General features: G+C 35.6%; 3 protein-coding genes across 5 annotated transcripts; 1 reads left to right on the top strand and 2 right to left on the bottom strand.

Annotated features, from left to right (window-relative positions):
* The first annotated feature begins 35,315 nt into the window (after positions 1-35,315).
* LOC125672999 (WW domain-containing oxidoreductase-like) lies at positions 35,316-46,979 on the top strand. 2 transcript variants are annotated; one of them, XM_048909227.2, is made up of 8 exons: positions 35,316-35,516; positions 38,123-38,208; positions 40,915-41,122; positions 42,713-42,747; positions 44,876-45,076; positions 45,536-45,686; positions 46,191-46,317; positions 46,804-46,979. In XM_048909227.2, the coding sequence occupies exons 1-8, from the start codon at positions 35,441-35,443 to the stop codon at positions 46,898-46,900; spliced, it is 981 nt and encodes a 326-aa protein (XP_048765184.2). In that variant the 5' UTR covers positions 35,316-35,440; the 3' UTR covers positions 46,901-46,979. The 2 variants fall into 2 exon arrangements, with proteins under 2 accessions (XP_048765184.2, XP_048765185.2); XM_048909228.2 differs by lacking the exon at positions 46,191-46,317 and having other exon boundaries at positions 35,328-35,516.
* Positions 46,980-47,283: 304 nt separating this feature from the next.
* On the bottom strand, positions 47,284-58,964 carry LOC130046291 (WW domain-containing oxidoreductase-like). Of its 2 annotated transcripts, none has more exons than XM_048909224.2 (8): positions 58,761-58,964; positions 54,119-54,204; positions 53,729-53,936; positions 52,139-52,173; positions 51,560-51,760; positions 51,073-51,223; positions 50,738-50,864; positions 47,284-48,595 (listed from the first exon to the last, which is right to left on the bottom strand). In XM_048909224.2, exons 1-8 carry the CDS (start codon positions 58,834-58,836, stop codon positions 48,499-48,501), a joined length of 981 nt encoding a protein of 326 aa, XP_048765181.2. In that variant the 5' UTR covers positions 58,837-58,964; the 3' UTR covers positions 47,284-48,498. The 2 variants fall into 2 exon arrangements, with proteins under 2 accessions (XP_048765181.2, XP_056014768.1); XM_056158793.1 differs by lacking the exon at positions 47,284-48,595 and adding an exon at positions 49,917-50,135 and having other exon boundaries at positions 58,761-58,947.
* A 1,652-nt stretch (positions 58,965-60,616) lies between these two features.
* Positions 60,617-71,727, bottom strand: LOC125672998 (WW domain-containing oxidoreductase-like). The gene is made up of 8 exons (XM_048909223.2): positions 71,526-71,727; positions 69,495-69,580; positions 68,268-68,475; positions 66,509-66,543; positions 65,154-65,354; positions 64,235-64,385; positions 62,111-62,237; positions 60,617-60,824 (listed from the first exon to the last, which is right to left on the bottom strand). The coding sequence occupies exons 1-8, from the start codon at positions 71,599-71,601 to the stop codon at positions 60,728-60,730; spliced, it is 981 nt and encodes a 326-aa protein (XP_048765180.1). The 5' UTR covers positions 71,602-71,727; the 3' UTR covers positions 60,617-60,727.
* Between the last annotated feature and the right edge of the window lie 362 nt (positions 71,728-72,089).

Genomic DNA, 72,089 nt, shown 5'->3' with positions numbered 1-72,089 from the left:
AGAGAATAGGGAAATATGGAACCCTGGATATACATATACCAGAGGTGGGATAAGGTGCCTAGGAGGAGTAAGCATCCCCTGTCGACCGGTCATATCGGCCGTGAGCCCTGTATCTCGATCAGTTAAACGATGTTATCCGTAGTCAGAATCAGTGTGCAAAGAACGGCATAACAATCGGTATGACACAGGTCAGACAGCATTTGACCCAATGGTATTGGCAAACTATATTGTTGATCAGGTAAACAGAGTTATTCGTAGTCAAAATTAAATCTTTACAAAATGTAATAATGTGTTGTTGCAAAAGGTCAAATCATCTTGTCAATAGTTTAACCTACAATATAGTGTCAGAAAAATATATATGTTTCACTTTTATTTTCCCCATTTCAATAAATCGTCAGTTAAATTTCTCCTTTTTCCCTGGTATGGCGTTTTACCAAAAAAAAACCAGACTGATAAATCTGAGGACTATATTGTAGTAAAGTGTGATATTTACATATTACATATGCAACACAGTATCATGCGTGCTTTTCATTTATCATCAAATGTACATTGGAGTTATAGACCTTATTTAATTCTTCGTTCACAAAAAATACCCACCTTCCATATTTCTGAAATATATGTAATAGGAACCGCACATTTAGTTTTTGCCTAATAAAGGTGTACATGCAAGCTTAAAATGTCTGTCTTTTTAGAAACATTAGCTTCAGAAAGAAGAAGATCGGCCTATATTACAAAACTGTAGATCAGTATATATTGATTGTCAATTATTATTTCAAGTCTTAGCTAAAAGAAGTTGATATACAATGACGCATGTAAATAGATAGAAAAGGCAGTTATGTATGATAAAAGGAGAAAAATCCATCTGATTAATCATACCAGAATGAAAACTTTCCATGGACTCAATCTGAAAGTCGATTTAAAAAGAGATTGATTCCTGGGCACCTGGTTTGTATTTTGTACTCCTTGAGGGAGTTATGAGATTTATCACGTTGTCTTCGTCTTTCATACATTATGCTCCTCCTAGGCACCTGATCCCACCTCTGGTGTGTCCAGGGGTCCGTGTTTATCCCACTTCTGGTGTGTCCAGGGGTTAGTGTTTTCCCAACTATCTATTTTGTATTGCTTATAGGAGTTATGAGATTGATCACTTTTCTTTGTATTCACATTTCATTAGAATGTTGGTAGCGTTTCTGAAATAGTTGGATTAAACAAAATATTAAAATGTCTGGTACATTTTATAGACACACATTGTGATTTAAATTAAGCTATGATAATGTCTTTTGAACCCCCTATTATATTCTAAGAAGAGATTTTATACAAGGATGCCTTTTCCCCTCTCATCTATTTATCTTCTTCACAGATATACAAAATATAACAGTCAGAAAAAAGTAAAATGCAGATGAAAATACAATAAATATCGACCTCGGTGTTACGGAGGGTTAAGATGAAGATAGGGAGCAATGATCAATCTCAGAAGTCATATAAGGAATACAAAATTAATAGTTGGGCAGACACGGGCCCCTGGACACACCAGAGGTGGGATCAGGTGGAGGAGTAATAATACGCCGTCTACCGATCACACCCGCCGTGAACACTATCTCTTGATCAGGTAAACGCGGTAATCCGTAGTCAAAGTCAATGTGAATATGACATTGATGAAATATCTCTAATATGAAAACGATGGCAACACCAAAGCCTATACACCAAACTCAAATTACTTCAATTGCAACATATATGATTGTTGAAGGGGGAAAACGAGGTTATATGGAACAATGGAAGGTGAAGATAACAAACAGTGATCAATCTCATAACTGCTATAAGAATTACAAAGTAGAGAGTTGGGCAAACACGAACCTCTGGATATACATGTACCATGTAACGAGGAGTAAGAATCCCCTGTCAACCGGTCACACCCGCCGTGATCCATATATCTTGATCATCTAAACGGGGTCATAATCAGTGTGCTAAGAACGGTCTAACACTCGGTATGAAACATGCCAGACAGCATTTGACCCAATGATAGGTTATATTGACAAACTAAATCGTTATAACGACCGTAGAATTTGCAAAATGCTGACTTTACAGGAGACTGTGAACAACAATGAAAGACCAAAAGAGAACAATGCAAAAATAATAATTGAACTTCTTTTGAATTCCTACACACTGCTGGAAGACCTAATCACCAAATACTACGCAGATACTGTCAATGATCAACTGCATCATCTGTTTTAATATCAGCTTCAAAGTACGTGTGCGTAGAATCAGAGTCGTGTTTAACGAGGTAATTATCTATAGGACTACGTACAAGATATGGATATTCCTATTTAAAGACTTTGATGAAAGGTGAAGATAACGAACAGTGATCAATCTCATAACTCCTATAAGCAATACAAATAGAAAGTTGGCCAACCACGGACCCCTGAACACACTAAAAGTGGGACCAAGTGTCTAGGAGGAGTAAGCATCCCCTGTCGACCGGTCACACCCGCCATGAGCCGTATATCCATACATCTGGATCAGGTAAACGAAGTTTGATATATTTTATCCCTATCCTCATCAAGGTAGGTTCTATATGTAATAGCTGTTTAATAAAATATTGTATTGTTCTAAATAGTTGAACTCATTGAAATATACTTATCAAAACGTATCAAGCCTTTTATCTGCATAAATTCCAGTAATTTAGAAATGAAAACTATTTTTAAAAATTCAGAATTGAAAATGAAATTAGAAAGAGTGTAAAATTATATATATATATATATATATATATATATATATATATATATATATATATATATATATATAATATTTAAAAACTCACTGCATGGCAATGTTCTCTCAGAAATTGATTTCCATTAGAAAACAAAACATCTTTAAATTCGATTACATTGTAAAATTACATGTACAGACGTTGGTAGAGCTTCGTCTCATCCTCAGACCATTTTGATTTTTGTCGTATGCAATTGGTTGTCATTTCAAAGATTACAGTAAAACAGAAGGGAATGTCGAGCAATGCAATTCTATAGAAATATACATCAAGTATTTTATTCATGCTATCTTTATGAAGGAATCTTGAAATACACGAGAAAGAAAGAGAAAGGAGAGAGAGAGAGAGAGAGAGAGAGAGAGAGAGAGAGAGAGTTCAAACTTGCTCAAAATTAATTAAAGGCACTAGAGCTCTATGCTAATTTAGAATTTAAAAAGTAACTGTTATCTGTGAATTTTCTGAATGATAAAGATGCAAAAGAATGAGCACATACACGTTATCTTAGCCTCTCATATATAGGGCGGAAGTTTAATAGAAATTAATTAAAACGCATTCCGTCCAATTTCAGCATATTTCACACATATTTTCACCAGTTTCAGATTAAAACTCAAAAAGGGTTTTTAAAAGATCATTGGAATGTTTTTAAGATACCTTTTATGCATGTATTCAATACATACATGTACATATTACTTTAATCAGATTTCCGATGTCAATATAATGTTTATTCATATGAAATATATGACATTTCTATAAAATGTTTAGGCATCAATGCAGTAAAATATTTGTCGGTTCTTGAATTCTCCGAAAAATTAATTGACTAAAAATATACTACTCTTATACAGCTGTTTCGCTCTTGGGAAATACATGTGATTACTGGTTGCAGGGGTCAATACAATGTTAGTGTGTTCGTACACAATGCATAGTATTTGACATACTTCGTGTGTTATGGTTTAATATTTACATTTTCAACTGTTTTCTCCTATATAACGCTATTACGTGCAATACGTACTTATCACTGTATGGATACTTATACGGGGTAAACAGAGGTTACGACTGTGCGTATGAACATTTGTTAAAAGTAGGTAACAGGTACTACTTTTACTAAGGCAATACACATCTATGCCTAGCAATCGCTCTCGCTTACTACAGAAGTATATCAATAGATGGAATCAACATCACAAAAGGTATTGATGATTTATTTGTATTCCAAGCAGTGGACTTTCATCAATGATAAAAGCATTTCTGTAAAACAATGTCTTTCTAATGTATGTCTAAAATTTCATCTGCTATACCCTAGCTGGTCATTGGTGATGTGGAATTGTACCTGCTGTTAGACGATGACATTAGATTTTAGCAAAAAGGTCATTCATGGGATTTACATGTATGGCCGATATTTCTAAGTCGTCAGAGTGCATGAAGACCAACACACTGCACTGCCTCCTTTCCACAGCAGCCATGATGTGATGCATACTGTCGGTTTCAATTCCAAACACGCCAAGTCATGTTTATGTCGGAGCATCGAATCAAGGCGTTGTTGAAAACCTATTACAGAAATGTATAGAGTGAACAGAGCGTTCCTTGAGCTAATGTTTGTCAACAATTACAAATCCAAATGAAAACCGTCCCTTACCTTCGTGCAGTTCCACATTCTCTGCGATGTTCAGTTCTTTCCGGAGATTCGTCTGAGCTGCGTCATCTGTCCTGTCTATAAATGATTCGCCTACACCTAACGATTGCCGACCTGTTCTTCATATTTCTCCACCTTCGTCTGCAGTTAATTCCGTAATGTCTTCAAGAACTACGACTTCAACTTTCAAAAGTAAAATAGCGCATCAAAACTGTAACATTGCGCATCCCCTTTCGCAGTACGTTTTTATCAGTTTTTCCAAAATGACATAAGGAATTGCTTTCAATTATACTCCTGAGTTAATGTATGTAAAACACCAATTCCAATTCTGATGCAACAGATGTGCATTTCGACAAATAATGTCTCGTCAGTGATTCTCAAGCCGAAATATTGGAAATCCAAAATAACAATAAGCTTGTAAAAACTAAAATGAAACACAGAGTGCAAAAGACTGGAGTCTGTATATGTCTATGTTGATATACTTGCTTTTCAGCGTCATAATAAATAAAACAGTTTTTTATTTGATGGAACTGTTTTGAGTTTTCGTCCTTTTGAACGAAGCGTTACGCAGGTCAACAATGTGCAATGTATGGAAACGTCTTGTTAACACAATTTAACAATGATTATCCGTCAAAAATAAAGGTATAAGTAATAAGGTATCATTTTAAAATATATATCGGGATATAAATATGGGTTGCTACGAAGGTCTTTATGGAAAATTTAATATTGTACCAACCCGTATTTATATCCCGATATATGTATGAAATGATACCTTATTTCTTAATTATTTTTCATTTCTAAATGGAAACATGACAAATATTATACGGAAGCCAGGCAATTGTATTCGACAGTATGCTCAATATGCTAGTTTAGTGCGATATAATTTATCATAACTACCGTCTTTCGTCTCGGTTACCCGCAGGATGTTCTTCATTAAATCTATTTGGAGACATATATACACATATACAAATTATTATTGTATATCTGGAAAAGTAAAATAGGCATGTAGCAGCGAAACCATGAATACCATGACATTTATCAAAGTCAATTAGAAAAACAAATGATCGATGGAAAAGGAAATTAAGTTAAAGTTTCAAATTTTATCAGTGTTTTATGAGTGATTCTGCCAAAAGAGAAATTGTCAGTGTTGGTAGAGTAAATAGAAAATGAAGACAAACAGAAAGGGGTTTTTATGACATATCCTTGAAAAGGTCAATATCTGAGTAGCGTCACCTAGCTTAATCTTGCCAGTGTATCAAATCCAAACATCGGCGAAAGCAATGACGATATTTTAGTGAAAATTCCACATGATCACAAAAACATGTTACTAAAAGGAAAGATCCACTCGGTGCACCAACAGTTAAAAGCACTTCTGTGGCAGTAATCATGTTTTAAGTTAATCATATAACCATTAAGACTCGTGTACCTCTTTTATCAATCATTGTATATCAATTTGCTTTCTCATTATACAACACCCTCCCCATCCTATATCTAGTTTTGCAAGGCATTGTTTGTTTCTTTTTCTTCTTTTCATAGAAATCAATTGATCTACACCAAATAAATGACATGATTCGAGAAGATTTTCGCGATGGATTAAAAAACCACCGATAAATAACGTTTTGACATATACTTTTCATAACTGTTTTTAATGTCATAAATCACAATGTCTACTTGCGGTTCGTATTACTAGATATTTATGCATTGTATCATGCAACGAATAACAACGAAATTGGAATTATAAAATCACACACTTTTGCAAAAAGGACTATTTTTCTTGACAACACACAAAATAAAAAATCCTAGAAAATAATCAAAAGCTTGAGTCACTTTTCTACGGTGAAATTATACACCAGGTTCTTTAACGAGCTATGATATAATATATTAATACAGAAACCCACCATAAATGTACTATAGTGTTTCTGCATTTAGTTACCATGACGTTAGGAAAATAATACAACAAAGAGTTACACGGTCTAACCACCAGAGACTATTGATGTTTAAGTTGATTTTGGTCTTCTTAAAGTAAGATATATCGAATTAATGAAGACGTGCTAGAAGATTACACTTAACGTGAAGAGACTGCGAAGCCGTGTGGACATTTTGTAGAATCAAAGTCGCCCTACATTGTTTAATTTCAATCATTGTGAGTTCTTTAGGTTCAATTACATTCTTTGTGTAAACAACAAGATAGTAAAGGTTCTATAATCTGCCCCCTATTTCTCATAAAAATCTAAAGTGGTTAAGTTTTGAAACAACTTTATTTTTATACTCGAATAAAATATATGTTTTTATTTAATATACAGGACTCACAGGTCAGTAGTTACATGTCATTATACTTTGTTAAAAAAAGATATTAAGCACTTGTTACTTAGGGAAAAGAACATGCAAATTTAATTGCAACAGTAATAAAGCTTTGTGGATGTTTTATCTGACTGAAATATGTCGTACAGAAAACTTAGATATTCAAATATCAGAACAAAGTGTGAATAAATTTTTTTTTTTAATTTCTATTTGATATAATAACTCATGCCATTAGCAGAGAAAATGACACAATATTCCAGATAATACATGTATACTTGTTGATGACATAATGCACCACAAACTGCAATGTTTGTTTCATGAAACCAATGTACCAACGATTTTTATAATTGTTGATGACAGTGCACCAGATATTGTTCTATTGCTGATGACGCAATGCACCAGAGATTGTGATAATTGTCAATGACACAATACACTAGTGTACAATATTTGTCGATTACGCAATTCACCAGAAGTTGTAATATATATAAAGAAAGTCTTTGTAATTCAAAAACACAATGCTCGTACAAAAGGGTGAAAGAGTGTTATTGCTACAACGACTTCAGCTTAATTCTTTATGGGTCTTATAAGATTGATCAATGTTTGTTGTGTTCACTTCGTTACAACTACCTGTAACTATTTCAATGAATCGGTTTTCAAAATATATTTAACCCAGAGATTATGTTAAAATACTTAAAACACTTTTCCTGTTTACACGTTTGTATTTCCGCGGACATCATTACAAGCATCATCATAAAAGAGTAAATGTTTGATGTATATAACGACATTTTAGCTATTACCAGAATGTGGCACAATGAACAATTGAGAACAAGAAAAAGCCTTTTGCTTCATCTCATGCTCACTAAATCACACATTCATGGTTGATGAAATCTCAAAGAACGTCGATTTTACGATGCAATAACCTCTGTTTATTTATAAACACGTTGCATTATTTTGGTTCAATTCATCCAGCTGAAATTTGCAATCCTTAATCCCATGGCATCAACTTCTATAGAAAATATCTGAATGTTAAGTAGGTGTCATCGGCTTTGCAATTAATTATTCCACTTTTACTGAATGATGAAAGTTGCTAAATATTCTGTATCAACAGACTCACTCTCAAATCAATTAATGTTACGTTCACTTCGGTCTGGAAACTGCAAATCTTCCACGCAACGTTAGTCTTTTAGGCATCACATTGAGTACTTCCAAATTGCCTTCTGGTGCTCTCCATTTCTACAAAATCCAAAGAAAAATAGAAAAAGGAAATAAATATTCCCATTGCCTTTTTCCATCGATTCTACCATCCTCATTAGTAACACGGCAGATGTGGATCAATATAAGCAATGTTTGCACTATTAAATTACATGGAAAACCATACATCAAAATTAGGAAGCAATCAATATTAATTAAAATAATAATGAATCATAACATTTTTTAGTACATGAAGTCACTTCTTATAATATATCCTTATAACTTGACTTTGTAATAGTGTCCGGGAATATCGTAGATATATATGTTAGAACTTCAACACACTATCAATATTTCAACTGTTGAAACCTTGCACAATGATAACTTCCATAATGATTATAGCTACATTTTATGTTCCTCAGTATATCTAGTTTATCAAGCGACTTACGCTCGTTTTTTAGAAAATAAAATAGGTGCATGAATAATACAATACGTTATCTGGGTAGGTATTCACTAGACACAATGCTAAGAATATAGGCTAATCATTACATATATCTTATACAAGCCGACCCCTATTAGACTTATCAGTATACATTTATATATATATACAAACAATTCTGTATGGGTGGAGTCAATTTAACAAAACTTACCCCAGGTCTCAAATATTTACTTAGCCCCCATACTATAACCTAATTAACCATTTATTATGTATATTCAATTGCTGTTATAAAATTTAGAAATTCTTTACAAAATTAAGGATTATCTCCCTCACGCATAGCTCTTATCCTTAGACAAATTTGACTCCACCTTTGTGGCACACTGTTTTTCCCTATGATAGCTCTAAAACTCCATTGTTATTTCGGATTTCAAACATTTCGGTTGAGCATCAGTGAAGAGACATTATTTGTCGAAATGCACATCTGGTGCATCAAAATTGGCACCCTATAAGTTTTACATTATTATTGTTTGTCTAATATCTCAAGTTAAACTCCATAATTTCTACCAAAGTACGTCCTTGCTAAAATCTCTTAATGTATTGAGGACCGACATACATTGCTTATCAAACATGTGATATATAATCGTCAACTTCCCATATTTATGTAGCAGTATTCCATTATCACCTACTAAGCTTCATATTGGTTTAAAAAGTTCTTCTAAATTGACGTCATTCGCGACGTTTCAATATAAATATACATGTCTTGATATGAAGAGTTCTTTTAAATTTTATGTTGTAGTACTATCAATATGGTTAGTTCAGTGGTTAGATCACCTACATAATATTAATAGTAAGACTGCTTTGATTGTTCAAAAGATCAACATATCCAAAGTTTTGCAACAATAACGTAATATTTTACATATATAAGCCAATTTGTAATACATACAGTGTAAGAGTTGATTTTACAATTTTTACTTGCCACAGCCAATAACTATAAAAATATGCTAACTCTAAAAAGGACCTAGAAAAGTAGCCCGACTTTCTGTGCAGTAGTTTTAATTCTGTCATCTGTAGATCATTACTGCTCAGTTGCATTGAATACATATTTATTTCCTCTAACAGTCGTATAATTTTCCAATACAAATATCGAACGCGTTCTTTTTTCGATAGCAACCGTTTAGGTACATTTACTACACCGTGACAAGAGTGTTCAGAGATCACGATTCTCTGTCTAGACTATCCATTCTACAGACAGCGGTATAATTAAGAAATAAGTTAAGGTTCTCATGTATGTTGCAGGATAACCTTCGAGGTCGCGAAATTTTGTTTTGAAATATGAAAGCCGAGGCTTTTATGTTTCAAACAAGTTGCTGTCCTTTCAAAATGGATTGTAATACGTGAACAGGTGTTTCTAACAGAAACCTGATATTCTAGGCTGATATCAAAATGTGTTTTAAAACAGTTTTTAAATCTTGAAATATGCAAATTTTGTATTTCATTATAAGTTTTATTGCTAGACCTGTAACGATATATAAATTAATCCCTATTAGTTACATTCACCTTTCATAGGCCTAATGAATATTCAGTATTTGTAGCTTTGACCTTTAACCTCAGAATCAAGAGTCATCATTGTATTTCATATAGACCGTATAAAGTTGAAATTCGACAGGGGACACAATGATATCTGGATAATAACGTCCGAGTTTCATACCTAATTCAATGAAATAAAACTTGTAGTAAAATATTTATGCTGCAAAGTTTGGATGTCATGTTTAATTTCAAAATTTCGGTGCGACTTCATAAGTAATGCCCACAAACAACAAAGCATTACTCCCGTTGACAAGCGTTTTTGAGATGAATCAAGGTATAGGACTCATTAGGTACCTGATCCCACCTCTGGTGTCTCCAGGGGTCCGTGTATGCCCAACTATCTATTTTGTATTGCTTATGAGAGTTGTGAGATTGATCACTGTTCGTTATCTTCACTTTTCATGAATATGTTGTCATGTAACTACATAAAAGTAAGATATTTAGTGTTTTGTAAAACAGCAGTGGGACTTATTATCTAGCATGGTGTACGATAAATATACAAACACGAGTTCTACCGGAATTCGTTACTTGTTTTTATGCAAGAATCGGTACGATGTTCAAGCCAATATGCTTGTATTCAAAAATCTATTTGACAATTGAATACCTGAAATGATTATCTGAAAATCTTAACACACTGTCGAGTAATTTTTCAAACAAGCAACATTTAAAACAAATACAATTTTCACAGAAGAGGTAATAAAATTGACTATCGCATCGATAAAATATCTCCAATTCAACGCGAATAATTGTTAACCAGTTTACTCAATGTCCGTGTGCACTCCTTAGCTTGGATCGCATACAGCGATATTTATATAATATGAATGAGATAAAATTTATGTACCAAAGAAATCGTCTCTCTAAGAGTGATATATTTCATTCTTGTAAATTCCACTATCCGTTCTCATTTTGAAATGTAGATTGAACGACGGGTGGGGCTATTTAACAGAAGATATTTACTCCTCCTAGACACCAGGCAGCCGTTTCACTAAACGGTCGTAGATCGTAAACGTAGACTTAAATGTGAACGTAGCACGTACGACCGTTTCACTAACAGTTATGATTTGCGATTTACGACCAGTATTGATCGTAACCCTACGAGTGGTCTAGGGCTATCGTAAGTGCTCCTACATGCACGTAAATGAGCAATATGGCCGCCATGCTGGCCCCGCCTGAGATCATTTTGTGTTAGTATTTACCTGACTGAGTTTGTTTATACTTTGTAGGAAGAAAACAATCACAATGACTTGCAGTCTGCTTTTGCACAAAAATATTGTACAGTCCGAGCCCGAATCTTAAATCAATTAGAGTTGTCCTTCTTTGTTACGCACAACCACAGAAGTGTCAGTCTCACAGGGGTCAAGCCCGTTTTAGGCCTGAGCTCTGTGATACCATACATATATATGATCAGTCTGCTGAAAGAAATGTAAAATCAATTAATTCTTATTTCAAAAAGTGGGGATGAGGAGGGGGGTAGTCAATATATTATATAGATATGTCATTAGTGTTACAGTGTATTTTACAACAAGTATTGAATATGACAGAAAAGTGTACTTGTTGAATAGTTTGTAAGTAGAAGAAAACTTAAAAACATGAAAATATATTATTTTCCCGCCATTTTTCACAATCTTCATATATTTTTTTCCGAGTACAGTAAAAACTTTCAAAAAAAATATTGAGTAAAAATTATTCAATAGCATGTACTTTATCCGTCTAATTATAAACCTTTTTTGAAAGTGTTTGCTGTTTCGAGAAACGGCCGCCTGATTTTAAGTATGGTTCCACGTAAAAATCAGACAAAATTGCATTTTCGTGATAAGTCCATGTTCACGAAATGAACCCAAACTTAGCATACTAACTCACCGTAATATGTTCAGCTATGCCCTGGGGTCTATTTTGTCCTATTTTTATAGGGTTTATGGAATTGATCACGCTTCGTTATCTTTTAAATCTGTGTTTTCAATCTCCATAGACACACATATGTAGATATAGGTCCATTGATTGACATTTTAAGTTAGTTCCAAATCTAAACAAGCAACACACTGTTTACACTGTTCCTGATACTAATTTTGACTGCGGATTACTCTCTTTACGTAATGAAGTTATAGGACTCACAGCAGGTGTGACCTGTCAATAGAAAATGCTTATACCCCTAGACCCCTCGATCGCATATCAGGTGCTTCCAGGGTTCGTATTTACCACGTTGCATAGTTTGTATTATGGCATTGGTGACTGTCGGTGATCTTCACTTTTTTCATTGCAAAACGGATATATTTAATCAAACATATGTATACAAAATTTGTTTTTACTATAATTAGAAAAATCCTATAAGCGCATATCTTACAGTTGTACGCTGAATGGACTTGGATTGCACCATGGTCACACACAGCGAAATTTGTTTTATAGGATTAAGTTTTCGTTGAACGTCCCAAAACTAACAATCAATCGTATCATGTTTGTGTGAATTCTAATTCATTCTTGGTTCAATGATCCTACAGGTCAACACCAATCTTTACCTTCCTGAGAAATGCAATACCTATCTACCAAATTTTACATTCACATCAAAGATCGATACATGAAACGTTTTAATTTTAGTTTTTATTATCTTAGCCAATCAGAAAGCAAGGGAAATCGATCATATGAAAAAAATATTATAAGAACGCATATCAATCCGGAAATATATGTATTAATGATTTATTATGGTTAATCACTATGAAGGTTTTCACTAGAGTAAACCAATATATCAAGGTGTTTACCGCAGTTGAAGTATCTATTATAGATAATCAATGTATCAAAGTTTTTACCTTAATAGCAAATCAATATATCCATCATAATGATAACTCCAATCTTATTTATTACAGTTGTTTTTATTAAACAAAACTAAAACTGAACGAGAGTTTACACATCAATATATCCGAACACGATATGCATTATACGCGCCTGCAAACAAATAACGTAATAGTGTGGGGAAACTATTCAAGTTTTTTTTTTTAATTGTTAATGCATTGAGTGAATTGGAATTATAAGAATCAAACATTCTTTTTGAAGAATTCATCAATATGTAAACTCAGGACATTTTACTCTCAAACTTAGCATAAATGTGTTTCGCACTTTTATGCAGTTTGTGAATAAAATGTCCGGAGTTTACACATCGATAAATCCTTCAAAAAGAACATTTAATCCTATAGTAAATTGTATCAAGGCTTTTACCATTGCAAGGGGATGTACCAACTATTCTTGATCTACTTTTAAAATGCAATGAATTAACCATCATGTGATAAAAACATACCATATCAGATACAAAAAACACTAACCTATATGTACAGGATGGTTAAGATAATGAACAGTGGTCAATGTTATAAATCCTATAAAAGACACAATATTAAGAGTTGGGCAAACACGGAACCAAGGACACACCACAGGTTGGATCAGGTACATCTTGATCAGGTACATCTTGATCAGATAAAAGGAGTAATCTGTACTCAAAATCAGTATGTATAGAACGGCCTAACAATTGGTTTTAAACACGTTAGACAGCATTTGACCCAATGATAGCTTTTATTTTCGAACTAGATCCTTATAATTTTATTTCGAATTTCCAAAATTTCGGCTTGAGCATCACTGAAGAGACATTGCTTGTCAAAATGCGCATCTGGTGCATCAAAATTGGTACCTTGTAAGTTTTACACCATGCCCCTGGTTGAGGCCTCTGCTGGTGGACTGTTAGTCCCCGAGGATCTCTACAACCCAGTAGCTAAGTACTTCGTTACTAGCTTGTAAATACGGATGTATATTTAATTGCTGGGATAAAATTTAGAAATTCATTTCAAAATTAAGGATTGGTAACGTATAAGTTTTACATCCTTATAATGGTCACAGATTTGCAAAATGCTGACTTCAGACGAGAATGTTAAAATTCTTGTAACGTCAAATTATTTGTCAGTTGTCTGTGTCGATTTAAAAATTAATCATATACAGAACAAGCTTTCGCTTATCGAATCAATTGAAAGATATAAACGCCATGATGGAATATTGACACACAAAGATGGGAAGTTGATGATGGAGAAACTGCACTCATCTTGTTTGTCATAAAGTTATGTTGTTCGTTTACCGTTAAAATTTATGTTCAATAAAACAAATTTCAGATATGGAGCATATATGGAAGACTCTGAAATGCCTTTTTTCGAGTTCTCGAGGATATCTTAAATAGACTTATTAATGAATAGAAATATTTTTAAAAGGTAAAACGTTGTCGATGTATTTAAATGCTGCGTTTATGGCCACATCAAGGCATTTTGTCTTCTCATATAGAAGCTTTTGAATGAATTCTGCCTCATAAGAATAAATCATCAGCTAATAATGGAGCATAATTCGTGCCCATGTGAATTCCAACAGACTGTTGGAAGACCTGATCAACAACGACTACACAAATATTGTCAATGAGAACTCCAGCATCTCTTTAATATTAACTTCAGAGTATTTGTGCGCAGAATCAGAATGTTGTTTAACATGGTGTTTTTTTATGTCTAATCGAACGAAAGAGTCTTTTAGCTGTCTATGATATTAAACGCCTGGTCTCTCATTTATCGTGAGGAATGGTCGTATAAATTGTTGGAAAGTCATAGGAGTTTATGTTGTTAATTTGTGAAAAGTTTGTGATTTTAAATTTACTAACAGATCTTCGGAAGTTTTGAAAATGTACGTTTGATTTTATATCAATATTTGCATATGCTGTGGCACAATACATCTGAGTTTTCTCCTTCACAGAATATGATAAATAGAATATTACATGCTAAAATCTCTATCATGAAAGGCGAACATAATGAGCAGTGACGTCATATCAGCTAATTGGTCCCCATGTATCATCCTACGATTTTAGCATGTCACTGTCACCTAACTCAATCATACAATAAAATGCAATGTAGTAGAGGAGAGTATTTTACCAAATGATAGAACGTTTTAACTGTCCAGTCATTGAAGTTGCGTTGTTACATATGAGCTTGTCTGTTAAGATTATTTGTGAAATAACGAGTTTCGAGTTGTAATACACAACCTGAGATCTGCTCGTTCGTGTTACAATTTCAAATAAAGGTAAATAACCAAATACATCGATGCAAGGTGAAGATAACGAACAGTGATCAATCTCATAACTCCTATAAGCAATACAAAATAGATAGTTGGGCAAACACGAACCCCTGGACGCACCAGAGGTGGGATCAGGTGCCTAGGAGGAGTAAGCATCCCCTGTTGATGAATCACTTCTGCTAAAGACGAATGAAAATAAATCTGCATTACTTCGAGGATGAAAATATTTCTGTTTTAAGTACCCCTAGATGTATATATGCACGGTACTTAAAAGAAAAAACAGGTGTTTGTGTGCTCTTATACAATGCACTTATCACAAAGAAGTGTTTATTTGTTGAAATTTGATAATGAAAGTATTCGAATTTACACATCTACGTCATACTTGTCTTGTCCGTAACTTTTGCGTTATGTACTGTATTATACTGGTAAAACAAATGAATTAGCACTTCATATACAGACAATTTCGTAGTTAATCGGTGTATCTTAGATGTGAATGTAGCAGGGATAATTTGTTTCGCAACTGTGATTTGCACGTAAAATGTTTATTTTAAAGACGATTTTAGTTTAATCGATGTCAATGGTCTGTGATCTTTGAGTTGTTAAACTCGGAAAGTGAGACAGTATCACCTACACATTGAAAGGATTGGAAATGATCATTGTCATTTCAAATAGTTAAATTTAGCGCTACATGATTGTGTTTCAGCAAAATGTCAAATTCTGTGCATCGCTACATTGCATTACAGGTACATATTTCTCCTTTGGAGTAAAAAAAAATACGAATCTAAATGCATATATTTGCATTGCGAATATGAAGTTTGCAACCTGTCTAGGAATGGCTGATTGGCTCAACATTGTTTGTCGTTATCGTATTAAGTTTAATGGTTAGATCAAATATATGTACTCTCCCCATACCTGTGTACAATACATTTTGTTTCAATGGGAAAGTAAAAATGTCAGATTAGTATAATCTGAAAGGAATGAAATCAAGGTAGGTAATGATTCTGGAATTAGACAGTGAAGATGTATAGATCACATGAAATGACCTTTAGGAGAGGTCACAGCATCATACACGAGATTCCGTTATTTTTGGTATTATAAACAGTAGGTTGTTCAAATAGGTTACTTAGGTTTTGTACACTCCTTATCACTGCTTACAAGAATTATGAGGCACACAATGTCTCCTTTATTTTTTTCTTCTGACCTAGAAACTGGATCTTCAGAATCTTTTTAGAAAAAGAGGGTAGAAAAAGAGGGGGCATATTGTTTTGCAACTGTCGGTCAGTCGGTCTGTCGGTCGGTCGGTCGGTCTGTAGACCACATGTTGTCCGCTCAATATCTTGAGAACCTTTCAATTGATGATAAGGATATTTCACATGTGGGTTGGATATGAGTAGAAGAGGACCCTTATTGTTTTTTAGGTCAAAAGGTCAAAGGTCAAGGGTCAATCTACTCTGGATATAGGAATAAAATATCCGCTCAATATCTTGAGAACCCTTTGTTTGAAAAACATTAAATTTATCACATTGGTACATCCTAAAGAGAAAATGACTCCTATTGATTTTGAGGTCATATGGTCAAAGGTCAAGGGTCAAACTGGGCATAGGAATATACTGACCATTCACTTTCTAGAGAACCCTTTGCTTGACAGACATCAAACTTAGTACACTGGTACATCTTCAGAAGAAAATGACCCCTATTGATTTTGAGGTCACATGGTCAAAGGTCAATGGTCAAACAGGACATTAGAATATACTGTCCGCTCAATATCTTGAGAACTCTTTGTTTGACAGACATCAAACTTGGTACACTGGTACATCTTCAGGGGAAGATGACTCCTATTGATTTTGAGGTCACATGATCAAAGGTCAAGGGTCAAACTAGACATAGAAATATACTGTCCACTCGATATCTTGAGAACCCTTTGCTTAACAGACATCAAACTTGGTACACTGGTACGTCTTCAGGAGAAAATGACCCCAATTGATTTTGAAGTCACATGGTCAAAGGTCAAGGGTCAAACTGGGCATAGGAATATACTGTTCGCTCAATATCTTGAGAACCCTTTGCCTGACAGACATCAAACTTGGTACACTGGTACGACTTCAGGAGAAGATAACCCCTATTGATTTTGAGGTCACATGGTCAAGGGTCAAACTGGACATAGGAATATCTTGTCCGTTCAATATCTTGAGAACCCTTTGCTTGACAGACATCAAACTTGGTACACTGGTACATCGTCAGGTGAAGATGATCCCTATTGATTTTGATTTCACATGTTTAAAGGTCAAGGGTCAACCTGGACATTGGAATATACTGTCCGCTCAATATCTTTAGAACCCTTTGCTTGACAGACATCAAACTTAGTACAGTGGTGTATATTCAGGAGGAGATGACTCCTTTTGATTTTGAGGTCACATGGTCAAAGGTCAAACTGAACATAGTAATATACTGTCCACTCAATATCTTGATAACCCTTTTACTTGACGGACATCAAACTTAGTACACTGGTACATCTTCAGGAGAAGATGACAAATATTGATTTTGAGGTCAAAAGTCAATTGTTGAACTGGACATAGTAATATATTGTCTCCTATATTTTAAGAATTATTTGCTTGATTGACATCAAACTTGGTAAACTGGTAAAGCATAAGGAGTAGATGACCCATATTGATATTTAGGTCACATGGTCAATTTACTCTTGACATAGGAAAAAATTGTCTGCTCAATATTTTGAATTGATGATACTACTATCAATTAAATGATGTATAACCCTTTTCAAATTTGCACCATGGCGGGCATATGTGTTTTACAAATATCTCTTATTTCTGGAATTTCAAAAAACGTTTTTATTTGATCATTGTTGTAATTTATACACTTAATTACCAGAATGTACGTAGGAATGAATTACAGGAGACCTTCTCAAAGTCCGCATACCCCATATAATCTAATTAGATTCTTTGAACCGCCCATGTACTTGAATGTACAAATATAGCGGATTTATCATCTACATCTTTATAAGATTGACTGAATACCGTTCTATTGATTTCGGTCCTGCATGATTCATTTCAAGACGCCCATCTAGATAGTACATATCTTATTATACTCTGAACTAGAAAGAGATGAGATCAAAAGATCAGCATTTCACAAATTCTCTGGTTTGATTTTACAACCTGTGGTTAGGTCTAATGATGTCTGACATCCTTCATACCAATTGTTAGACTGTCTTTTACATACTAATTTTAATTACGGATTGAGCACCAACAGTACAATGCCTACCCACTTCTGTCCTACCCGTAGGAGAGGCTCAGTCGCCCGGATTGATTTCATCAGCTAGCTCTGGACACAACGCAGCAATTCAGAGACTAGGTGGCATGGTCATCTTCGACAACGAACGACGTACAGCAATTTTGATTACGGATTATTTCGTTTACATGATTAAGATAGAGGGCTCGTGGCGGGTGTGACCGATCAACAAGGGGTGTTTGCTCCTCCTAAAAGTATGTTGTGTCATGGTGGTTCCTGTTTGCCCTGCTTTTTAATTATGTATTCTTTATGGAATTGATGAGATTGATCACTGTTCATTATTTTCACCTTTTCATAAAAATATAATGTAGTAGAGAGCATACAGTTACATTTCTTTTCCCAAAATGACGTAATAAACATATTTGTGGTAATCATATTCGAAATAAATAGCATTCTTACACATACGAGTGTCTGTACGATTTTTTTCTGAAATTAACGAATTAGGAGTTACCCCCTCAGCTCTACACGTCAAGGCAGCAGGATTTCAAAGTTAAGGTTTAAAGGCAAGGAAATGAATAGATCACATTTGCTTTTATTCCATTAAAGTAAAGCAGATTTGATTTATAACCATCTTAAGAAATTTCAGTGAATCTAAATTCATATATACACTGTACTTAAAAAAAAAACCAAGTGTTTATTCACGCGTCTACAATGTACTTTATCACAAAGAAGTGTTTCTTAAAATATGTTGCTGTATCATTCATAATAGTCTACACTGCTACATTAGATTTTTAACGTAACATTTCATACTTAAGGACGACAGACCCAATTCGAAATTTTGCGTTTCTGCGCATAAATCTGCGTACATCGCTATTTACAGTCTCCGTGCATTGTGATGTCACTGTAATTGTTTCATCACATTATGAACATGCGAAATTTACAAACTGAACTTGAAACTATTTCTTTTCATTTTACAAGCAATACATCTCATTTTAATCCATATTTCACATAAATTCTTCAATAAATCAATTCATAGAATTTCCGTGACTTTGGTATCTGTGAATCCGTGACTTAAAAATCCGTGATTCTTCTGTGTTTTGTGTGTAATTTCTGGGATTCCTTAATTGTCCGTGTTCTGATAACCTCCCGTGCATATGCCATGAATCAAACTGTCATACGTATGCACAACGAAGTAAAAAGAAATCTAGATTCTTTTGTAATTAAAATTTTACTTCTGAATATAGTTTATATCATGAATATTCTTATTAACAGTAATTACTATATCACTCTATAAGCAATTAACGATTCACGACATGCACCAGAAGCGTATTAGTCAAAAACCGATTATAATATCTGTTTACAACCAATCGTGGAAAAGAGGGTAGAATTATATTTTGAAATATTTCGACCATTCATTAAAACGACACGGGAAAATGACTAAAACCCGTATCAATCAGCAACAACCGAAGAACAGAAGCAGGACCGGAGGAGGGGGGGGGGGTAGTTTCTCTCTCGGCTGACCATAAAGACGCTATCGCCCCCTACTCATTGGATAGATATTCTAATATACCAAAGCAAATCCTCTTCCCACACCGAAGCAAATCGTTCCGTCATGTGTTGAGAATAGTTGCTAAAGTTGTGACGTTGAATACACCGCTGAGCTTTGTATTTGACGTCACAATGCCGAATTGCGCGGAAATTCGATGCTGCTGTTGAATAGTTTGAAGACTATCACCCTATCGCAGATCGTAGCACAGTACCGATCACACGGCAGAGATACATTATTTTAGCGAAAATATTCGGCATATCGTCATCTTTTGATATAGAGAAAAATACATTGAGGTGTAATAATGCTTAGTTACTCGTGTCTGAGATTCCATGCTGATATATATAATATATATAAAATATGTACCACGTATAACATAAACATTCTATTATACCTCAGAATGTTTTTTGCTATAATTATATATATAAATGTTGGGTGAATAAATTTGCTACTTCTTCTGGATAACGCTAGCCGTGAAATAGTTTCTGAACTATCTCTCGAAACTATTTACCGGATGCTATATTTCCCCGCTTTTCTTTTCTGTGACGTCAAAGTCTGATAACTCTAATTAGTTTACCAATCGGATCACCCTGGTCGATTCCATTTAGGCTAATGTTGAATGTTAGTTTACTTCACTTTGGTATGTCTGACAAAAACGCCTATTTACTAACTATTCGGACAATAGCAAACTGAGCCTCGGGAAATAGTTGCTGTCTTGGGGGACAATAAACTTGCTATTGTCCTCATTGCCAGTAAATATATGTATAATATGCATTGATATTCAATACAAGTACAAGAAATGTCAGAATTTCTATATTAAAATGAATGTATGCTACTCTTAAGCTTAACTCTTAAATGGTTTCAGGGAATAAATATCCATTTAGTTTCTTAGAGTGTTCATCAGAAAAAATAAATGAAGAATGACACTTGAAGTACATGTTAGATCCTATTTTGAAACTGTCCGATAATCCATGCGCTTGGTCACTTATCAATATAAAATACGTATGCTTTTATTCAAACATTTCAATTTTTTAAATTCATTTAAAAAGGTTAAAGATTATGAAAATGAAATGTACACATTACATATATATATATAAACCCGTTGTCTTAAGCTGCATACTGAGCTCTATCTCGGGTTTATTGAACTTGTGACAGTTCACACATTCCATATTTTGACACCACCCCTGGAATATTATGCAATGACTCAGTGTTTATATATTATTGATAAACTTTTTCCTAATGCGTATGATTATTTAGTATAAAGGAAAAATATGAAACTACAAGTAGAACACCTATCCATTTCTTATCTAATGATATTGCAATAAGTAATGAATGATACAATGAGCCTATACCTTCCAAACACTGAAGTGACTCGGACTAATGGAATAGTTCGAGATCCTGTTTACCCCTATTTTGAATGGGTATAACCCTTTACTATATAAGAGGCTGCAGAGGCAGCATTTATCATCATACGCGTAGGAACAACCAATCCATTGGGCGATTTAGGTCAGTACACCAGGCACACAAACAACAAATGTTCACACTGCCAGGTCCCAGAAACAATCGTCCATTACCTTTTACACTGTCCACTTCACAACCATCACAGAACAAACCTCATACCAACACTTCACACAGCAGGAGTCACTCCCTTTGACCTTCAGATTCTGCTAACCACATCCACCTGCAACATTAACACTATCGTACCAGCAATATTAAATTTGATCACATCCACAGGATACACTAACGACATCTAAGTCTGACTAATTGCTCTTGGCTCGAACTCCGTATCTTATTGTAGAGATGCCCCAGTTGGGGTAGGATTCGACCATTTGCTTTTGACTACATCTTCTCTCATCCTCTTTCATCGTAGCGGTTTTTGTGTCGGCACTATGTCAGGTCAGAATTTGTCTGCTGGCAGTGGTCCGGAGCTTAACCCTGGGCCGGTGTCAAATGTCTCATTAAGACGCTGCGTCACATCCATACATACTCAATACACGCCCATCCCTACTCATTTACTTACACCCTCAACTGTCGGACACTCCTGAAGTAACACCTCTGGTGACAGGAGTGGCTGACAGTTATACATTTTAACCTTTAAGGGCTACTGCATGTATCAGTCACTTCTGCTAACTGTAGTTTCCCGGCTATAACACATGCCCACCGCCATTAAAATTTATACACCAAAATACCTAAACATACCATAAACATATCACTTACCCTTGGCAGTTTATGCTTATACCTTTACCCAAATAACATACCCTCCTCAACTAATTCCTTTTATATAATGTTTAAAAAAAATTAAAAATAGTTAAATAAATAAAAAAAACAAAAAAAACAACCAAAAAAACAAAAACAAAAACAATAATACTGACATGAATGTTTTTCCTTAAAATAACACAAATTACAGCCAACACTCCAACACTAAATCTCTAAGTCCTTAATATTAATCTTCCCATTTAGGTCTATTAAACTATTCTAATATATCCAGGCATATCCTGGATTAAATGTAGGATTCTGAATCCTATTCCCTGTATTATCAATAAGCGTATGCTCCTTAATAGGGTATAAAGCTCTCTGTAATATAGTTTAAATTAGACACACATACATTTAAATTTATCAAGTAAATCTTTATACAATAACGCATCGATTCAAGAGGTCAACTATCTATCAAAGACAGTGATCTAACGCGTCTTCTATGGCTTTCTCATAAAGTCATGGACGTGCGAGTCTTATCAACTCCACGCTAAACACTTTCGGCCATAGATACATTTGCATACACACAACTACATGTATCATTCTGCTTTCGGCCAGTAACTAAGGAAATTTAGGCGACTATCTAAATTATTTATACAAATTCAAGCACAGAGCTAGTGGGTTTCTGCACTGGATCCGATGGGGTGTTCCCTCCGTACCTCCTTTGCCGCCTCCTTAACACACTCTTCAAGAAGACTCTCTCCCCGATGTTACTGAGGGAGATCCGAGGGTCGATCGACCACAAATGAAAAATAGCAAGCTACCTTCAAGAAGCCCTTCCCCCGACTATACTGTGGGGATCCGTGGACGATCGATTCTAGGAAGAGGAGATGGACCCATCCACCACCAACTGGAAGACCTAACCATCCTCGGATCTTCAAGAAGACCCGTCCCCGTTTCCAGGGGATCCGAGGGTCGACCACCATCGTCGCCTCGCCGCAACAAATCTAGTGTAGCAGGGCCTCTACTGGGCAGTCAGCACTTTAAATCTTCACCGTCGTCGTCGTCAGTAGCCCACTGTTGGTAGAAGAAAGATAGAATCCGAAGGTAAACTATTAAAGAATTAATAGCAAAAAGATTTTGAAAGGTTAGGGTAGAAATATAAGCCACTGGTGAAAGTCAAACTAAGGAAATGTGGTGAGATACAAGGTGTAGTAATCCTGAATAAGGGTGAGGCACCGAGTACTCACAAGCAATAGGAACTTAGTTTCGGAACCAGGTGCAAAGTGCCCAGTCATCTTTACATAACCGTGTAAATAGAACCCCGGCTTGTGTCCCAATGTATTTTTAAGAAAAACAGACCCCGGGACAAGTATCACAGTACATCAGAATAATCCTTGTAAATGTGATTCCATGTATTTAATTATTGACCCAAGTAGAGCGCGAGGAAAATTCCATATATATATATATATATATATATATATATATATATACAAAGCTCTAAAATGACCAACGACACGAAGAACCAGATTGCCAAATTTTCGGGACGACCCGTCCCTTCTATATATACATACATACACACACACACACACACACACACACACACACACACACACACACACACACACACACACACACACACACATATATATATATATATATATATATATATATATATACAAAGCTCTAAAATGACCAACGACACGAACAACCAGATTGCCAAATTTTTGGGACAACCCGTCCCTTCTATATATACATATATATATATATATATATATAGATAGATAGATAGATAGATAGATAGATAGATATATCAATAGATCCTTTAATCCTTTGAAAAGAACCCTTCAAAAAACACGTTACAATATTTTCCTTGAAAACTGGCCAAACATCGTCCTTTGACATGGTCCCCTGAAACAAATTGCCGATAACCCATACTTTTTTCTTACAATTGGTAAGCTTTATAGTCTTTTTAAAATCATTCTTTAATTTGGATTAAAACTCTATTGTACATTATTTAGATTTTAACTTTTATATTGTACATTGGAAATTTCCCTATATTTCCTTTGCAATTACGACTACTTCACAGCTAACATTAGAACCAACCCCCCCCCCCCCCCCCCCCCCCCCCCCCCCCCCCCGCTAAAAATCAAATACGATTTTTCATTTGTCTTTGTTTGGTTTTTTTTTTTGTTGTTTTTTTTTCATTGATTGTATCTTTACCTTATATCTCTATGGTAGAAACGAATTAGGTCCGCCACCCTTAATGAGTATATCTCAGATATAACTATCACAGGAATTATCAGTTTTCGTGACTGCGATTTGTATGTCAAGTGTTTAATCTATAGACGATTTGATGGCTAGGTGAAATAAATGTTTAGTTTTCACATTTATTTCTACAATGTATTTGTTTCAAATCGCAAAATGGGAAGCCAAATGTCCGATCAATATCCTATTAACGAGCAGAATTGAGGTGGACAATGATTCTTGGTCAGCGAAGATGAAAAGGTAACATGACATTTATCTGTAATAGAGTCCATGGTATGTTATCGAAAGTATGTTATTTTGGTATTAAGGACAATAGATAAAAGTTAAGTTACCGAGTTTTTTGTACTCTTTTCCATTGCTAAAACGTTTCATCAGTAACTAAACCCTTCTGCTTTCTTCTACTGTTGTTCTCTGACCTAGAAACTGGAACTTCATTTGTCATGTTCAAAATCATTGTAAAGTGTCTTTACATATTTCAATAGACTGCATTTCAAAATTAAGGATTATCTCCCTCATGCATAGCTCTTATCCTTGGACGAATTTGGCTCCACTTTTTTAGCACGCTGTTATTTGTTATGGCTATATTTAGCTCTAAAACGTCATAGTTATTTCGGATTTCAAACATTTCGGTTGAGCATCACTGAAGAGACATTATTTGTCGAAATGCGCATCTGGTGCATCAAAATTGGTACCGTATAAGTTTTACAGAAGTCATGAATTCCCTGTATCTATGATTGATTTAAATATCTCTTTAAAATCTTTGGTGTAAATACTTGTGTATTTGTGTATTTAGTTTAAGTACAATATGTAGGTGTTTATTGCAGAAAACCATACCCCGTATCACTTACTGAATGTCCCATATAATCAAATTAAATATTAGATTCTTTGATCTGATCACGTGCTTCACGTAGCGAGTAGGTTTGCCAATATAGCATCTACATCATAATCAAAATAACTGAATACCATTCCTGCATGATTTATGTCGACACGCTCATCGAAATATTAAGCTTTGATATGCAACGTGTTAGTAAGGAGCGATATGAAATGATCAAGGGGAGATAAAAATCTAAATTCAAGGGCTTTTGTGGGGTGTGGTGGCGTGAGGGAGTAAAATACCCCATACGTTCCTGTCGTTCAACACCCATCACATAATTTCTTCTGGAATGAATTAACCTGTTTAATGTACATTCAACGTGACAATAAGAAAATGTACTTTCATCTGTGAACATATAGATCTCGAGTGTTTATTAGTATTTCTTCTTCATAATCAATTTGCAACAACATACATTATATATGGTTTTTAAGGGGTGTGGGGTTGTGATGTAAACTATGTGAATTTAGTTTGTACATGTCAAACTGTACATTTTCAGCGCATTGGGATGAAAAACTCCGCCGAGATTGACAATGGAGATATCCACATAACACCCAAGGTTGTTTTCAGTCGAATATATCGAAGGATTTAATGGTACCATGAATTGTCTGTACTAACACACTCTTCAAAGATTCAAATCAAAACACCAGTAATCAATTTTTGTTATTAATTAATGTAATCGTACGCATATGAACTGATTTTGAAAGCTTCTTTGTTTCATGATAATGTCATGTGAAACAAGTGCTGCATCAACGTGTGCGGAACAGTCAATAATTCACCATAAACAGGCTTAGATAGCTGTACGTAAATCTACCCTGAAGAATTGAATATTACTGGAGGGTGTCGAGTTGAATAAGTTGCTTCTCGATCTAGACTTCCAAGTATATTATTAGAGTTACCATTCTTGCCCTTGAATAGAATTGTATAAGCTTGAAATAACTTAAGTTTTACACAAGTGTTATTGCTACCTTTTGTAGTTTACGTTTTTCAAAAGATCTGAATTTACTGTACACAGTAAAATAATTCAAAGTCTCGGTGATGTTGATCACGTGATAAAGGGCGAAGTTCCCTGCTCAGAGATCTCCGATCATTGCAAAGTACAGGTTGGCAGAATAGACTGACATCCAAGCCGCTGTACGCAGTGTTTACCCAGAATAAGGCAGTCTACAGTGTATGTAGTGGTTGAAGGGTTACCACATATAAGTGAAATTTCATTTGTCAAACCGGTATACGCTGAATGCGCCGTTTGACCTTTGATGGCCTTGCGTGACATTTCAATTCCTTGTTATTGACCCGCCGGCGTACATGTACATTGAATGCACCGGTTTGGGGAGCCTGCGTGGAATTTACCGGTTTTAGAAGTTTTTGAAGCACGGCGGAGAGCCCGCGGTAAGATGATGCAAAAATGCAGATATTTGTTCATAGATTGACATGTTGATTGGTGGAATGCAGTGTCCTCCATCATGTCACATTTTACTGTGTTGCAGACTGCGCACAAAGCGTTTCATGACATAGAGAAAAGACTGCGTGTGAAGCGCCTCACGACCCATTTTTGATAATGTATATTATATTTTAACAATAAAAAGTGTATACTGATACTGAAATTACATTACTACTTATTTAACAGTAATTCATCTTTTATTTCAATTCACACAGGAACCCAAGCAACACCGGTAAAAGAGACTGACTTCTGCTATATTTTTTAGAGGGATGGACAGAGATTTCATCCATTCCCTTGTGGTTCAAAAATTTGGACTTGCTATGTTTGTAAAGGGATGGACAATTATTTTGCATATTCCCTTGAAGTTCAGAAATTAAAAATTGTTCTTGAGAGTAAATACAGGTAATATTATTTATCATATACCGGTACACATGCATGCATAATTAAAACTCTGAACTATATATCTTAAGCTGTATGTATGATTGTATCTCAATATTTTTCTTTATCTATAATGAGTAAGGATTTGGAAACAGTAATCATCTATATGTTCATTGTTTTATATTTGTACATTGAGCTGTAAAACACATTTGCTATTTGTAGAATAATTCTCCGCTGTGAATATCCCACGCAAGTCGTGAAGGATTTGAAGTAGATTTGTCGGTGTGGGAAGAGGGCAAGATTGCATGTCCGAAATGCACATAAAATGGACAGGTACACATTTTCTATACAATTGTTCGTAACATGTATATGTATATAAACATGACTTCATCTTTTTTCAGCACTAACGATAATGGTGAAGATTTATAGTGCAAACTGTCCAGTAGGGGCCCTGCTACAGTAGGTTTGTAGCGGCGAGGCGACCATTGTTGGTCGACCCTCGGATCCCCTGGAAACGGGGACAGGTCTTGAAGATCCGGGGATGGTTAGTTCCTCCAGAAGGTGGTGGATGGGTCCATCTCTCTTCCTAAAGTCGATCGCCCACGGATCCCCACAGTATAGTCAGGGGAAGGGCTTTTCAGAACTAACTGGATATCTCTATCTATATATTGAACAGGTTACCGGTATTAATGACAGAAAATATGGCTAATCCACTTATCTCTGGACTTTGTATATTAAAAAAAATTCTTTCAACATATCATAGTGTTTTGTATATTTTGTATTGTGGTTATTGCAAATCATTAATTAACCTACATTTCATAAGACTGACCTGTAGTTATCAGGCTAATAATTAGAATGAATATCCATGTAGTAATTAAGTACTATTGTAGAGAAAAGAATTATATGCTTTAATTAAAATGAATTCTTCATAATTGTATTGTACAGAATTCACATTTAAGATTTTACAGATCTGAAAATCAATGAAAACATGTCGTGTACCCTACTAAATTTGACGTTTGTGATCCGGATATTTGTTTTATAATAATATGTATTTCAAACAATTAAAGAAAGCACATTTTTGTTTTAGAAATGGTCTAATTATATGAGAATGTTTATCATTGATTGGTTTTTAGGTCACCTGAATTATTCAGGTGACCTATTGCTATCTGTTTTTGTCCGTCGTCGTTCGTAGTGCGTTAACATTTGAACATTTTCAGCTTCTTCTCTGAAACCCCTGAACCAATTTCAACCAATTTTGGCATATAGCATCTGTGGGTGGAGGGGAACAAAAATTGTGAAATTCGTGGTTCCTGCCCCCCAGGGCCTGAGGGGTGGGGCAAAAACCATCAAAATGAGTGTAATTAAAAAAAAATTCTTCTTTACTCCTGGACATCAAGAAGCCAAACTGTGGGCATAATTATAATGAGCGTTGAGCCCTCTACCAAAATTGTGAAATTCATGGCCCCTGGGGCAAGGGTTCTTGTGTTAGGGTGGGGCTCTATTGGTCATATAGTGAAAATGTAGAAATTCTTTGAAAATCTTCTTCTCTGTCTCTGGGTATTAAGTAGACAAACTAATAGCATGGTAATGATGAGCAAGGATGCCTCTTTATACCCCCTGCAACAAGTTGTGGGGGGGTGGGTATACTGGAAACGGGTTGTCCGTCTGTCCGTCCGTCCGTCCGTCCGTCTGTAGACGCAATGGTTTCCGGGCTCTAAAGCATTATTCTTTCCACCTACCGTCACCATATCATATATATGGACTACCCATGGGATGAAGATGTTCCCTATCGATTTTGGGGTCAAAAGGTCAAAGGTCAAGCACACTGGACATCGAAGTAGCAATATGGTTTCCGGGCTCTAAAGTGTTATCCTTTCCACCTACAGTCACCATATCAAACATATGCACTACCCGTGGGATGAAGATGTTCCCTATCGATTTTGAGGTCAAAAGGTCAAAGGTCAAGCGCACTGGACATTGAAGTAGCAATATGGTTTCCGGGCTCTAAAGCGTTATCCTTTCCACCTACAGTCACCATATCATACATATGGACTACCCATGGGATGAAGATGTTCCCTCTCGATTTTGGGGTCAAAAGGTCAAAGGTCATGCGCACTGGACATCGAAGTAGCAACACTCAGAAAAGAGGTAGTTTATACCTATTACCAACACCCTTTGGGAGATTGGGGTAAGCGGGGGGTATTCTTAGTGAGCATTGCTCACAGTACCTCTTGTTAAAAATTGTGAAATTCATGGCCCCTGGATCAGGGGTTCTGGTGCTAGGGTGGGGCTCTATAAGTCATATAGTGAAAATGCATTATCTCTTTGAAAATCTTCTTCTCTGTCCTTCGGTATGAAGTAGACAAACCAATAGCATGGTTATGATGAGCAAGGATGCCTCTTTCAAAATTGTGAAATTCATGGCCCCTGGGTCAGGGGTTCTGGTATTAGGGTGGGGCCCTATTGACCATATAGTGAAAATGCATTTTATTTCTTTGAAAATCTTCTCCTCTGCTGCTGGGTATTAAGTAGACAAACTAATAGTATGATAATGATGATCAAGGATGCTTCTTTCAAAACTGAAATTTATGGCCCCTGGGTCAGGGCTTCTGGTGCAAAGGCGGGGCTGACAACATAGCTATTCAATGTTTCTTCCATTCAAAAGTAAAATTCTTATATTTAAACACAAACCTAATTCAAACATTGGAAGGTTGTTACATGATACTCAGGTGACCTATAAGGCCCCTGTGCCTCTTGTTTTTCTAGTGTTATCAATTCAGCCTTATTTTTCTTAGCGAGTTTGATCTTCACAAACCAGCTTTACTGCCTCGCAACCAGACCCACCACCTACATACACTGTTGAAACTGAATGTTTCAAAATAACATATTTTCAGCAAATAAAACCAGGGACATTAGAAAGGTTTCTGATAAAAGAATATTTTGCAATTACATTTTCTACGAAATGCATAAAACCCGAGTAACCGTCCGACGGTTAACCGGCTACTCATTGACAACAGCATAATTATAACCGGTTACTCATTGACAGCAGCATAATTATAACCGGTTACTCATTGACAGCAGCATAATTATAACCGGTTACTCATTGACAGCAGCATAATTATAACCGGTTACACATTGACAACACCATAATCATTTCAGGTCAAGAAACAAAGGAATTTCAGTCTACCAGCAGATCACGATGGTATTTGGATTATCTCAAACAAACAGATAATATTCTAATAACTTGAATAACTTTAAAGACTTGAATTCCACGAATGAAATACTACAAAATTAGAGATACCAAAAGAACGTCATGTGATTGAAGGATTTCTATTTTTAAAAGTGTTCTGATTGGTCAATGGCTGGGTTACTCAGTAAGGATGGGTTGTATGTCACCAAGTGCCGGTATATTTGTAATTGTCCTGCGATAGAAACTAAGAATAACATCTTTTCAAGCTTTAAATCCATCTAAACAAGTCAAAAGGATGCACCATATATGTTTTCATGTACACTGTATATTATAATCGCTTTTATCTCATCCGAAGTGAAAGCTCAAGTGAGTTTTTTTTTATCACCTGTCGTTCGGCGTTCGTCTATCTCTCCATTTGTCTAAAAACGTTTCACATTTTCGACGTCTTCTCAAGAACTACTGGGTCAAGTTCAAATTATTAGGCCGTTCTTTACACACTGATTTGGACTACGGATGACTCCGTTTATCTGATCAAGATATACGACATACGGCGGGTGTGACTGGTTGACAGGGAATGCTTGCTCCTCCGAGGCACCTGATCCCACCTCTGCTGTGTCTAAGTGTCCTTGTTTGCTCAACTCTGAATTTGATATTCCTTATAGGACTTATGAGATTGATTACTTTTCGTTATATTCTTCCTTTCATCTTCCCGCTCAAGGTATAATCAATGCAGGTATACCTGATTATTATTCAAGTTTCAAGGTTCTCGGTCTTTTGTTTCATGAGTTGGTCCACTTTGTCTACTTTCGTTTGTATTTCTTACTCCATGCTTTTTCACAGTACTTAATAAGGAATCTTCCTGAGTGCGAGTTGATTTTCTGCAGTAATAACAATCATTACCGGTAATTTTCTCGAGTGTGGATGATAACGTCACATGTCATCTCTTTGCACTTTGTAGATCAGTCCTTTGAACGAATAGGACTTGTCCTAATTTACCCCTTAAACAACTCATTGATTAGCAAGCTAAAACGATAAACATGTGTTTCGAAGTTGATAAACGTTTGTAGATATAGTGCTAGCCCTTTTTGGTACAGATTCTACTTATGTAAAATATTGTCCTATTCTGATTATATAACTCAGTCAGTATACAGCTATATAAGGGTAATCTTTCCTCTCTATATAATTGTTATGTCTCCGTGATAAGGGGTTTGGGGGCATGCACCGTTTGGTCCGTCCATCTGTCAGTCTGTCTTTGTATTCGTTAAAACGTTAATTTTGGCCATACCTTTTGAATGGATGGTGATAGGGTTTCAATATTTCCCACGCGTATTTCTTGTGACAGGACCTTTCTATGTGTATTGAAATGTTTGACCTTGTGACTTTAATCTTGGGGTTTAACCTGATTTGAAAAAGATTTAAACTTGGAAATAACTTTGGAATGGCTGGTGATAAGCTTTTATTTTTTCACATATATATTCATTTTGACAAGACCTTTCTTTGGATACCAAAATTTTAATCTCGTGACTTTGACCCTTGGAGATTGATCTACTTTTGAAAAACTGTAACCTTGGCCATTAAAAAAGTTTGCTGCCAAACGGTAGCATCGGTGTGTCATCTATAATCTGCGGAAATACACATTTTCTTTTTTTAGATTGTGCACTCGATTATGTTTAGATTGTAGTGTATCCAGGTTATTTCCATGTTATATTAAGACTAAAGGCCGCATCGATGAAGATTTAGATATTTGAAAATGTTATTCTGGACATATTTCCATGTAGCGATAATCCTGTCATATGGAATAGGTTTAGAATTTAAAAGCGGACGCCTGCCACGACAAGATACATTTGTTCTTAAGGTATTGTCCGAAAGATCAGCGACTCTCACTTTCAGTGCCGAGCGCTTGATGAAGGAATAATCACTACCCTTTTTCATGTTTCTCCATTGTCGCGGTTCGAACTTGCAACCACCCTATTACAAAACGAACGTTCTAACGACTAAACCACCGCGACCGCAAGTCAAAGTCCAGAAACGGTTTGATAAGATATATATACAATACATTTCAAAAAGGTATTGTTTTGAAGGAATACTATTTCATCAAAAGGGCCCCTGAAAACAAAATGATCTTTATACATATGCATCTCTGCAGTCGAGGCCTTATGGCATTAGTTATTGCTGTTTTGATAAAAGTAAAGAAGTAGGACATTATGTTTAGCGAATCGATTCCAGCGTTGATATCGGGTCTTAAATCGTTCACTAATCTAGTTTTATAAACAAGCAACACCCAACAGGAAGACGGAAGTACTTTTTCAAAAAAGCCGGAAAATGTTACGAAATTTCTGAGTAACTGGAAAATTATCTAAGGCTCATACGTTTGAGGACAAACACGATAGAAGAAGCTGTCCTAAAAATGGCAAGCATACTCGTTTCGGGCTTATTCCACATATTTTTCACGGTCATAAGAAGGCTTCAAGATTTAACAAAAATGTCTTTAAAATCAGCCTGTTAAAGAAGAAACACGATCGATGATACAGTTTTTAAAAAAACATTTCCTCTCCATCTGTTTGTTTGCCAATCAGTCAGCCCCGCTTCCCTCCCATCACTTAGTTTTATTCCTAGACACTGATCTAGAGTGGTCGTGTAGTTTTAAATGCATATCTATTAACTTTCCTTGAATTTCATCTTAGTTTACCTGTTTTAACAAAGGTTATCGACATTTTGACGTAACATTTTCTGAATTTAAGAGGTGACTTAAAGTAATATCACCCTCCTTTGACATCATACGATCTTGCGAAATCAATGATTCATTTACAATGTAGATCTATGCATGATAGGAACATACATTTTGTTGGAGACTTTTCCGAAAGTTTTTGTAAAAAAAAATCTTGTTAAAGATGAAAAATTTCAAAAGTTAAAATCATATATGAATAATCAATATGTTTTAAAACATTGAATACAATGACAATAACTCTGTTTTCACCGAGTTCTATATCAGTCCATTATGCAATAGATTTCCTTTATTTTTCCCAGACATGTATATTTTTGTGAAGGAAAAGTTTCATGAAATTGTTATGAATACTGTTATATCTTTATAACCTGTTTTTGTAAAATGTTGCTAATGCTGCAGCTGTGTAAGGAAAATTGAAATTTCTGACGTTGATATATATGATTCTGTTTATGTACATGTATGTCTCGCATCTTAAAAAGTACAATGACACACACACACACACACACATATATATATATATATATATATATATATATATATATATATATATATATAATTCAATAAAAAAGCAGGAAAATATACAGTTCCAATATATATATATATATATCACAAACAAACAATTATAAGACCCAACCTTACGTTTACCCCTAGGATCTAAACGATACATGTGAAAATCAATTAATTAATATATAAAGCATTAAATAATCACAACTAGGTACTGGAAATTTTCGCCCCAGCCTGGGGTCGAACCAGCGACGTACGGCACCCACCGCCTAGCAAGATTCCCTAGGGAAGTCGTTGTGGCCGAATGGACTTGCGCACTGGTTTGGCAATATTGCTAGGAGGTGGGTGCCGTACGTCGCTGGTTCGACCCCGGGCTGGGGCGAAAATTTTCAGTACCTAGGTACCTAGTTGTGATTATTTAGTGCTTTATATATATATATATATATATATATATATATTTGATAATTCATTAGTTTTAACTCTAATGATTGGAAATAAATACAATTTCTATACTATTATCAGATATATATATATATATATATATATATATATATATATATATGATAATTCATTAGTTATAACTCTAATGATTGGAAATAAATACAATTTCTATACTATTATCAGATATTAATGCGAGTAGGGAATTACCTTAGGTCAAGTCTTTTCTTTCTTTTTCATTGTTTTCTCAGCACACCCATAGTTATACTCATTGGGACTGTCTTCCGAATAGAGCCCGTTTACAGACGTATCCACAAATATCATAGATCATGAATTCTCTTAAACGTGAAAAGAAAATGTTTGGTACGGATTCTAAAAAATGATTATGATGCAGAATGCCCCCCCCCCCCAAAAAAAAACCATGCGTGTGGAAACACATTTAAAAGATAAAGATAATGAAGCATCATGAAAATCCCGGATGTAAACATTTAGACAACTTAAGAGTTCGGGCATAATTAATTGTGTCATCTTCGGATACCCTTTCCTCGATGCACGATGAGAAAATCAATAACCTGAGATGATAGGTGATTTAAACAATGATAAGCATATTATTCAATGTACAGTATTTAAGCGAGAACTTTTAAACACGTTTACTCGGCCTATGCTGCGGCCCTAGCGACCAGAACGTATTTACAAGATTTCATAACCAGGAATAAAATTCTTCCATTTGTGAAATAGTGCAAAATTTCTGTACGCAATATGAATAAGGAATATCAAATTTCATTTTCCAATTTTTATTTCAGTCTCTTTCTTTATACCCTATCTATAACACTAGATAGATTACGAGGCAGTTTATAGGGTACCAATAAACCTCTGAAAGCATGTAGTACAAAACACTTTTTAATGTTACAGTGTACCATATTTGGACATTATACATAACAATATAGCCCCTCTCGTATACCCCCTTCTTAATACTGCTTTCCGTGGGGAAAAAATAATACGGACGGATGTTTTGGTTCCTAAATACCTTTCCACGCATGCGCATTACATACATAAGGAAACATCACTGTTACTGCAGGAATGTCCGTCAGATAGATTTAAACATTGTACATTGTACTGTCAGATATATCGAAATTTTTACATCCTTCAACCCAACAAAATATGTTTTATTCTGATTGCCTTGTCTAGGCAACATATTTATCTCTGTAAATGCTTTTCAATATATCCCTTCTTTTGTTGATTAAAGCAAATATAATTCAGCGAAAAGAATATTAGTACTATTCATAATGTTTTCCCAAACATAATTATATTGATTTCGTTAATCAAGGATTGTTAAAATTGTTTCATTGCGCATGTTTGATCTTTCTCCCCTCAATGTCTTTTACTAGATACATATTAATAATCTTTGTCGATTATACAAACGCGGAAAAGATATGAATTTATGATAGAGTATTAATAGTTTTTGTTTCTACACCATCGATATACAGGTAGAATATCAAATGAGAAGAATTTGCACAATAGTGGGGTACCGTACATATTCTGTTGCCGTTAACGATAATGTGTAAGAAACTGGGACATACTGAATATTCATGATTTAATAGCGTTAAACGCTGGAAAATGATTCTTTTTTAACAATCAAGTATAAATCATTGATAATGGGAGGATCAGAGTCACTACCTAAGGTGTCACTAACCACGGATCGCGTGGTTCTGGTCACTGGGGGAAATACGGGTAAGTGGACAGTGTCAGTACTACATGCGGGCTAAAATTTAAATGCCCTATTTCTTCCTCCACTAACGTACAATGTAGAACCGCTGAGAACATTCATAACATGTCATTCTGTTTGTTTACAATCGCAAAATTATCTGGCATTTTTTCTCTTCCCTCGAATTCGTGATAATGTATATATTTTAGAATTTATTGGGGTATCTTGTGTAACAGCGCAATGATTTTGAAAGATTAAATGTGAATACATTTGCTTTTAAAACATGCAGAATTAATAATCAATCTCTAATTGGAGTAACCTGTTTTCAATTACGTTGTCTAAGCATTCTGTAATTAAGTGCTCTCTTATACTAGCAGGAACATGTACTGTTGTATGTTCAAACGTTCACCTACAGGAACTACAGATATTCAATTATTGCTATTATTCCAGCCTTAATATGTTCGTTGCTTTTTGATAAAAATATTACTATATTCACAAGTTTAAATTTAAATCAAAAATGAAATTAAGAAAGCTAAAGATGAATAAAAAGTGAACCATTTCTCAGCAAACAACGAACGAAAATAGCGCAAATTAAATGGAATGTGATTGATGTATGATCGGACTGTAAAGGACTAGTGCCCGTAGAGTGGACGGACTGTAGAGGACTAGTGCCCGTAGAGTGAACGGACTGTAGAGGACTAGTGCCCGTAGAGTGGGCGGACTGTAGAGGACTAGTGCCCGTAGAGTGGACGGACTGTAGTAGAGGACTAGTGCCCGTAGAGTGGACGGACTGTAGAGGACTAGTGCCCGTAGAGTGGACGGACTGTAGAGGACTAGTGCCCGTAGAGTGGACGGACTGTAGAGGACTAGTGCCCGTAGAGTGGACGGACTGTAGAGGACTAGTGCCCGTAGAGTGAACGAGGAGCGAACGATTAGAGAGCGATGTGCGGGCGGTGAGTGAACGAGGAGCGAACGGTGAGTGAACGAGGTGCGAGCGGCGATTTAAAACGACAGTGGGATGAAGAGAATACTAGTATTCTACACATGTAAATATCGCGAGTTTATCGAGTAAATAAAAGTTTATTGACTTATATCGTATATTACGCGATAAAATTTACAGACGGAACAATATCATTTACCCGACCGAATAAGGAAAGACTGACCTATTTGACCGACGTGGTTTTTGTACAAGTGAATATTTCATGCATACCCCGATGAATGCTTATTGTTCAATAAACTATGTTTATCATAGGACTTTCTATCAATATAGTCTTTAAAACTTGTGTGCTTTGAGATGAACCCCTTGTAGATTTGAATAATTACATAGGGGAAATCCATGATTTCAGAAATTTGGCAGAACACATTTCAAGACTCAGTCTGACCTATAATTTTGCGGTTTTTGTTTTTTGGGGGTTTTTTTGGGGGGGGGGGAATTTTTTTCCTCTTCTTTTTTTTTTTTGTTTTTTTGGCCGGGCTACGGTGTTTGGACTGTCCACAGGTTACAAGTGCCTGTGTCTGCCATATCATTGTACTGAACGTTTCTCTATACTTAGAGTTGTCAATACATTCATATCGCATGTGATTTTGCAAGATATATGTGTATATTGTGTTGTGCCCCTTTCTAGAATTGTTCACCCATACAGAGACGTCACCATCTTTAGGTGAAGTGCCACAAACTTTGCATAGTAAAAAACATGACACTCAAGGCCATAGAAGTGAGGGTCCTTTATCGTGTCGTGGCACGTTTGGTTTTTATAAAGGCATCCAAAAGGTTTTTAACTGTCGCTTGTAATACTGGAACAGTATCTATGTTACACTTCTTACGTATGACGTGGTGCCGGAACCGAAACATCAAACCTGGGATCTCCCGGTTACGAAGCTAACCACTAGGCCACTGGTCGATTAGATAGGGATTTGTTATAACTGTGTACATAACATGACTCAATGTTCGGTTTATGATAAGAAAGTGTAATCACTATTTGGAATTTAAAGCTGCTGATACATTTGATTATGCCTCATTTGCAGGTGGGAGCTCCGTGGCGGAGTGTTTAGAGCATCGCGCTCAAAATCACACGGACTCTCACCTCTGTCGGCGCGGGTTCGAATTCCGCTCGCGCCGGTTAGTGAGAAAGTTTCCCAGTTTACTTTCGGAAGGTCGGTGGTCTCTTCCCAGGTACATTGTATCTGGGTTCTCTCTTTCACCAATAAAAAACTGGGCGCCATCAGATAACTGAAAAATTGTTGAGTGTGGCGGAAAACATCAATTAATTAATCATTTACAAGGGATAGCCACTCTCTGGCCCTAGCATTGCAATTCCCGATGTGTTCATCACAGACTAATTCATTCTTAGATAATTCAAAGACAAAAAATTAATTTCTATTAAAATTTCACAGCAACATAGAACGGGATCAATATTCGAAATATCTCAATTGAAATATGATATAACGGTATTTCCCGCTATAATCCAAGTACTTCATCATCAAAAACAACAATTTGACGAAAACCTAGAAATTCTTATTCTTTAAATGAGAGACCCGATGGGTCTGCTTTCTGAAGACTAAGCTCTTCCACCGAACCTTGAGACTTGATAGATGAATTATAAACTGTCACCGTTTCTATGAAATCTTTCAGGTATTGGATATGAGACAGCTAAATGGATAGCTATGAGGGGAGCAAGAGTAATCATTGCCTGCAGATCAGAGGAACGAGCCAAATCTGTAAGTGTGGAGTTACCTCAGTAAAAACTTTGAGAGAGAGAGAGAGAGAGAGAGAGAGAGAGAGAGAGAGAGAGATGTAATGGGTTGCGATGAAGTTGGATGGTCCGTAAGTGCGACACTGTACATATATTTGAAAGGTGAAGATAACGAACAGTGATCAATTTCATAACTCCTATAAGCAATACAAAATAGATAGTTAGGCAAACACGGACCCCCGAACACACTAGAGGTGGAATCAGGTGCCTAGGAGGAGTAAGCATCCCCTCAAAATTTGAATTGACACTTTCTTTTAACTTAATAGGGTTCAGTAATAGATGTATTATATGTTTTCACCAATGGGATCAGTATTGAACCAATGAATACTTAGTTGTAGCATCCTGCGCAGTTGTGCTCAAAAGCGCAGGAGCTAACTTCCTTAACCATGTTCTACAATGGAGATTTTCCTAAGCAGACTGGAATTCCTTAAACAAATAACGGTTTATGGTAGATCACTAGTAGAACGTACCAGGGAGGTCCCACTCGTGTCATGGCCGCGTCAAATCTTAGACGTAATCAAAGGAAGTGAATGCCAAACACTCGGCACTAAGAAGTGGAAATCACGGGTCTTTCGGACATTACCTTAAAATCGGAGATCCTGTGTCGGGACAGGCATAAGCATGTTAAAGAACACTCACCGTCACGACCATCAACGTTAAGCATAGGTCTAAAATGTTGCTTCACCTACAGCTGGTGACGTCTATATGAGTGGGAAATTCTCGAAGGGGCGTCAAACAAACAAACCCTAACAAAGGAACAGAAAACCGAGACGACCACATCAACCGAGCTCACAAACAAACCCTAACAAAGACACAGAAAACCGAGACGACCTCATCAACCGAGCTCACAAATAAACCCTAGCAAATACACAGAAAACCGAGACGACCTCATCAACCGAGCTCACAAATAAACCCTAACACAGAAAACCGAGACCACCACATAAACCTATCTCACAAATAAACCCTAACAAAGACACCACATAAACCGAGCTCACAAATAAACCCTTACAAAGACACCACATAAACCGAGCTCACAAATAAACCCTTACAAAGACACAGAAAACCGAGACGACCATATAAACCGAGCTCACAAATAAACCCTAACACAGAAAACTGAGACGACCACATAAACCGAGCTCACAAACAAACCCTAACAAAGACACAGAAAACCGAGACGACCACACAAACCGAGCCCACAAATAAACCCTAACAAAGACACCACATAAACCTATCTCACAAATAAACCCTAGCAAAGACACCACATAAACCGAGCTCACAAATAAACCCTAACAAAGACACCACATAAACCGAGCTCACAAACAAACCCTAACAAAGACACCACATAAACCGAGCTCACAAACAAACCCTAACAAAGACACCACATAAACCGAGCTCACAAACAAACCCTAACAAAGACACCACATAAACCGAGCTTACAAATAAACCCTTACAAAGACACCACATAAACCGAGCTCACAAATAAACCCTAACAAAGACACCACATAAACCGAGCTCACAAATAAACCCTAACAAAGACACCACATAAACCGAGCTCACAAATAAACCCTAACAAAGACACAGAAAACCGAGACGACCACATAAGACGAGCTCACAAATAAACCCTAACAAAGACACCACATAAACCGAGCTCACAAACAAACCCTAACAAAGACACCACATAAACCGAGCTCACAAATAAACCCTAACAAAGACACCACATAAACCGAGCTCACAAATAAACCCTAACAAAGACACAGAAAACCGAGACGACCTCATCAACCGAGCTCACAAATAAACCCTAGCAAATACACAGAAAACCGAGACGACCTCATTAACCGAGTTCACAAATAAACCCTAACACAGAAAACCGAGACCACCACATAAGCCGAGCTCACAAACAAACCCTAACAAAGACACCACATAAACCGAGCTCACAAATAAACCCTAACAAAGACACCACATAAACCGAGCTCACAAATAAACCCTAACAAAGACACAGAAAACCGAGACGACCTCATCAACCGAGCTCACAAATAAACCCTAGCAAATACACAGAAAACCGAGACGACCTCATCAACCGAGCTCACAAATAAACCCTAACACAGAAAACCGAGACCACCACATAAACCTATCTCACAAATAAACCCTAACAAAGACACCACATAAACCGAGCTCACAAATAAACCCTTACAAAGACACCACATAAACCGAGCTCACAAATAAACCCTAACAAAGACACCACATAAGCCGAGCTCACGCTCCACTTCAAGCTTGTGCGTTTACAATTTTTTACAGCCACATTACGTACATGTACACAAACAGTCGTCATTACGTACATGTACACAAACAGTCGTCATTACGTACATGTACACAAACAGTCGTCATTACGTACATGTACACAAACAGTCGTCATTACGTACATGTACACAAACAGTCGTCCTTGCTTTATTCATTGTGTTAACAATAGATATTTTTTCTCAACAATGTTCTTTTTTTCCAAGTTGTAACTTTGGGAAAGTGCAAATTTTTATTGGACATATCTTTGGTATGAGAATATCTTGAATTTTGAATGATCAGAGAAAAATACGGACCATATGAATTAAGTTTTGTGTCATCAATAGATCCACGAACACTGAGAAGATGATAGCCCATTTTGTTTTCATTTATTAAGGCTATAGAAAGAATGCAGAACGAGTTCAAAATGGAAAAATCCAAGGGTGCTCTCGGGCTTTGCTCATCCGAGACTCTCGCTTTGGAGTTCATGACCCTTGACCTGTCGTCCCTCAGATCTGTGGAAACATTCATCAACAATTTCAAAGCGAAAGAACCTAAACTACATGTGTTGTTGTGCAATGCAGGGATTGGTCTACACGAGCAAAGTAATCGATGATCTTAATAATCATGCAAGGAATTTTGAATTACTTATCTAACACTAAGCTTGATTTATATAATCACAGTAGACGATATTTAGTTAAAATCAAATGCATCCTATTGCAGCAGTGAATATTGGTACGCGTATTAATGCAGTTGAGATTATCTGAATATCTGAATATAGTGTTCATAAGGGTGCAATCTCTGCTAATCATGCCGGATTTCGCCGGATTTCTGTTTCACCTTAGCTACAAGTTCTTCAGTTAAAATATTTCAGGAAATGTAATGTTTATGGTTGATCTATTTACCTCCTTGATGCATATTTTTCAAATTGAAGAGTAAATGTTTTCAAAAAGTAATTTTAATTCTCTTCGAAATTTCTTTTAAAGAAAAAAGTTCTATTGTAATGTTTGAAAACTATTTTACGATTTTTTTTAAAATTTAGAAATACTGTTATATAATTTATATGCATATCTGAAGTATAACATGGTTGTATTATTTTGCTAGTTTCACTATTTGAAACCGGTCGCGATAGCTCAGGTGTAGAATGTTTGCTTCGTAGACGGGCGTCCCGTGGAGATCTGTGTTAGAGTAGGCCCTCAGTACCGCGTGTTTGTCGTAAGAGGCGACTACATGGGGTGGCCCTTCGGATAAGACCGCAAGAACCGAGATCCCGTGTCACACAGCAGGTGTGGCACGATAAAGATCCCTCCCTGCTCAAAGGCCGTAAGCGCCGAGCATAGGCCTAAATCCTGCAGCCCTTCACCGGCAATGGTGACGTCTCCATATAAGTGATAAATTCTCGAACGGGACGTTAAACAATATGAAACCAACCAACCCATCGTAAACAGGAGATCGTAAGTTCCAACCCCGCTCGTCATGGCTTGTGCCATAGCCACGTCAAACTCAGAACGTAAAATGTAAGTAATGATTGCTCCTTCGCCAAACATTTGATATTTTATCTAAGTGAGAATTACAAGTTTATCGAATATGACCTTAACAACGGGGGTCCCGTGTCGCACCAGACGTTGGCACGTTAAAGAACTCTCACTACTACGGCCCTAAGCACTAAGTATGGTACTCAACCTACAGCTTCGTGGAGACGTCTTTTAAAAGAATGAAAATGTCTCGACGGGACGTAAAACAAACAGTCAATATTCTAATATGAAAAGGGAATCTGTTTCCACGACAAATTGAGTCCAGGGTTCTTACAATTAACAAATTGCTTGAAAAATTGTCATAAACAATTTACTTCAAATCATTGTGTTAGAATATATTCAGGTGTTTTTTTTCCAGATGAAGAACGATATTTCAGACATCTATAATATATGTCCATTTTACGCATATTTCCTATCATACCTTTATTCTGCGTTACTCCCTGTCCAATACCAAATTCTCTCGCTACAAACCTTTAGGAAATTCTAATGCAAGAAACTATAGGTTTCATCACATGGTGACGAATAACAAGTTTTTGAAGATATTGTACACGAACACTGTTTGGCAAATTGAATTTAGGTCATAGCTAAGTAGATAATACAGCTAATGAGAATGTGAAATTTAATGCAATTCATGATAAACATTTAATAAATATCTTTCAGATTACACCGAGGATGGATTCGAAATTATGTTTCAGGTTTGTATTGAAAAAAAAAAAGATATCTATCGCTTCTTGGTAATGCTAGGACAGTGAAGGCCCAACCCCATATGGTGGTTGTACATATACTGATTCTGATTCTTTATTTTCCTTAAGCTATACAGCTCATCGGTTATAAATACAAAATATTTACAAATATATACAAATAATACAGTAGAGGGTGAGTAGACATACAGATACAATATTGAGGATATAAAATCAATGCATTTCAACATACATATAACAATACACGTGAATAATATGTCGAAGCAAGTACAGAATTCATAAGTTACATGAAGATCGAAACTTTGCAGTCTGTTGTAGGAACTTTCCTAAATTATTGAGTTCTTTTGTATTATTTACACTAAGAAGCTTTACTAATTTGAAGACACTGGGTTTCTTGTAATAAAATGTTTTGATATATTTAATTCTTAAACCGTTATAAAAAGGACATTTTAAAATAAAATGAAATTCGTCTTCTAACTCATTTAGGTTACAAAATGTACAAATCCTATTATTTCTTGAAATATTTTTATGCCTACCCTTCTCAATGTTCAAAGAGTGTGAAGACGTCCGAAATTCTGCTATATATTTCTTTCCATTGGGATCAATCGGTTTTTTAAGATAGAACTGTAAACAAAAATTATCAATAAGGTGTTGATATAAAAAACATTTTGGTGAATTTACAAAAGATGAAAAAATATTTTGCTTATATATATCTAACAATTTTTGTTCAATTACCTTGTATGTATTCTGGCCAAATCCCGATTCTTCCCATAAATATGTTAATCCCAATTCAGACAATTCTTGTTTTATACTTACAACCCAACTGTCTTTATTCAAAATCATGTAATCAAAACATTCTTTTAAAATACAATTATTTGTATTTCTAAGTTTTAACCAGTATTTAAAAATGCACATTTTTCTTCGGACATATAGAGGTAACCGTCCTAATTCACAATAGATAACATTGTTATTTGTACGCTTACTCACTCCCAATAACTTTTTACAAAACATAAGATGAACCTTTTCAACATCAGGTGCCTTGTGAAAACCCCAAATTTCGCATGCATATGAAAGAATGCTATGTACATAAGTATCGAATACAGAATATTGTGTTTCTACATTAAAGTGATGGCTTTTCAATGTATTAGATATTGCAAACAACGCATTTCGCCCTTGTTCAGCCATATGCTTTTGTGTTTGTAAAAATTTTCCATTATAGTTAAACAACATTCCCAAATAGTTAAAATTATTGACAACTTCAATATTATGATTATCATAAATCCATTTTTTTCATTATTCTTTATAATGCCCCCATTTGCACTGCTAATGCAGCACAATAGTAGGGGCTATGATTAGTCAGACTCACTGGTGTTATCAACACAATACATTATAAAAAAGACAATGATGATCATTAATCATTTATTGCTTGGATTCACATTCAATTCATTTTTTCGTAAGTGTCATGACAATATCCTATTTTCTATACCTCGTTGCTTCTCAGACAAAAATTGGAACAGCTACGGAATGGCCATACAATTTGTGACGTCAACATTATTTTTAGTGTGAAAGTGTGGTGTCATTCTGAATTATTGCCAAATGAATCACGACATATAGCAAAATAATGTCAAAATGTATATATATATATATATATATATATATATATATATATATATATATGTATATATATATATATATATATATATATATATATATATATAATATATATTGAAAATATAAACAAGATTTAAGTACTAAAATATATGGCTGACCCATTCGTTACGTTAAATAGAACAGTCAATGCACCTTTGACCTTGATGACGCTCCATATTTGGTAATGATTACACAAACAAGTGGTACTAAAAATCCGGATCGAACTAGTTTGCAACAAACATGATTTCATTGCATGATGAAAGCAATGTCAATTTCAAAAGAAATATAAAGTAAAAGATTCAGTGAATGTAAAAATATATGCCTATTCATACAGCGACATCAGTGTAATATCATCATGACGTCAAATTGTTTTGCTAATGATTTCACTGACTGCTGTGACATGCCCTCCTTCCTGTTTCTATCCCAGTCTCATTAGGATTCTCTTGGTCGATTGTTCAATCTTATACTTTAGGTGAATTACCTAGCCCATTTCCTCTTGGTTGCCAAGCTGTTACCTCTAATGCTGAACTCGGGTGAGGATTGTCGGCTTATCTTTGTTTCCAGTGAAGCACATCGCACTTCCAGCTTTGATTTAGATAAAGCACAAGGAAAGCACCATACGAAAGAAAATTTCAAGAGACTCATGTATTATGGAAATTCTAAACTTTATCAGGTATGTAGTATGGAAATTCTAAACTTTATCAGGTACATGTGTGTAATAAAATGTCGTCAATCTGTAGGATAAAGAAAATGCTTAACTATATTTGGATAAATTTTTATCGTCACCATCCTTACAGTATAAATCATCATCCATTTTCAAACTTACTGACAACGCCTTTAAACTTTATTTCAAGTTGTAGTTAGAGCATAGTAAATTTAACGATAAAGCCCATTCAACAAGAAAGAAGAAATATTAATACCTATCATAATATATGATATGTTCGGGAAAGGTTTCTAGATCTTGAAACTAATCCTTATGGAGGGGGAAAGATAACGAACAGTGATATATATTCAGTGTATATATTCATACAATAAGATATGTTTAAATCTGTGTGATACTGGTATGTTTTGGTCTTATCGTACGTGGTTAGTAATGCAGAATCTCCTTACTTATTCGTTTTCTTCTTTCTAGATCATGCAGATGTATTGCTTAAACAGGCGACTGCAGGTGGCGAATCTAACTGTAAATAGTTTACATCCCGGGCTTGTGAACACTGAGATCAACAGGAATTTTGATGACATGAAATGTCTTAGTTGTTGCTTTCGGTTAGGAGGATCCCTCGGTTTGTTTGTATTCCTCTATAAACTACCTTATTAAAAAATTATCCATCTCTTTTAAATCACCATCAAAACCTGTCATATACCTGGTTCAGAAATGAGCTTATTACTGAACCCTACTCAGGTAATTTTTAAAGGTGCGCAAGTGAATTGAAAAAAGTTGAGCTCAACTTAATCCTAGATTACCTCGATTCAGGCTTAAGTCATGCCTGTGCTGGTGGCCATATGCAAGTAGGTTGATCAAAGTTTTAGAACGTATATAGGTTGGCCCATATTCATGAAAAAGCTTAGTAAATCACACAACATATCATGTTTCCAAAAATAAGATATTCTATTATTATCACACAATGATCAGGATTGATCCAATCCATCACAATGACAACTTGGAATAGCTTATAGGACAATGTGCACAAAAGAGCTGATAATGTCATAGTTCCATATTCAATCTAACATTAGGCAACATTGACTTAAATATCATAAGGTCAAACGTCGTACATCTATTTGGACAGGTATGATTAAAACTCCGTTTCATGGCGCTAAAACATCAATCAGTGCAGCTGTAAACCCACAATTCAAAGATACAAGAGATGCTTACTACATTGATATGAGAATAGGCCGACCAAACAACCTGGCGAGGTATCTAACTTTCACTTGAGGGAAACGATGGTTTGGTTTTCACTGATTTTGGAGTTATCTTCATTTTATGGAATATTAACCCCTTATTATTGGGATAATGTGGAATCATCTTTGTTCATGGGGGATTGATGTTCGTGGATTTCGTGGGTCACTCTTACCCACGAATTTACGTGTCCTCGAAACCAAGTAGAGTTATCTCTCCTAGTGACTTATCCACGAAATTACGTCCCTGTGAACCAGCAAAATTTTGCTTACCCACGAACATTGGCCCCCATGAATTAAAATGATTCCACAATATCTTTAACATGCTGATGAACTATGATTTAACTTCCATCAAATCATTTTTCTTGATACTTACAAAGGATGCATGAAGCGTCATAACCAAATTCTAAGAAGATTTGAAATGATAGATAAGTTTCTGGTTGATGATAATTAGGCGACAAAATACTTGGCAACTATATTTTGAAAATTTTATTTGTATTTTAGAGACCAACGCAAGCAAGAGGCCCTCTGGAAGTACTCTGTGGACTGTCTGAAGGATTTCCTAAAGGAGGAAGATTTACAATATTTAGAAAAGCCTTGAAAATTTCAAGATATAGTCGTTCTATGTTGCATACAGCTTTGTCAGATTCTCGTTATGATTAAATTAATTTGGAATGTTCTGTTGGCGTTTGTATTTTTTTTGTATTTGTTAATGATACCTTCCTCGTATGGATTGCGGGTCGTGACGAGTACGGAAAAGGACAATCTAGATGTTAGACCTTTCTTGGCACACTGGTTTTGACTACGAACAACTCCGTTTACCTGATCAAGATATAGGTCTCACGGTGGGTATGCCTGATTGACAGGGGATACTTGTTCCTCCTTGGCACCGGATCCCACCTTTGGTATATCCATGTTTGACCAATATCATGAAAACAAAACTGATAATTTCACATTGTTTTCCACATCATGAAAACACACCTGATAATTTCACATTGTATCTCCACATCAAGTAAATAAACCTGATAATTTCACATTGTATTTCTACATAATGAAACGAACCTAATAATTTCACACTGTATTTCCTCATCATGAAACAGCCCTGATAATTTCACATTGTATCTCCATATCAAGTAAATAAACCTGATAATTTCACATTGTATTTCCTCATCATGGAACAAAACTGATAATTTCACATTGTATTTCCACATCAAGTAAATAGGCCTGATAATTTCACACCATATTTCTACATAATGAAACAAACCTAATAATTTCACATAGTATTTCCACACAAAAAACCCACGTCTGTAGTCACGTTATATCCACATTACAACGCAAATGCTTATATATATATATATATATATCATGTTACCATTAAGATATAAAGAATACAGTTTTACAATGAATGCAATAAATGGTGTTGAACAGTATATATAAACATAGATTCATACAAGCATAGCACATTAACAGATCCAGTCATGTATTTCAAAATCACTTTATCTGCCCAAGAATGCACCCTGCGGACACATTTTGGGCTATCGTTTTCGTGAAATAAATTGTAAAAAGCTTATAGACTGTGTGTTGTTCCCACTCAACGCCACTTCTTTCCATCGTCACCTCGTATCATATATAGTATAACATGTGTATAACGGGTTCTATGCTCAAGACATTTCTAAAGATTTGTCAAGGTGGGAAACCAATTTTCTCAACATCGTTTGATAGGAATTGATACGGGAATGGGATTGGTAGGCAATGCACGACACCATTACTCAGGAAACGATATTCAGTGATATTCATTTTCTTTCAAACACATGTGAATTTATTCATGTTTTGCATTCTATATGGTACGAAAATGCATCTTTATTTCTGTTTGGTACAAACACCTTATACCAATTCGTGATCGTGATTCCGAGCATAAATACATAGAAATACTCAGCACTACTTTTGTCTATTGAGCATGAGGCCAAGAAGTGTGTCGACGTATCGCAGTACCTCTCATTAGTCATCTGAGCAATGAGTAAACTATGCAACTACACGTGTACTTTTAAAAAATAATAATGACGTCAATCATTTTAAAAACTTTCACTGTCATCAGATACAACGTTTATCTAGAATTTTATGGTGGTTACAAGTTACAAAATCTATCATACTTTCTTATAAGAAATATTCACTCTAGAATAAAAACAACTTTTGCGGAGTTCAGACTTTCCCTAAGAACTCTAGATCTTCCTCCTTCAGGAAATCCTTCAAGCAGTCTATGGAATACTTCCAGAGAGCCTCCTGCTTCTGTTGATTCCTGAAATATGCATCTGTTCATCTTTAATTTTGCAAGTATGATAGGATAGGCGTTTTATCAGTTCCCTGCTTACAAATCTTCGCTTTGCATCAGGTCTCATTTTCAAATTGATATCAATTTACAGTGTCAAATCAACTTCTTGAACCCATTTTCTATTTACAAATTAAATATTTAATAATTTGATAATAAATATGATGTAAAACTTATACGGTACCAATTTTGATGCACCAGATGCGCATTTCGACAAATTCTGTCTCTTCAGTGATGCTCAATCGAAATTTTTGAAATCCGAAATAATGATAAACTTGCTAGAGCTATTTTAGGGGAAAACAGATTGCCAAAACAGTGGAGTCAAATTCGCCTAAGGATAAGAGCTATGCATGAGGGAGATAATCCTTAATTTTGAAATGATTTTCTAAATTTTATCACAGCAATTAAATATACATCAAATTAGTGCATCTCACTATTCTTACACGGAACTGCCAAATATTCTAAGATAGCAGTATGCTACAAATCGCACAAACCAAACGATATACAGGAATAAGACTTCATAAAAATCTCATATGGGTGGAAGGTACAAACTATGAAAGGCGAAGATAACGAATAGTGATCAATCGCATACCTCCTATAAGCAATACAAAATAGAGAATTGGGCTAACACGAACCCCTGGATATACCAGAGGTGGGATCAAGTGCCAAGGAAGAGTAAACACCTTCTGTCGACCGGTCACACCCACTGTAAGCCCATGTCTTGATCAGGTAAACGGAGTTACCTGTAGTAAAAAATCAGTGTGCCAAGAACGGTCTAACAATCGGCATGAAACACGTCAGACAGCATTTGACCCAATGATAGGTTGTATTTGTAGACTAGATCGTTATAACAACCATAGAATTTGCGAAATGCTGATTTTAAACGAGAATGATGAAACCCTTATACCGTCAACTTGTTTGTTAGTAGCCTGTCTCGATTAAAAAACTGATCATACATAGAGAAAGCTCTTGTATACCGAATCAATGTGGTGTTTAGTAAAATGTAATATGAAAAAACATAAAACCCTGCTGAACTCGAACCCATGGTCTATAGATTATCAGTTGAAATGCTAAATGTATAGCCACCCAGCTAGGCAATTTGAGTTTCAAAAAGGAATATACAAAAAGTATTTCTGATTCGATATGCATAAGCTTGTTCTGCATATGATCAGTTTTTAGATCGAGATAGACTACTAACAAACAAGGTACATCCAGGGGTCCATGTTTGCCCAACTCTCTATTGTGTATTGCTTATAGGAGTTATGAGATTAAACACCATTCGTTATCTTCACCTTACATTTATATTTTCACTCATGTTTCAAACGGAAGTCAGCCATTTTGACGATGTGGTATTCCTCCTTAAAGAATATATTTAGAACAGGCTGTTCAGGGAGTCAATTTAACTTCATTTAAAACAATCTTAGTCATGACAAATACAAAGAAATTGTCTTAAAGTCGAAGGATCAAAGGACAATGGCGGCTACGGATAAGGAAGTTCTCTACTTCATGTCTGAAATTTGATAAGAGAAAAATACAGTGTATCTCCATCTTTTTTATATTGTTACATAAATACAAAGTAGTGAGCTACAGAACAAAGAGGGGCCATTAACTACCCCTGTCTTAGCAAAGCTCATGATCACAGTGTGAAATCGTAAAAATTTTGTTTTTTCGATGATTTCTTTTGTTTGGTTCTCAATTAAGGTATATATTTTTTTTCATTACGATCGACTCAACAAAACTATCCCCATTATTAAAGCAAAGATTGCTTTTAGTACCGAGCATTTTGTTTTTCAAAGACATCATTCACTAATCAGATGCTAGTATGTTTAGTTCAAATATAACTTGAGTGTGTCGAACTCGGTACACATTGACTGCCACTACTCAGATTTTTGACACACAATAACTAACCTGTCCATAGTTCAAAATGTCACAAACTGGGAACACAATATTTCAATTCATGCTCTTTTTAACTGTTATATGTACCGCGTACATCAGTAGCCCAGGAACAAATTAAGCGACAACTACGGCAGAGACCAGTCAGATGCACAGTATTCTTACATTCAAAACTAAATTACCACAATCATGGTTACCCTACAATAGAAGAATACTTACCTCGCCAACCTGTTCGGCTGGCGTAATTTCATGTTAACAAAGTATGCATCTCTTGTATCTTTGAATTGTGGATTTACAGCCGCTGTGATTAACGTCTTAGCTCCCTCAAATGGAGTTTTCGTCACATCTATAGATACAAAAGCCCGTTTTCTATCATTGCTCAGAATACATACAATTATCATCATGACATTAAGGTTTTAATTTCCAATATACAGAAAATGGCTCATGCTTGACTCATATCTATGGTACAGGATTTCCAAAATTTAAACAATTTAAAATCCCCATCGGAAAGAAATTTAAAACTCACGATTTTAACAGAAATGACAAAAACGTACGGATGATTTTTGAGAGCCGTAATAGTACTCGGGCATAATTCACGTCTAAAAAATTTCTATCAAGTTCTGTATTCACAACACCAGGATGTATACTATTCACAGCCACATTTGTGTTCTTTAGTCGTCTATTTAAGCAATACATCTGCATAATCTACAAGAGTAAAAACAAAGACCAAACAAAAACAGAACCATATGTAACGTTGTTATTAAAATTGAAGTTTACTCTGATATAAACTATAAGAATACAAAATTAACCTTTCCATCAATTAAGGATATATTCAAAATAGAAATTATCTCAAATTTGAAAACTTGCGTGGTCCTATGAATCCACAAGCTCTCTCTCTCTCTCTCTCTCTCTCTCTCTCTCTCTCTCTCTCTCTCTCTCTCTCTCTCGCGAATGCTTATAAATTTTCTTGTACTCCCAAATATTAATGTTCTCTTTGTGTACAACAAACTTGCAAAATTGATTATGTCTATTCAGATATACCTGAAAAATCTTGGAATTTCCATAATACAAGAGTCTCTTGAAGTTTTCTTTCGTATGATGTTTTCCTTGTGCTTTATCTAAATCAAAGCTGGCAGTGCGGTGTGCAACACTGGAAACGAAGACAAGTCGACAATCCTCATCAGAACTTAGCATAAGAGGTAACAACTTGGAAACCAAAAGAAAATGACCAAGATAATTCACCTGCAAGAGAAAATACCGTATCTTCATATGCATGAAAAATATTGTTGACCTCTCTGTCTCTCTTTCCTTCTCTCTCTCTTCATACCTTTGGTTCTCATCCTCTCTCTTTCCAGTTATCTCTCTTTCTTTCTTTCTCTCTCTCTCTCCCTACCTCTGGTTCTCTTCATTTCTCTCTTTCCAGTTATCTCTCTATCTTCCTCTTCCGTCATCTCTCTCGTCATCTCATTTTCTCTCTTCCGCCATCTCTCTCGCTCTCTCCTACTCTCTCTCTCTCTCTCTCTCTCTTTCTCTCTCTCGCTCTCTTTCTCTTTTTTCTATCTGGTTGTGTGGGTGGGTGGGTGGTCGATGTGTGGAAGAAACAACTAGCAATGAACAAACCTGAAACATAATTTCAAATCCATCCTCAGTGTACTCTGAAATGTACCATGTACAATATATCATATAAAGTATATAATAACATACACCATGTACAATATATCATATAAAGTATATCGTAACATACACCATGTACAATATATCATATAAAGTATATCATAAAATACACCATGTACAATATATCATATAAAGTATATCATAACATACACCATGTACAATATATCATATAAAGTATATCGTAACATACACTGTACAATATATCATATAAAGTATATTGTAACATACATCATGTACAATATATCATATGTAGTATATCATAAAATACACCATGTACAATATATCATATAAAGTATATCGTAACATACACCATGTACAATATATCATGTAAAATTGTATCATATGCACTAGAGAAAGTACTATATATTGCGTAAAGTATATCATGTACAAATGTCCCTTAAAATCATACATCTCATACAATATATCACATACAATATATCATATACATGTACAATGTACTATGTGAATGTGGTACAAGATGATTTGAACGTTAATAAATCTGTTATAAAATGATTGCGTTACTTTTGAGGTACCTTGCATGTGTCCGGTGTGAGTATGATTGGCGTGTATTTGATTGTATGACTGTACTTATGTTAGCCCGTGTAGATCTTTAATATTATGAAGAGTGTGAGAGTGAGCTCACTGGTCAGTAAAATTCTAGTCACTCCAAGAAGTGCATGATTACAGCACCTTTCTCATTTTCCTACCTGTGTCCCTACCAGTGTTGAGTCAGGTTAGTTTTACTACTTATATACATTGTGTATACGTGCTGGGCCATATACTGTTTGAAGTGTATTGGGTATTTAGCATCCTAGCACATTGCCTTTGATAAGCTAAATGTCTGTGTTGTGTTTTTGTTGCTTTTAAGCATTACTGGTATATTGACTTATTTCTGATAATTCTAGTAGCTAAAGTTAATTATCAATTAATTATCTTATTACGTGTTTTTATAAGAATTATATTTGACTTCAGAATGAGCTTTTTATTTTAACCTTTTATTTAGTTGACAAACCTGATACTTCATCAAGACTTGTTGCCCCTTATTCATAATGATAAACAGAAATGCATATGTTGTAATTATCATTTAATTATAAGAAATATCATTACTAGCTTTGCCATTAGTTCTAGTCTTAGAGCTCATTATGTAAATATATATTGATATACTTGTTTATTACAGGGTTGCAAGGCAATACACTGCGATGCAATACAAAATAAACTGGAGACCCTCAACAACCTTGAATTTTGATTACATGAACAATATATTTTGTACAAATATATAATATAAAATCATATCACATACAATATTTCATGTACTATATTTTACATGAAATATGTATTTATCATGTACAAAATATACATTTCATTATCTGGAATACCCGTCCGACGTGTTAGATTCAGGAGTCCGTGTTTGCCCAACTATCTATTTTGTATTGCTTGTAAGAGTTATGAGATTGGTTACTGTTCGTTATCTTCACCTTTCATTCAGAGTATCAAAAATAATATTACTCAAGATTACTGAAATATTCGTAGAGTTACCTTGTGGGTGTAAAGCAATCCCTGCATTGCAAAGTAGTACATGCAGTTTAGGTTCCTTCGCTTTAAACGTGGATATAAAGCTTTCTACGGATTTCAGGGATGACAGGTCTAGAGCCATGAACTCTAGCGTCAGATTTTCACTGGAGCAAAGTCCAACAGCGCCCTTAGACTTCTCCTCTTTAAACTCTCTCTGTATCCTCTCTATAGCCTACCAAATGAAATAGTAAGAAATGAAAGTTTCATCTTTACTTCAAAGTTGATTGAAAGTCAACGACCTTGCCATTAACACTGTTGTCGTTGTTGTTGCAATGATTTGATTTGAATGAGTACATCACCTTTTTTATTAAAAAAGACACACTACGTTAATTTTGAAACGCGTGCGCCACTTACAGATTTGGCTCGTTCCTCTGATCTACAGGCAATGATTACTCTTGCTCCCCTCATAGCTATCCATTTAGCTGTCTCATATCCAATACCTGAAAGGATTTCATGGATAACTTTTTCGTGTATATTGCACAATAACCTACGAGGTCGAGAAATTTTGATTTGAAATATAAAAGCCGAAGCATAATGTCGAGACCGAGGTTATCCGGAATCGTACACGAAAACAAAAGCTTTATTTCTATTCTACTACAGTTCAGAAATATACAGCCAATCATATACCTATACAGCTACAAATTAGGCCACCGTGACGTCATGTCAGTTTTCGGAACGAACTAGGCTTATATGTTGTTAGATGACAAAAAAGGTAAGATGGTAGGGGTATAATAGATCTATTTTGAAAAATACTTTAAACTATTCAGTTTGATGTTGACGGATTATATCAACACAGTCCAAGAAAACTACACAAACATGAAAGAAGGATAACTTGTCTGTGCGTGGACACGATTAAATGTGTGTCAATCTCGGAATGTAAACGATTGATTTATATTCAATGATGAATATTCCTCAGTCATTTATACAATTGTCTCATAATTAGTTATTACCTATGCAGGTATATCGCAGAAAATTATTCGCGGCCTTTCTTGGATCTTTGCAATAACTGTGGTAGAATCTTCCTTGTAGTGACGCTCGGTCGATGTTTGACGGTTGATTATAGCCGATAAATAAATTTTATTTCCAGCTCACCATGACGATGCGAGGGGTAAGACCTTACTAGAGTTGCTTCTAAACGGTAAGGGTCTAATGATCATATTATATCGAACTTTTCGCCGAAAATTGCAAGCAAAGCAGTTGGTAAAAAGGAAACCCAAGAGGGTGGCATAATATACCTTGTGAATTTCTTTGAAAAAACGTCGAGTGCCTATGAGTAGACATATGCTTGGCGCTCAGGGCCGACGCCTTGAGGGTTCTTTAAAGTACCAACGCCTACCGCAACACGGAACCATCGTTTTTCAGGTCGTATCCGAAAGACCCGTGATTCTCACTTCTAAATGCCGAAAGTTTGGCGTAGGAGCAATCACTTTTGGAATTCGTACAAAAATGAAAGTAGAATGTGAAATAAGAAATAGATTTCATTCTTGAAAATATATGAAGGTTTCAACTGCATCGTTCATGCCAGCATGATTTTTCATGAAACACAAATTAAAAGCACTTCATAAAGACAGGCCTAGCTCATAGCACCACGTATTTTCAAAAATGAAATTTATTTCTTAACTTCATTTCAAATTTCCAATTCAAACTATCCATGCATGACTGAAATAATGACCGGAAAGTGTTATATACCAGGTAATTGAAATTTTCTATGACCAAGGGGTATAACTCTGCCATGAATTATTCAAAAACTTAACCTAAACATTCTCATAATCTGGACTTCACCTGTGTTGGTATTCCAAATTTCAATTCAAAATGTATGCCTGAGATAATGAGCAGAAAATGTTAATTGTTTGAAATTCTCCAAGTCCAAGGGGCACAACTCTGTCAAAACTTATTCCACCAGAACTAATTAGGGAAAAAACCCACTGTAAACCTGTATATTCTTATGATGTATCTAATTATCAAATTTCAGTTGAATATGCGCATCTGCTGCAGAGATAATGAACGGTAACTGAATAATGACGGAATGGTGGAAAGGATTAACACTATATATGCCCCAGCCATTTTGTCGCGCATGCATTTGTGTTGATATTAAATGTTATATCTTCATACTATCTGCCAAATAATTGCAATTCTCGCTGTTATTTAACCTTTGAAATCGTTCTTTCGCCGTCTAAACATTATGACAGTCACATTATGGGGAGGGGGTTGTTTCTTGTTTTACGTCACTCGTGCGTCATATAAAGACGTCACCAGCCTTATAGGTGAAAATCCACCAAATTGTGAGAGATCTTTATCGTGCAAACGCCTCCTTTCAAACGTACGTCTAAAAGACACTTGGTTTTCACTTTGAATGCCGGACGCTTGGCAAAGGAACATTCGCTACCTTTGTTAAGTGTTTTACGTTTAACGCCGCTCCAGGATCGATAATCAAATCCGAACATCATGGTTGTGACGCTACCGCCTTAACCTATAGCACGACCGAAAGGGATGTTAGGTGCCCAGACCTTTATCACGACCGAAAGGGATGTTAGGTGCCCAGACCTATAGCACGACCGATAGGGATGTTAGGTGCCCAGACCTATAGCACGACCGATAGGGATGTTAGGTGCCCAGACCTATAGCACGACCGATAGCGAGGTACAACTAAAAAAATGTCAGGTGCCCAGACCTCTAACACAACCGATAGCGAGGTACAATTAAAGAAATGTTAGGTGCCCAGACCTCTAGCACGGCTGATAGGGAGATGCAACTAAAGAAATACCAGGCACCCTAACCTCTAACACGACCGATAGCGAGGTACAACTAAAAAGGTCAGGCACCCTAACCTCTAACACGACCGATAGGGAAGAACAACTAAAGATATGTCAGGTGCCTTTGAAATGAATGTGATGGCAGGTGCCTTTAAATGAATGTGATCACAGTTATCGTAATGTAATTTTTCTAATAAAACTCTCCTTCACTTGTGATTCAATTTAAAAGTAAATTTCGTGTCAATCATCTTGTATTTCAGTTCGACCAGCGTTGCAATTTTCTAAGAAATTATACAATTGCATACTAAATTATCACATGCTTTCATAGTGCTTTTCTACTAACATGCGTCCGTTGTATTTCCTTTTTATTCTATACAATTGGCTTCTCCATGTACAAGAAGCAACGATAGACACGCGACCAACTCCCGTTACATTAATAACAAAAAGAACAAAACTCAAAACTTGGAGATTATTTTGTCGAAACTGTAAGATCCTTTATCGTATTGTCGAAAACATATCTTGTAATAACGAAATGTTTTCTCGTGATATCAGCGAAATTAATAGGAACAAATTTATTTCCCCTTGATATCAATAGACTTTCGTACAAATGTAATAGACAAGAAAGAATGAACGGTGTTGCAGTAACGATTCACTTAGGACGGACTAATTAACAATAAACATAAATGACGTTTTAATTTTTTTTTTTTTTTTACATTAGATTCATTCAGTAAATTTCAATAAAAACAATAAGGTTGAGTCATTACATTGTTCCTCTCGTCTAGACATTTCTACCGTTAGTACGTGGTTTTAATAACGCTCTAAGATAGAACGAAGTTCTCTTCGTTTTACAAAGGTCACGTAATCTTTCATTAGTTTATAACATAGATGCTATCAGATTGGTAATCAAACGAGACCAAACGCGGGATTTGGCTTGTGTCGCCGCACCTGACTGACATTCAACTCTCATCAGTCACAGCCTGTCTACATACATCTAAAGTGTATGCAATCACTGTACAAAGTTTGAATAATGCAAAAATGCGTGTCAACTACAGGGTCTTCAATTAACATACTGTGCATACATCTTGGCAAATTGACCAAGCTACATGAAAATGAGAAGAATTTGTCAAACGATCTGTCCACTAAACGTCTGCCATACCCTCAGTGATAGAGTGATGTGTTTTTGTTTGCGCTTCGTATTGTTTTCTTCTTTTCTTTCTTTTTCATTTTTTATTCTTCTTTGTTTTGTTCTTTATTCATTTTTTTTTTCGTTTGTTTTTTTATGCAGATATTTTCTTAAAATATTTTGTGTTTTCTTTTATTTTTATTATTGTCATTATTTCTCTACACAACACACGATATTCTGAAACTTATTTGATAAAGATTGTACCGTACAATATCACTGCTCGTTATCTTCACATTTCACATGTAATTATACATTTTTTAAAACCTATTAATTATGATTGTCCTCCCCTCCCGGTCTGCTAGATCGTCCTGACTTTTGTGGCAAAAATTGCAGAATTTTATTCTTAAATGAATAAAGGTAAACATTCATAAATAGATACAGTCATATTCAGATATCAATGCAGACTGTTTTGCTTGACTTTGAAATTATTGCAAATGATACGAAGTACGTAGGGAGGAATAAAGAAAGGGATTATCCATTATGAAGAGGTTTCATTCCTCAGGGCCGTAAATTAACCTTCAATTTGGAGGAGGCAGGACATTAGGTGGGGGTCTGGGGGCCGCCCAGGCCCCCAGACGCTGAGCACATTTTGTGCACACTGAACACGTTTCGTGCAAAATCCTTGATTCTAGGGCCTTCTAAGATATTACTTGACTAACTCATTCTAAAAGAAAGATTTGGAATGCTTTTTAAGGGAGGTATCATGTTCTTAGTTATTGGAAACAACATAAATTCTAATGAACTTTAAATTTTAATTTTTTTTTGGCTCAAAATTTGGAGGAGGCAGTTGCCTCCTCCGCCTCCATGTAATTTACGGCCCTGATTCCTCCTTAATGCTAAAGAACTGTATACACATGTATGCTAGTAATTGATTGTTAATATTAATTGAACGAAGTTTAAACTACGTGTACAAAATATCACATTTTGTTCTGCAGAGACTTTAGTTTCAAGTATCAAGAAAGTATTTCTATGAAATATGTCATGCCATTTATTCTCAATTTAGCGTGCTACGAAATTTACGTGTACACATATGATGACGATGTCCTGTTACACAACTTACCCGTATTTCCGCCTGTGATGAGAACTACACGATCTGTGGACAGTGCTACCTCCGGTAGTGACGGTGACCCTCCCATACCGGTCACTTAAAACATTCAAACTCGTTCCTTTAGTGAAAAACAATGCGAGTCCCCTTATCTATCTTTATGCTCTAGATGTCAAAGAATAAAGAAGTTTGTTTACATCCAGATTTCTATGGAAACCCATTACTACATAAAATTTCTGTGTACGTGGTTTATTCTCTTTACAGATTGATAAGTCATGTAATCATAAGTTGGCGATGTGTTTGTCGTTGCCGTCCAAATAGTAATATGTATAGTAAAGTGTAACAGTGGCGGATCCAATATTTGTTAAAAGGGGTGGGGTTTACACGATTGACAGACAGGCAATATCCAATATTCAAAGTGCTGTTGGATTACATGTACACCGTCATCCACACGTCCCCTTCCCTTTTCGTGTAGCTAATGGTATTCGGAAGACCTCGTCTCGTGTTTTCTCGTTCTAAAATTAGTTTGTTGCGACAGAAATATCCCAGCATCACAACTTCCGTTTGTTATAGTCAGAAATGAGAAGTGGCGAAGTTAAAACGATGGAATTGAGCGGTGTGAAGTAATTACTGGGCGCCAAATAGTGATGCATTTAATCCACGAATCATCTGTAGATTTAGAAAATGACTATTCTTTTCATTTGGTATGTGCATTATTGGTGTTTTTTCGATAGGATTTCTCAGCGAGGTGTAGATTTTTTTATCATGTCGCTGACTGAGTTGCACACTTTGTTCATATATTATGATCGGTGATATCACATTTTTAAAAAAAACGGTTTCTATGCGAGATTCCATTAAAATAGATAAACTCTGAAGTTACATATTTTATCAATAATACGTTCGAAATTCCCAAGAAATTGAACATTTAAAAATACAAGAAGGGGGTACCGGAACTCCTGCCCACAAGCATCTGTACATTGTACATGTATGAGAACAACTGACGATGCTTTACAAAGTCTGTTAACCAGCAAGGAAAATTGCCCCCCCCCCCCCTCTTTTTTTATGAAAATACCTTAATTGAAAATAACATGTTTAAAACAGAAATGTGACAAACACCAGAAACTGATTAATTGTGTTCAGAATTAATTTAAATCGATAAATCTGTTTTAAACGAAACTTTTACAAGTATGATTAACCCATGTTACATATGTACATGTAGCAAAAACTTGACACGAGCCTTGTTTAGAATTGTGAGCTCTGTATCTCTCTTGTAACTCAACAACTGACATTCAAATTTTTGTTGACCATTAGAAATACCTTGATTAAACATTGTAAACATTAAAAATGGAAATTTCAATTTTTGAACATTTTCAGCTCAAATCGTGTTCATGCCCCTGAAATCGATTAAACAAATCTTTTACGACTTTTCTTTTTTAAAACACAACTACATTTGAGCTGTTCCTAACAGAAGGGGCCCTTAAGTATATAAGTGCTAAAGTGTAAACTATAGAAAACACCCTTCAACATATTAGAGCAATGCTGAGTGTTGTTAAAATATTACAGTCACTTAACAATCAGAACCACCTCGTGATTGGTAATCATGACCTTTATCTTTACGAGTATGCAAATAATGACGTTACATTTTTTCATTGAGGTTTTTTGAAAGAAAAAAAAAACATTGTTGGGTGAAGTAAGGGCCTTTTTACTAGGAACGGCTCATTTTGTACGTTACCAATGTTAGTGTTTGTGCGTAAATTTTAAAACATTCGAATGTTTATATGACATTAAACTTGAAATCAGTTTGATAAGTTCTTATAACACAAGTGTAACCCCCAGAGTGAAGAAAAAGCCATTGTTGGCAAATACACAAATGTACCTACAGATATTTATTTCCAAAATACGGTGATTCATTAAATAAAAACAAACATATAATGTATCAATGTATAACGTATCTGGTCAGATTAAAAAACTGCTAGACAAACTTAAAGTTCCTCTAAGTAATTCATGTCCTCCGTCTTTATAAAATCCTTCAGGCAATCTACGGAGTATCTCCAGAGAGCCTCTTGTTTCTCCTGGTCTCTGAAATTTTAAATTTCCATTTTCATTCCTCTGATAATCAAATGAAATATTTATTATTAATGACTGAAACTAGCATCGTATGCAGAGAAAACTGAAACATTCACACCAAGGTACATATGTATTTAGCTATTGATATCACTCATAACAAAGGGATAGGCTTCATATATTGATAGTGCAATTCGCACTGTAATTTTTTCATGACTTAAAAATTAACGCTTATGGGTTAGGGACCCATAGCTGATGAAAAGGGTCCATATCTATTACATGTACCTGTTTCTAAAAATGACATCATACACCTATTGATTTTGTATTATGATGTCATGATATGTTTTATCATTCCACAATTATTGAAACTGTTTAAAGTACGCCTACTTCCTAGGATGATGGCCACGTGGTTTTTTTTTTTGGGGGGGGGGGTTATGTTTTTTGTATTTTTTGTTTGTTTTTTGTTTTGTTTTGTTTCTGGGTTTTATTTTTTTAAATTTTTTTTTTTTTTTGGTGTATAAGAGCCCCAACGTGCGGTCCATTCATTTTCATCAATGCATGTAAAACAAAAGTATTGGAAACCTTACATTACACACCCTTCACACGCTTATGTTGTTGTTTTTTTTTTTGTTTTTTTGTTTTTTGTTTTTTTTTTTGTCTTAAGCCATGAGTTTGAGAGATTTACTAAAGATAGAACAAGTATCAGACATCATCTTACTTTTCCATATAACATACAATTTCCAAGAAAGGGGCAAAACTCCTGCAAAAGATGTCGAGATGGATTAAAATTGCAACATGATCTTGAGTGACCTACAGAGAAGATACATTTCAGCGTGATATGTGTCAGAAATAGAAAACCCCGAACGGACAGACGGACGTATATGTAGATATCGCTGTACCTTACTACTATTACGCCTATGTACATACGAGGAGATTCATAATCACTATGAATTTCTCGATCGCAGGATGGGGCAATATATGGTACTACAGGTGCTTTTTACTCCTGTAAATTAATGCTGAATATACGGTTCATGTTATATAGAGGTTTCGTCTTTACAATCACACTGACATCAAACAACAATGTAACATTTAAATGTAATGCAACAGAGACAAATTTTGCCATTCATATACCTGTAATTTAGAACACAATGATCATTTTTCTGATGTGGAATAGAAATTTCATTGTTATCCCGACGAAAAAGAGAAAATCCAGCAAAGCTAAACGAAGAAAAGTGTCCCACAATTCAATGTTATACATGTACCGTACATAGTAGTATCTCCAAAACATCGCGGATAGTTACCTTGCCAGACTGTTTGGTTGACTTATTTTCATGTCAACAAAGTATGCATCCCTTGTATCTTTGAATTGTGGATTTACAGCTGCTGTAATTGATGTCTTAGCGCCTTCGATTGGAGTTTTTGTCACATCTGTCAACACCAGTACATATATATTAAAAATTGTTTACATTCATTATTGTTCACTCGATATATAATCTGTAAAATAATTATCATATAATCATAATAGATTCTCTGTAAAATTATTATTATAATACAATTGTTTTTTCTTCTAAAACGTATAGTGACGTCATTTCTATGACATTATAAAGCGAGACTAAACGACAACTTTGTTTATACGATATAAAAAATATTGATTTGATTAAATGAACCAATGAAATTGTATGTTACAAATAAAACAATAATTCAAAACATATTGACGCAAGCGTCAAATAAGCCAAAAAAAAAAATCACTTGTAACTACAGGTTCTGCAAGTTTAATTGTACTTTCATGAGTGAAACGGCTTAAGATAACATCCGAATGTCTGGGGGAAAACGCGGGTAGAAAAACCCTTTGTTTAGAACAAAACGTTGAAGGCCGATCCCGATAAACACTGTTATAAAGATTTTTTTTTTTTTTTTAAATCTGATTACTTCCGAATGGTTATTTAAACTTCTTCTTACTTTTCACTATTATTTGATTGGCTAGGCGAAATAACTCAGTACTCACATCTGCTAATCGCGAATGCGGCGATAAAGCGCACCACACTTTCGATGGAAACATATTTGAATCTACATTGACCTATTGTCCAGTCTAATTAAAATCAGATCTTCTCTCACCTTTTCACTGGAAAGGGATCTGACAGCATTACATTTAAGGTCATGCTATTGACTTCAGTCTTATGGATAATTCAATAAATACTTGACCAATAACAAAAGCTTCACAAAGAATCACGAACCAATCAGGAATCGTTTTACTGAAACGTATTCGGTTTGTAAGTTCACAAAAAGCGTTGATACATGGAAATATAAACGAATTCCAAATATCAACGTTGAATGAAGAGCAAAGGAAGATCTTAGATATTATTCATCCATTATTGTTAAAATATATTTTTTGTGGCGTTCTAACATCGCTTATGGCCGCCGCCATCTTCTTCGATCATTCTCCAGTGATTCTCGGTATTTATTGATATGCGTATGGTAAATACCAAGTATATTCTGATATAACAGCAACATTTTCATGTTAGCGAAAGCCGTCATTTGATTGACCAGGTGGGAAAGCTGAAATAACATGACCTGAAATTCAAAGTTGTCAGATCTTTTTCCAGTGTAACAGAGAAGGTCTGATTTTAAGAAGAATGACCCGAAGTTCCCACTTTATTGTGCCACGTGGGTTTATCAGGTGCAGTGCTGTCAATTATCGTTAGATTTTAATACAAATATCTATTTAAGATATTTCATGTATAATGAAAGAATAATGAACAATTTTGAAGGATTTAGATCAACACGAACGTTTATTGTTAAATAATGATGAAAGTGAAGCAGATGAAATTCACATGACTGGTAAATGATTAGAAGCTGACTCTTTTGCACTTAAGACTTTTTGGAAGAGTTATCTGCCCTTTGTAAAAATAAGAAAAGTCTAATTTTCTAAAAATGTATATGGCCAATGATTAATTTTATTTCATATTTTCATAAAGAGAAAGTATATGCAACTTTCTATTAAGAGATTTGTATGAAATGAATTATGATTAATTTGACCATTAGTCAGATGAAAAAGAAATTCCTTTTGCATAAAAAATAACTTATCGATGAATCCCGCAGAATTTTTTTTTCATTCCCTCAGAAACAGCGTATTTTTTTTTTTTATATATGTATATCAAAAAGTTATTCTCATAACGCCTATAAGGAATACAAAATAGAGAGTTGGGAAACACAGAATGGTCCACCTCGTGGTGGCCCGTAATGGAATTATCGTAAATATTAAAAAAATACTTTAATATTTGTCGCGCTTCATGAAAAGTATGCCGGTGTTAAGTGTTTTAAAAACTGAAATGTATTTCTTAGATACATGTTATATATATCATAGATTAATACATAATAATTGTGATTTACAGAACAGTAGAAATACAGCGCAAAATTATACATACGCACAAGTTTAGCTAGCTGAAAGAAGAGCTTCCATGCCTGCAAATCGGTAGAATTTCTGGCAATTTCTGTTTCAACAATACCAGGATGTAAACTATTAATAGTTACATTTGTCTTCTGTAATCGCCTATTTAGCACGTACATCTGCATGATCTGAATGACAAAGACAATTATCAATGAAATATTACACTGCACTTGTCAAGAAATTGGTAGTCACAATCTTTGAACCAACCAGTTTCAATAAAATTATTCATAAATTTGCGCTCCGTGTAAAGTATGCTGGCGTAAAGCTTTGCAGTTCCTACCCTAATGTATTAACAAAAATAGATATCATTTAATAATTCTACTTTCATTTTTAAACTTTCATCATACCATATTTATTAAGATTCATACGCGCATTATTCACAACTGCAGCATATTCATGAGGAAATGTATGTTATTACAACTTGTAAAGATGAGGAAATGTCTATCATTACAATTTGTAAAGATATCAAAGGCGAAAACATTGGTAATGTAAATATCATGAAGTACAAATATATGTGTAGAAGAATATCTTTTTCAGATTACATAAGCTACAGGGCTCACAGCGGATGTGACAGGTCGACAGGAGATGCTTACTCTTCCTAGGCATCTGCTCCCACCTTTGGTGTGTCCAGGGGTCCGTGTTTGTCCAAATTTATATCTTGTATTGTTTACAAGGGTGATGAGATTGATCACTGCCAGTTATCTTCACCTTTCTTTGATATAATGTATTCATACACTACTTTACTATTGATTAAGTGTCGTGTGTCTTTCGAGACTGGTTTAATCACACACATGTACGTATTTGTAAATTTTGATAATCTCTTTGAAACAAAATCGAAGTTATTGGCGATACTGCATGTATTACCTGATAAAGCATAGAATTTCCATGATATATACCTGATAAAGTTTAGAGTTTCCATAATACAAGAGTCTCTTGAAGTTTTCTTTTGTATGATGTTTTCCTTGTGCTTTATCTAAATCAAAGCTGGCAGTGCGATGTGCTTCACTGGAAACAAAGATAAGCCGACAATCCTCACCCGAGTTCAACATTAGAGGTAACAGCTTGGCAACCAAGAGGAAATGACCAAGATAATTTACCTAAAAAGGAAATGAAAGGAATATTAGAGGACATACCTCTTGAAAAAAGTCTAATGCGTACAAAATATCTCTCATATATCAATCAAAATTATGACTTAGCTTTTGTATAAAGATGTCATTCTCAGTATACTTTCATAACATAGGATAGTAGCTCTCTTTGTCAATATAAATATAATGAATTTATAAACCTGAATATCACATTTAAGTGGCTTGGGGAGAAACTATTAAAATAGTCAATTACAATCATGTACAATTATCCTATGACAGATCCTCTAAGCATTCGGATTTTGTTTATTCAGTTGTTGGTATACTTCCCTTGGAGAATTTTCACCCATGCAACACCGTCACCAGCTGTAATGAAGTGCCACAAATTTAGACCTATACATGGAACTTAGGGTCGTGGTAATGAGGGTTCTTTGTCGTGACGACACCTGGCGCGATATGGTATATCGGTATTTAATGCCTCATTCGAAAAACTCACAACTCTCACTTTTAAGGAGAAGTAACACCATAATGGCAGACTTCCTTTACGAACATGGAAATATGAATACAAGCAATACATCTATTTAACTGAATTTTAATTGCCTATCTGGGTAGCTCAGTAAATTAACCTGTCCCCTGCTGATCTGTAGGTCATTGGTTCAAGTCTACCAGTGGTTTTATGAAAGTGAAAAATCAGATTTCGTTCTACTAAAACTGCATTTTTCGTTAAAGTAGGTAAATTTGAAATTTCAAAATATCATTGTACATATCCTTCACTTTCCCTTCATATCAATTTTTTTCTGATGTGTTATTCTCCCTTAAGTTATAAGAGATCGGCAAATGAGCAGTTATTGCTGTTTTTTACGTCTTAGGTTGAATGTGGTCAAGACACAATCTAGGTTTAAATCTCTCGCGTCACTTCTAAATACAAGACAGAAATGAAACATACATTGCCCCATTTTCTTTGTAGGAATACATTCAACTTTCTAAACCATGTTTCTGGTGTAGAGTAATTCTTCATGGAGAACAAACACTCCCTGTACTCCCTTTGCAGTATCGTCATTATAGGAAATCGTTTGAGGAAATCAAATTACCCTTTGATCATTTTGTGAGAGAAGGAATAGGGGATAGTGTTTATCATTTAAAAAAAACAACAACAAAAACAAACAAACCTGAAACATAATCTCAAATCCGTCTTCCGTGTACTCTGAAATGAAAATGTGAAGATAAAAAACGGTCAACATTGGATGGCTTTAAACTCAAAATACACCAGCTATACTACACAAAATTTGATAAGGATCATAGATATTTTTCTGTTTAAAAAATTAATAACTGCATAACTGGCAATATTGTGTCCAAGTGAAATCAAAAACGTCTTCAACAAACTTGCACGTGCATTTCATGTCATGGGAAATGCGTTCCTCATCACAGTTTATTCTTTTGCTACAATTGCACGATTTTCTCTCAGACATCGGTGTCTGATTCTTTCTAAAATTTCAAACTCACTTGAGTGTTTACACTATGTTTATCAACACAATGCCCCCTCAACGTGTAAGGCGTCGCCTGACGACAGAACACCTGAGCAGATGTATTGGAATGCTTGACGCTGGCTATTCACAACGTGACGTTTCAAATGCACTAAACGTCAGCCAGAGCGTTGTAAACAGGGCCTGGAACCGACAGCAAACTTTTCGTACAGCAGCACACCGACATGGGGGTGGTCGTCAGAGGTCGACAACCCAACGCCAAGACCATTTTGTGGCTCTTCAGGCACGACGCCATCCCTTCTGGACAGCAACCAGACTACTTAACGACTTCCTGAACGCTTCGGGGGTGAATGTGTCCACTTAGACGATACGGAATCGGCTTCACAATACAGGTCTCAACTCGAGAAGGGCATATGTTCGAGTCCCTCTGATTGTTCGACACCGGCGGGAGCGTTTGGACTGGGCTGAAGATCATGTCACTTGGACACATAACGATTGGGTTCAAGTTCTGTTCACCGATGAGTCCAGGTATTGTTTGGACTTTACAGACAGGAGGCACCGAGTGTGGCGACGGCAACGTGAACGTTTCCATGATGCCAACATCAGTGAACATGACCGTTATGGTGGTGGTTTCATCATGGTCTGGGGTGGAATCAGCAGGGATGGAAGAACAGATCATCATGTCCTGGAGAGAGGAACAATGACGGGGGTGCGGTACCGGGATGAGATCCTCGATGTTTACGTCAGACCCTACGCTGGTGCTGTTGGCCCTGAGTTCATCCTGATGGATGATAACGCCCGTCCTCATCGCGCCAGGGTGGTGGAGCAGTACCTTCAGCAGGAGACAATTGTCCGTATGGACTGGCCAGCGCGCTCGCTGGACTTGAACTCGATTGAGCATGTATGGAACATGCTGCAGGTCGCCCTTTCACGCCGTAGAGCACAACCCACGATTTTGGCAGAGCTCGGAAACGCCCTCGTGGAAGAGTGGAACAACCTTCCCATTGGAAACATCCGGGTGCTTATTGACAGCATGGCTCGACGTTGTCCAGCCGTCATTGATGCAAGAGGAGGCCATACCCGGTATTGACATTTCATCGACTAAGTGTAATGATGAACTATCCCCCAAAACTGTGTAATTCTTTCTCTGGTTTGCTGTTAACTTTTTGTAATGAAATGCCTTTTGGTGTTGTTATCAGATTTCAAGCATTCCGTATTGATAGAAGTTCATGCCGTTCATGAATTTTCATTCCTTACCTGAGTAAACACGTTTTTGAGTCAAATTTATGTCCTTTGTTATGTTAGTGGTAAATTACACACATATAACTTATTGATCCTTATCAAATTTTGTGTAGTATACTTAACTGCCATATACCATATGTGTGTATTTGTAATCACATCCATCCACTAAAGTCAAAATTGACATGATAGAAAAAGTACGTACCTTGTGCATGTAGAGCAATCCCTGCATTGCAAAGTAAGATGTGGAGTTTAATTTCCTTTGCTTTGAAATTATCGATGAAGCTTTCCACAGATTTGAGTGATGCTAGATCTAAAGCCATGAACTCCAAGGCGAGAGTTTCACAGGAACAAAGTCCGGGCGTACCTTTGGACCTTTCCTCTTTAAACTCTGCCTGCATCTGTTCGATAGCCTGTTAATTTCATATTAATTAGATAATATTCTTCCCACTATGCCCTATCAATTACTCAGAGCTGATAAAGTAATAGAATACGTCTGCGAAGTCAGATGTGACAAATCGGTGTCCACCTCTGGAGATCGAAAGGTCTCCCATACATACCCTCTCATATGAGAGAGAGAGAGAGAGAGAGAGAGAGAGAGAGAGAGAGAGAGAGAGAGAGATGCATGTCTTAAAAGTTATATAGCTTTGCAGAAATACCCGGTGTGTATTTAGAATTTCATGGTAGTTTCTTACATTTTGAAGTATATAGTATTTTTTCGTTAGGGTGTGAAGATGTTTATCATAATACTGTAGTTTAAGGTAGCTCTACCATCATATGATATCATAGATTTTATGCTAGCTCTTTACATCTTAATAGAAGTATATCTTTTAGAGGCATTTTATAACTGGGCATAATAAAAAAAGGTAAACTGATTGGATTTTTTGCTATAAATAATCAGTTATCTTTACTTTAAAAATATTGTCTAGGGAAGCAATCTTTCTGTTGGTATTTCTCTACTGTATGTCTATTATACAATGATTTTGATTAACTTATATATATTTATAAATCAGAAGTGTTTTGAAACTGTTGGAATAATTTTTGTCTTCCAAACAAAATTATGTGTATTTTTATCATGCTACTTAATGAAAATGTGCAATTGAAATAAACTTTTGTTTCTATACGCATCTTTTCTTTTTTTTTTTTTAAAGTTTGCAACATATAATTATATATTCTTTTGCAGTTCATTAAATCAGCAAATATCAAGTGAAAATCAATAGTTTTTCTACTTTGAACCATTAATGTTGATGAATCACAGAAGGATGCAGCGCTACCTTCAAGGCCTGCAGGTGTTGGTCTATTCCTGGCAGCTTTGCTTTTTCTGAGAGGCTATAAAATTGGCTGGCACCAATTTGCCATTTAAGTCTTGGGAGATTTATCCGAAGTTTGATTTACTTAGATTTGTTGCATTTAGTTTCGTGTTGATACTCACGGCTTTTGCTCGTTCCTCTGATCTGCAGGCAATTATTACTCTTGCTCCCCTCATAGCTATCCATTTAGCTGTCTCATATCCAATACCTGAAAGGATTTTCATTTACGTACAATTTCCAGCGAAATTGTATTTCAAAAAGTTTATTTTCAAATATCATTCCTGTGCAGGATGAATTGACCTAACTCTACTATTTCACAGTCACAGCATCGAAATATGGGTAACTAAGCTTATGGTTTATGGGGAAAACTTCATAACGGTAATCAACGTCTTATGTACCGGCAATTTTTGTCAAATTGTGAATGCTTTATAAGCTGCTATGCTGAGTAATAGTAATGCTTAGAATAGTAAACTTATGTAAATAATTAGATCTACTGTGGTGGATTATTTGTTCACCTACTGCTTAAGTTATGAACCCGTGTGGTCCGTCCTGTATCGATGTATGTTTAAGTTCTGAACCCGTGGGGTTAGTCCTGTATCGATGTATGTTTAAGTTCTGAACCCTTGGGGTTAGTCCTGGATTTATGTATGTTTCAAACGAGTGAGATGTTTGAAGTATTGTGTCCAAGAGACACATAACGAGGTCAAAATAAACAACTTCAAAATGTCTCACTTATAGAAATATTAAGTCAGGTTAACTTCTAAAACGTACCTCCGGATACCCCCAAAGGATCCAATAATAAATGATTTTACTACATACAATTCAACCATTGATAATGGGGCGTGGTCTTTACATATGCCACTAATATATTATTACCGGTGATGAATATGTGCTGGAATTTGTTGTACTGGTAGTTTTAGGAAAGTTAAGAAAGAATTACCGCATGTGCACATCCAAATACTACTATATTCATCATTAAACATAGAATTTATAAAATGAACTTAGCATTGTTTATAAACCATACAACGAAATCTGTCTGTCTGTCTTTTAATAACTGAAATTATTTACTCTATCCATGAACTTGCTTAATCGAATTCATACAGTGTTTTCTTTATTATGACTATCATCGTTATCCATTGTATATTGGAATTTGTACCTCACGTGTCTCCTGCCGGCTCTCGATTCCGGCGCCGCGTTGAACATTTAAAGACGTTTCATACGAATTCGCCAAGCCCTCGACCTAGGAAGTGAAATACACAGGTCTTTCGGGTATACTCTTAAGGTCACTTGTTAAAACAAACTTTCAAAAATGATGAAAATACTAGATTATGGAAAATGAATGAGTTTCATTGCATGGAATTTAACTTTTGCCTACGATTTCTAAATTATGTCTAATACAGTGGAAAACCTCTGTAGAGAGTCATGTAGGGAGGATCAAAATATAACAATGTTTTTAACATATTAGAAGATACAGAAGTTCCTAATATTTTAGGAATTTAATATTCATACTACTGGGTATTACAAGCAGAATAAGCCAAAATAATATACACCAACCCATACATTCATTTTTGTAGCAAGTGACCTTTAAGCACGGAGGTCTAGGTAGGTGGTGACGCGATAAAGCACCCACTTTGCTTGATCGATCAAATCTCCTCATAGTGTTCAAGGAAATGGGTTTTACTTAATCACATTGAAAGAATGATATATCGTGGTCTTCCAAACTTACTTTTATTGGAACCATGAAAGGTGATGTTAACGAAAAGTGATCAATCTCATAACTCCTATAAGCAACACAAAAAGAGGGTTGGGCAAACACAGATCCCTGGATATACAAGAGGTGGGACCAGGCGCCCAGGGGGAGCAAGCACACCCCCCATCCCCGGCTGACCGGCCACACTTGTCGCGAGCCCCACATCCCGATCAGGTAAACGGAGTCATCAGCAGCCAAAACCAAACGAACGGCCTAACACTCGGTATGAAACTCGTCAGACAACATTTGATCTGCTGATAGGTTGTATACAACTAATCAATGAATGAAATTTACATGCTCGAACAAGTGAAGTGACGAGCTGTTATTGGAACGATAGTACGCCAACATTTGTGGAGCGCCATTTCGCTTTATGTTTACATTACTACATGTGAAGCCCACCTACCCGTATTTCCACCTGTGATGAGAACTACACGATCCGCGGTCAGTGACACCTCAGGTAGTGACGGTGATCCTCCCATGATGATCAACAGTGAAATGACGATAATTTAGCCCGGTTATCATAGATAATTATAGATATCTATAACATACGAAATGCTCTCATGTCATGACAAAGTACACAGTAGATGATGCACTTGTTTACATTCGGATTGTTACGGGGTTCCGTTGTCACGTAAATTATACGATGTTCTCCGATAAGCTATTTGTCCTGAATGCGTTCATTAATTTTCTCATCACCAAGAAACATATTATCATCAGCTGCATATGTATATAATAAAATGTTTACGACTTCTTAGAAACGCTTAAAATATTTCTCAGCACTATAGATTTATGCACTTGGCCATACCATTAGTCCGGTAGAAATAGAGAGATTTTCTTGAAAATGGATATACATAATGCAATTGCAACAAAATGTTTCTTTTGATTTTCTTATAATTTGATATATTATCAAACATATACCAAAAGTTAAAAAAATATATACTGAGAGGAAAACTGTCATTTTAAAGCT

This window comes from Ostrea edulis, chromosome 3 (genome assembly GCF_947568905.1).
Source record: "Ostrea edulis chromosome 3, xbOstEdul1.1, whole genome shotgun sequence".
NCBI lineage: Eukaryota > Metazoa > Mollusca > Bivalvia > Ostreida > Ostreidae > Ostrea > Ostrea edulis.
The sequence above is the reverse complement of the archived record's forward strand: the minus strand, read 5'-3'. Positions and strand labels throughout refer to the sequence as shown.

What these genes read in the sequence shown, in the direction of transcription:
- LOC130046291 (XM_048909224.2), bottom strand. Translation starts at nt 58,836, where the DNA reads ATGGGAGGGTCACCGTCACTACCGGAGGTAGCACTGTCCACAGATCGT. An exon ending in CATCACAGGCGGAAATACGG is followed by an intron (nt 54,205 to 58,760) that starts GTAAGTTGTGTA and finishes AAATCCTTTCAG; the next exon opens with GTATTGGATATGAGACAGCT. An exon ending in CAGAGGAACGAGCCAAATCT is followed by an intron (nt 53,937 to 54,118) that starts GTAAGTGGCGCA and finishes TTCATTTGGTAG; the next exon opens with GCTATAGAGAGGATACAGAG.
- LOC125672999 (XM_048909227.2), top strand. Translation starts at nt 35,441, where the DNA reads ATGGGAGGATCAGAGTCACTACCTAAGGTGTCACTAACCACGGATCGC. An exon ending in CAGAGGAACGAGCCAAATCT is followed by an intron (nt 38,209 to 40,914) that starts GTAAGTGTGGAG and finishes TCATTTATTAAG; the next exon opens with GCTATAGAAAGAATGCAGAA. An exon ending in CGACCAAACAACCTGGCGAG is followed by an intron (nt 46,318 to 46,803) that starts GTATCTAACTTT and finishes TTTGTATTTTAG; the next exon opens with AGACCAACGCAAGCAAGAGG.
- LOC125672998 (XM_048909223.2), bottom strand. Translation starts at nt 71,601, where the DNA reads ATGGGAGGATCACCGTCACTACCTGAGGTGTCACTGACCGCGGATCGT. An exon ending in CAGAGGAACGAGCAAAAGCC is followed by an intron (nt 68,476 to 69,494) that starts GTGAGTATCAAC and finishes TGAAATTAACAG; the next exon opens with GCTATCGAACAGATGCAGGC. An exon ending in TCAGCTAGCTAAACTTGTGC is followed by an intron (nt 62,238 to 64,234) that starts GTATGTATAATT and finishes TGGTGTTGACAG; the next exon opens with ATGTGACAAAAACTCCAATC.